The following is a 72,089-nucleotide window of genomic DNA, read 5'->3' on the forward strand; positions in this document are numbered from 1 at the left end:
TTCTGAAAAAGTATCCATTCTGCTCTTGTTTGTATGTTTACCCCCCTCCCCCAAGTCTTTTAAAAACAGATTCTCTTGGTTGCTGGGAGCACACACGGGGAAGTTGTGTGTGAGGGGGTGTGATCCAGGGGACAGGGAGGATAAGCCCCCCACTTGTAGGGTCAGGAGTGGCTCAGCTTTGTGAGCTAAGGATGGCCCGCGAGGTCCCAGAGAGAAGGGTCCCTGCTCCGTCCCTGCTCCGTGCACCCCATTCTCAGCCTGAGAAGTCCAGAGCCCCCCCCCCCCACACACACACACCAGGGAGGAGAGCCAGTCACCCTGGCTCCCAGGCTCCCGCTCCAAGGCTCCCGGCACTAGGAGCTATTTTCAGCTTTCATGCCTTAGGACACGGCCAGAGCTATTGTCTCCGGAAACTGTCTGTCTCTCGCCTGCCCCGCCATCCCTCCCTCCCTCCTCCGCCTCTTCCCCTCCCGCTCCAGCTGTCCTGCCCTCCACCCTGCATTTCTACACAGGATGGCTCACAGACAGCTGCTCTCCGTGCCCACCCGCCACCATTCGATGGATGTCAAAGCAAGCCCTGGGGACTTCCCTGGAGGTCCAGCGATTAAGACTCCAAGCTTCCACTGCAAGGGGTGCGGGTTCGATCCCTGGTCAGAGAAATAAGATCCCACATGCCGCCCAGCACGGCCAAAGAAATAAATGAATAAAAAATAAAGTTATAGTGATGAAACAGCCCTAGTGGTGCAAGGATGGGACATATGGCTCTATGGTAGAGAATAAAGGTCCAGAAACAGATAGATGAGAACTTGACATGACAGAAAGTGGGGAAATTAAGGAGTTTTCAATAAATGGCATTAGGACAATTGCATATCCATATGGGGAAAAGTAAATTAGAAAAAAAGAAAAAAAGCAAGCCCTGGTCAGGTGTGACCTTGGGCCCAGGGCCATTGGCACACGTTGTTGTGTGGGATGTTCTTCCTTAGACTCCTCCCTCCCTCCTGTGTCACTGTCACTTCCTCCAGAACCTTCCTGGACTCCCCTACACAAGCCCGGGGTGTGCCCTCACCCGCCCATCCTGGATCACCAGAATTCGAATCCCGGCCCACCCTTCCCCACCAGGTAAAGAACTGTGCCTGGTCAATAAGACCGTAGAGGTCCTTGGCCATTGCTATTGCAGTTGGAATTGTTACTGTGTTTACACAGGGTGACCAACATCCGCCCCCAGTTTGCCCAGGACCGCTCAGGTTTGAGCGCTGGAACTGTGGGGAAACCCTCATTTCCGGGGAACCCTAGAAGGCTGGTCAGCCTATTTAGGATGGATCTTTCACTTGATATCCCAACCCCCGAGAGCCAGAAAGGGAATCTCCCCTCTCCTTCCATGGTAACCTTCATTCATTCATCCACTCATCCCTTTATTCAACTCCTTTATTCAGCAAGTATTTATGAAGCATCTACTACATAGCAGACACTCTTCTAGGTGCTGGGGACAGTAAACTGAGAAGGTGTGATTTATTACATGGGGATGATGTCTCGGAGACCACTGCAGGGCAGGGGAGGTGGGAGAGGGAAGGGGCAGTTCTAAATGCAGGCTCTGACGGGATTGGGGCAGACCTTGCCCTAAGCCAGGCTGGTTGCTTCAACACAGCTGTCCTCACCCAGGGCCATCCTGTTCCCGCCTCACCCAGTTCTTCAGTGATGTCTGGGGAAAATCTGTGGTTGTCACAACTGGGGGGGAGGGGCCCCTGGAATCAAATGGGTGGGGACAGGGATGCTGCTGAACCCCACACAGTTCCCAGGAGGGGCCCCCAGCTGAGGGTGACCCGCCCCAAATAACCCCAGTGCCGTGGGGGAGACCCTGCACTAATATTATTCAGACCCACTGGTGCCCATAGATTCCTGCACAGGCAGGGACTCTAACTGGGTCACCTCTGTATCCCGAGGTGACCTAGAGTGGGGCAGCGAGGAGGGCTGAGTATCAGGGATGAAATGACAAATCTCTGTGCCCACTCTCCCTGCCGCACCCCAGGGTCGATGGCCTCTATCTCCTCCCTGTGCAGGTAGCTTTTCCCTGAGCCATTTCTTCTTGTCAAAGTCCCTGTCGAAGGTTGGGTTCCCCGAAGATGACGTTGAGAGCAAGGATTGGAGTGTAGGTGGTTGATGCACAGAACAGATACAGCTGCCATAGGGTCCCACAATTCCACTCCTGGGCATAGATCCGGAGAAAACTCTAATTCAAAAATATACATATACCCCTGGGATTTCCCTGGTGGTCTAGTGGTTAAGACTCTGTGCTTCCAGTGCAAGCAGCATGGGTTCCATCTCTGGCCAGGGAACTAAGATCCCACATGCTGTGTGACAAAAAAATAAAGAAAGAGAGAAAGAAAGAAAGAAAAAGAAAGAAAGAAAGAAAATATACATGCACCCCAATGTTCATCGCATCACTATTTATAATAGGCAAGATGTGGAAGCTACCTAAATGTCCACTGATGGATGAATGGATAAAGAAGATGTGGTATATATATACAATGGAATATATTCAGCCATAAAAAGAATGAAATAATGCTATTTGCAGCAACGTCGTGGATGGACCTAGAGATTATCATACTAAGTAAAGTAAGTCAGAAGAGAAAGACAAATATATGATCTCACTTATATGTGAAATCTAAAATACGACACAAATGAACTTGTCTACGAAACAAAAACAGACTCACAGACATAGAGAACAGACTTGTGCTTGCCAAGGGGGAGAAAGAGTGAGGGAGGGTTGGATTGGGAGTTTGGGGTTAGCAGACGCAAACTATTAAATATAGGATGGATAAACTACTAGGTCCTACTGTCTAGCACAGGGAACTATATTCAATATCCTGTGATAAGCCATAATGGAAAAGAAAAAGAGTTTTATTTATAGGTTCCATCCTTAATTGAGCTGGCCCATCCCCTCCCATGGTTCTAAGTGCAGCCCGAGGCTGCAGACTTCCCACCGTGGTCTTCAGCTCCAGAGCAAGCCACCTGCAAACCAGCCGCATCTTCCCAGGGGCTGGCAACTCTCCTTTGCTACTGATTCCAAGACACATGCAGATAGCACAAATGTGACCATGAAAACAAACACAGGCATGTTCAAGTCAGGGAAATAACATTCTTATCTCTGTTTAGTAGTTGCTTAATTTTAGAATAGCTTAAGAGTTACAAAAAAGTTGCAAAGATCTGTACAGAGTGTACAGAGTGCTGTGGACCCCCGACCCAGTACCCCTATTTCCAACACGTTAGTACGACATACTTATCCAACTAAGGAACCGAGATGGATACGTTATTATTAACTAAAGTCCACACTTTATTAGAATGTCCCTAGCTTTCCCCTAACATCCTTTTTCTGTCCCAGTCTCCTCTGGGCTGTGACATTTCTCAGACGTCCCTGGGTTTTGATACCTTGAAAGTTTTGAGGAGGACTGGTCAGGTATTTTGTCCCTCAATTTGTTTGTCTGTTGGTTTTCTGATGTTTTTCTTATGGTTGGTCTGGAGTTATGGGGTTTGGGGCGGAAGATCCAGACAGAGATAAAAATGTCATTCTCCTCAGCTCACATCATCAAGGATACACACCATCAAGGATACACACATCAAGGATACACACCATCAACGGGACTTGTGACAAACAATTTTACCCTTGATCACCTGGCCAGTAGCGTCTTTTTTTTTTTTTGCTGTGTTGGGTCTTCACTGCTGCACACGGGCTTTCTCTAGTTGCGGCGAGCAGGGGCTCCTCTTTGTTGCGGGCACGTGCTTCTCATTACAGTGGCTTCTTTTGTTTCGGAGCACGGGCTCCAGATCTGCGGGCTTCTGTAGTTGTGGCATGGGGGCTCAGTAGTTGTGGCTCTCAGGATCTAGAGCGCAGGCTCAACAGTTGTGGCCCACGGGCTTAGTTGATCTGCGGCACATGGGATCTTCCTGGACCAGGGCTCGAAACTGTGTCCCCTGCATTGGCAGGTGGATCCTTTTTTTTTTCTTTGTTCCTTTTGGAACCAAAACTTTAATCCCAAGGAGTCTCACAAAACATTACAAATGACAGCATGAAAAAAAAATTGCACAGTACCTCAAAGTTCAGCTCTACAATATACTCTTAATCTGGCAGGACATTGGTATCTTGATAATCTCAACTTCCAAAAAACATTACAAAGAGTTATGTATTCATGTACAGCAATCACAGAGGGGACTTATGACCTAACTCAAAGGTAAACTAATTTCCTTGAAACTTCTTAGATTCTAAACTCACTGGACAACCTCTTGTCCAGTGTGAAGACTAGTGGAATTCTTAAACCTCTAATCTAGGGTAAGGGTGCAGCTTTCATTTCTACCTGCTGGCTTGTGTTCACAGCACCTTTTAAAGACTGCTTGCTTAACTACAGCTGCATACCATATCCCACCTACAGAAAGTCTTTTCAATGTTTGCCAGTGTTGTTTCCATAATAATAAACATCACACTTTAGGTGGGCAGGAGTTAGAGTTTTATTATCAGTCTAGGCAAGACCAAAAATTCAAAGCAAATTCAATTTTGCTTGAGGGAACATTGTAAAGAAACAATTCTTCATATTACATGCCTCATATGACCCATTTCAAACCACAGAGAATGACACCTCTTTGTGTCACTGTCCCAAGAGACAAACAAATGTGAACAGCTAAAACATTTAAAAGTGCATCAAGCTTCGGAAGTCTCAAACAAAACTTGAATTTTCTGTACATACTCCTGTCAAATGAAGTTATTTCCTGTGCACCACTCCTCTTGCAAAGTGGTCTGCTATTTCCTTTCATTTGACCTGGATCAGCCAGGAGACCTAGAGAAAGATCGGGACGGCTTGCGATTTCTCTCCTGGGACAGTGATCTCTCTCTTCTCCTATATCTACTAAAGGGACCTGCTCCGGCTGCGGGAGAAGCTTCTCCGTCTTGGAGATCTGTGGTGAGGGGGAGGACTCCTCCTCCGATAATCATCTCGAGGGCGACGACCCCAAGAAGAAGGCGGCCACGATTTCGACTTCTCCTTTCCCCATTCGACAGGTCCACTCTTACTCGGCAGCCACAGAGTGTTCGCCCGTCTACTTCTCAGACAGCATCCGCTGCATCTCGGGGATCTTCATTTTCAACAAGAGCGAAGCCGGGAGGGTTTTTAGCAAGCCACACACTTCGGAGTGGTCCATAATATCCTAAAGCTCGTTCGAATTCAGTCTCGTTACCACTGTTTCCAAGATTCCTTACATAAACGTTACAGTCCAACGGACAGGAATCCCGATGCAAGACCCTCGTGGCTCCTGGGTTTCACAGGCCACAGGGTGATCCCGGGCCTCTAGAATCTGGCAGCTGAATCTGCTCGCACAAGCTGTCCTGTGGGGATGCTTTTCCCCCTATGTGTCCAGCCCGGGGCCCTGCTGTCTAGGTCCGACCTCCAGGGTGACAGGGTGAACCCCAGGTCCCTGGAGCAAACACTCAGAGCCCTGGTGACTGGACTCATGGGGCTGGGGCGGCAGCTGGACATGTGTGGCCACCCTGGTGGTGTTTGGCCCCATCTGCAGTTCCAGTTCCAGCTGAGAAAGAGCCTCGCTGTGTTATTTTCTCCTGGTTGTGTAAGGATCCCTGGTGTCATTTGACAGAAATGTAGATGGTGTGTTCTCTCTTTTCTCCCTGCTTCCTCTCGTCCCTCTCACCCTCCCTCTCTCCCTCTCCCTCTCTCTCTCTCCCTCTTCCCTCTGCCTCTCTCTCTTTCCCTCTCTCCCTCCTCCCTCTCCCCTCCCCCTCCCTCCTCCCTCTCCCCCGTCTCCCCCCTCCCGCCTCCCTCGTCCCTCTTCCCTCTCCCCTCTCCCTCTCTCCCTTCCTCTCTCCCTGTCCCTGTTTCCCTGTTCTGTACGCTCTCCCTCTACCTCTTTCCCTCTCCCTCCACCTCCTTCCCTCTCTGGAGAGGGAAGGAGGTGTCAGGGACAGGGAGAGAGAGCAGGAGAGGGAGGGGGGAGAGAGAGGGGGGAGAGGGAGAGAGGGATAGAGGGAGGGAGTGAAGGACGTCTCTCCCTCCCTCCCTCTATCTCTCTCTCCCTCCCTCCCTCTATCCCTCTCTCCCTCTATCCCTCTCTCCCTCCCTCCCTCTATCCCTCTCCCTCCCTCCCTCCATCCCTCTCCCTCCCTCCATCCCTCTCTCCCTCCCTCCCTCCATCCCTCTCTCCCTCCCTCCCTCCATCCCTCTCTCCCTCCCTCTCTTTCCCTCCCTCCCTCTCTTTCCCTCCCTCCCTCTACCCCTCTCTCCCTCCCTCCCTCTATCCCTCTCTCCCTCCCTCCCTCTATCCCTCCCTCCCTCTATCCCGCCCTCCCTCTATCCCTCTCTCCCTCCCTCCATCCCTCCCTCCCTCTATCCCTCTCTCCCTCCCTCCATCCCTCTCCCTCCCTCCATCCCTCTCCCTCCCTCCCTCTATCCCTCTCTCCCTCCCTCCATCCCTCTCCCTCCCTCCCTCTATCCTTCTCTCCCTCCCTCCATCCCTCTCCCTCCCTCCCTCTATCCCTCTCTCCCTCCCTCCCTCTATCCCTCCCTCCTTCATCCTCCCTCTCCCTCCGTCTCTCCATCTCCCTCACTCCCTCCCAGAGAGGGAGAGATGGAGGAAGGGAGAGGGATAGAGGGAGAGGGGGAGATGGAGGGAGAGGGAGAGGGAGGGAGAGAGGGAGAGGAAAAGAGGTCTCTTCCTCCCTCCCTCTCCCTCTGTCCTCCTTCTCTCCCTCTCCCTCCCTCTCTCCCTGTCCCTGTTTCCCTGTTCCACTCTCCCTCTCCTTCCACCTCCTTCCCTCTCTGGAGAGGGAAGGAGGTGGAAGGAGAGGGAGAGAGAGCAGGAGAGGAAGTGGGGAGAGGGAGAGAGAGGGGGGAGAGGGAGAGAGTGATAGAGGGAGGGAGCGAAAGACGTCTCTCCCTCCCTCCCTCCCTCTCCCTCTCCCACCAACTCTCCCTCTCCCTCACTCCTTCCCAGAGAGGGAGAGATGGAGGGAGAGGCAGAGATAAGGGAGAGGGAGAGATGGAGGGAGAGGGAGAGAGGAAGAGAGAGAGGGACAGAGGAAGAGAGAGAGAGGTAGAGAGGGAGAGGGAAAGTGGTCTCTTCCTCCCTCCCTCTCCCTCTCCTCCGTCTCTCCCTCTCCTTCCCTCGCCCTTTCCCTTCCTCTCTCCCTCTCCCTCCCTCTGTCACTCCCTCTCCCTCCATCCCTCCCTCGCCCTCACTCCCTCCCAGAGAGGGAGAGATGGAGGGAGAGGAAGAGACAAGGGAGAGGGAGAACGGAACAGGGAAACAGGGACAGGGAGAGAGAGAGGGAGAGGGAGAGAGGGAGAGAAGGAGAGAGGGAGAGGGAGGGAGGAAGAGACCTCTTTCCCGCTCCCTCTCTCTCTCTCTCTCCCTCTCCCTCTCCCTCCATCTCTCCCTCTCCCTCTCTCCCACTGCCTTATCTCTGCCTCTCCCTCCATCTCTCCCTCTCTGGGAGGGAGTGAGGGAGATGGAAAGACGGAGGGAGGAGAGTTGGAGCGAGAGGGAGAGGGAGGAGAAGGAGGGAGGGATAGAGGGAGGGAGGGAGAGAGGGATAGAGGGAGGGAGGGAGAGGGATATAGGGAGGGAGGGAGAGAGGGATAAAGGGAGGGAGGGAGAGGGATAGAGGGAGGGAGGGAGGGAGAGAGGGATAGAGGGAGGGAGGGAGAGAGGGAGAGAGGGAGAGGGATGGAGGGAGGGAGAGAGGGATGGAGGGAGGGAGAGAGGGAGAGAGGGAGAGAGGGATGGAGGGAGGGAGGGAGAGGGAGAGAGGGAGGGAGAGGGATAGAGGGAGGGAGGGAGAGAGGGATGGAGGGAGGGAGGGAAAGAGGGAAAGAGGGAGGGAGAGAGGGAGGGAGGGAGGGAGAGAGGGAGGGAGGGAAAGAGGGAAAGAGGGAGGGAGAGAGAGAGGGAGGGAGGGAGGGAGGGAGAGAGGGAGGGAGGGAGGGAGGGAGGGAGAGAGGGAGGGAGGGAGGGAGGGAGAGACGTCTTTCGCTCCCTCCATCATTCTCTCCCTCTGCACCCTCTCTCTCTCTCTGCCCCCTCCCTCTCCATCTCTCTCTCCCTCTCCCTCCACCTCCTTCCCTCTTCAGAGAGGGAAGGAGGTGGAGGGAGAGGGAGAGGGAAAGAGGTAGAGCCAGAGCATGTGGACAGGGAAACAGGGACAGGGAGAGAGGAAGGGAGAGAGAGAGAGGGAGAGGGAGAGAGGGAAAGGGGGAGAGGGAGAGAGGGAGAAAGGGAGAGAGGGAGAGAGAAGTGCTGAGGAGGGGGGCTCCCTCCCCCTCCCATCCTTTCCCCACTGCTTTCTCTTTTTTCTGCTTCAACAAACAGCAGGCGCCTTTTAGATCAGCCCTGAAGTCAACGTTGATGCTCGGAAGGCCTGCCCTCCCCGCTGACTTCCAGCCCAGGACCACCGCTGGGAGATGAAGTCTGCAGGGCCCTGGGCGCAGGCTGCACAGGTACCTCCTCTGATGCCCAATCTCTCCTTGTTTACGAGAAAGCAGACACTCCCCTCCCTGACTCCCCAAGATTTGGGGCCTTTTTAGTATGTGTCAATAATGCCATGAGTGACTACTTAACTCTTCCACGAGGACCCATCTCCCCAAATGCAGTGGTTTTCAGCCTTGGCTGCACTAGAGAACCCCCAGGGAAGGTAGAGAGAGGTCTCTCCCTCCTTCTCTCTCTCTCTCTCCCTCTGTACTTCTGTCTACCTCTCTCCCTCTCCCTCTCCCTCTGGGGTGATGCCCGATGAGCTCAGAATCGCAGATGGCCCCCCCATCCCCTCTCTGTGGCTTGCATGGGGGATGCACCTTCTCACTGTGGCCCGGGCATGGCCTTGACATTCAGACATCGGGTCCTGCATGGACACTTGTGTTTGTTCCATAGCGCATGGGGCTGCAGTCTGTGCTTCTGTAGATGGGGGCTGTGCGTGAGCCCTTCATCTTCCCCGCAGACACCACTGGTGCTCGCTCGGCCTCGCGGGTGATGCGGGGGGCACGGGGTACAGTCTTGTGTCCCCACCTTCTTGGGCTACAGACAGGCCACGCTGTTCCTGTGGTGACTGGGGGCTCCCAGGAGAACCCCACTGCAGACCGGAGAGGTGGCCCCCGAGAAGGTGGCGTACGCCTGGGGCCGGGCCTCATCCGTGAGCCACGGGCCACCTGCAGCAACAGGTGTCTCACCATCCAGGGGCCGGGTGTTCGAGCGCCGTGGGGTTGAGCTACTGTCTGCACGGCAGCCGTGTTTGTCTTGTTGAGCCTGGGGAGGCCCCCTGGTGGCTCCTGGAGAGCCTGGCCGCATTTCTTCCTTCCCTTGGCCTTAGAGCCCATCACGTTCATGCCGTTTCTGGTTGCAAAAGGACCTGTGTTAATAAAGACCACGTGTTAGGACAGCACAAAAGTGTCTAGAAATCTGGGCCAGGAGGAGAAGGGAGGGGGATTGGCTGCGCCCACCAGTGGCCTGGGAGCCCTGCCCACCTGCAGAGACCTGAGCCGGGGCCCGCGGGGAGGGCGTGGCCCATGGTCCCCAGCGCCTTCCGTCTCTGGGTTCCAGGAGAACTGCGTGATCCTCAGAGAGCTGGTGAGGCTGCAGGCCCTCAAGTCCCGCCTGCTAGGGTTCCGCACGCATGCCGACTCCATGCTGGAGATGAACATGGATAAGACCAGCCAGGTGGCGGCCGCTGTCCTAGGTAACACCGCCTCCTCCTGAGTCCCAGTGGGGATGGGGGTCAGGCAGACCTCGACCGGACGTGGTGCTGCCTGAGACCCCACTGTGTCAGCCCTTCGGGGTCGCCTTCCCGGACCCTTCTTTCTGCCTCGAGGGGCGTGGGGTCGGGGGTGGCTGGGGGGCTGCCCCAGGGACGTAGCCAAGCCTCTCCCCTCGCCCGCAGGTGAGCTGGCCCAGAAGCTGAAGCCCCTCGGGGGGGCAGGAGCGGCCGTGATCCTGGAGCTAAAGAAGGTCGAGTGCCAGAGGCGGGGCCTGCACTTTGACGGCCCCATCAACGCCTGGGACTTGCGCTACTACATGAACCAGGGGGAGGAGACGTGCTACCACGTGGACCAGTACCTGCTCAATGAGTCCTTCCCCATGCAGGCAGTCACACGCGGGCTGCTCGGCATCTCCCAGGAGCTGTTGGGGCTGACCTTCGACCTGGAGGAGGGCACCAACATGTGTCACGAAGATGTGAGGCTCTAAACTGTCTGGGACGTGGCCTCGGGCAAGGTCATCCATCAGCAAGTTCTACTTGACCTCTATCCTCGGTGCGTGTGTGGGGGAACCTGTCGGCCGTGGGCCGGGGCTCCTCTGTGGAAGCGGGGCCCCATCCACGTCCCTCCGCAGGGTGGGGAAGTCTGGGCACGCGGCCTGCTTCAGCCTGCAGCCGGGCTGCCTACAGCACGATGGGAGCTGCCAGATCGCCATCGCAGCCATGGTGGCCAACTTCACCAAGCCTACGCCCAACCTGCCCTCACTGCTGTGGCATGATGAGCGGGAGATCAACTTCCACGACGTCGGGCACGCGATGCACCAGCTCCGCTCCCAGGCGCAGGGCTGCAGGCAGGGGGCGGGGAGGGCCCGGGCATGCGTGGTCCTCAGGCAGGCCCTCGCCATGGGGTTCTTTCATTGACATCACCCCGCACGTGGTGACGCCCTCGGTGTCAGCTTCCATCATCAAACCCCAGGCACTGGGCGCGTCAATAATGGAAATGGATGTCCTTGAGGCTCTAGAGGCTGGAAGACCCAGATCAAGGAGTCAGGGCGGGTTCCCTGCATGTTAAATACATGTACTCAAGAGTTGCCTTTAAAAAAGACAAAAGAAAAGAAAGGAACGTTGCCTGCACGTCTGCTGACAGCCGGTGATGAGAACCAGAGGGAAGGCTCTGGGGCCGGAGGCGCAGTGCCCTGTGAGCTCGGGGGCTGCTGCCAGTCTCCGTGGAGGCTCAGCGAGTCCCAGTGACTTCCCCACGTGGGGGGCACCAGCTGAGCGTCTGGGCCCAGGACCCACTGCTTGTTCAGTCTTCCTGTGGTCAGCCCTTCATCCTGAGAGCGATACTCTCACAGGCTGCACCGGGGCATGTGGGGACAGTTTACTGAGCTGTACAGACGTCACTACTGCTTTGGACCATTTCCATCATCCCGAAAATGTCCCTCACGCCCTTAGCTATCACTCCGTCCCCTCGCCAGCCCCTGACAACCAGGAACCCACTCGCTGACTCTGTGGATCTACCTGCTCTGGACCTTTCTCCTCAGTGGGGTCACGCCCTGTGTGTCCTTCTGTGTATGACTTCTCTCGCTGAGCATCGTGTTCTCAGGGTGTATCGACGTGGCAGCGAGCGTCAGGGCTTCACCGCATTGCGTGGCTGAGGGACGTAAAGACGAGAGAAAAGAAAAGAACGTTGCATGCAAGTCTGGTGACAGCCGGTGATGAGAACCAGAGGGAAGGCTCTGGGGCCGGGGGCGCCGTGCCCTGTGAGGCCCTGGCGCTGCTGCCAGTCTTGGTGGGGCACGGGCAGCACCGTCCCTCAGGAACTGCTGGACAAGCTCATCAAGTCCCGGGAGGCCAACCCAGATGCGGCCGGACCGAGGGAAGGGCAGGGGGCTTCCGGTCTGCCCGTCTGGAAAGCGCGGCCTGGACACGGTGCCAGCCCCCCGTCTCCTTCCTCCCGCCCCCCAGGCCTCTTCAACCTGTGCCAGATCGTCCTGGCCAAGGTGGTTCAGGCCCTGCACACGCAGACGCCTGCGGACCCGGCCCAGGAGAATGCCCGCCTCTGCCAGGAGATCCTGGGGTGCCCAACCATGCCAGGTAGCCAAGCGCGCGCCGGGCCCACCTTACCGGTCGGTTGGCGGTTACTGCCCAGGTCAAGAGGATCGTCTGGTGGTGTGTGAATGGGGACCGACTGACGGGCTCCGGCCGAGGCCCACTGACCTCTGGCCTCTTCCTGCCACGGTTCCTTGGCTGGTCCCTCCAGCTGTGGCCCGCAGAGTCGGAGGGTGGGGTGGGAGGCTCTGCACGTGCTTTCTAGAGAGCCTGGAAGAGGCAGGAGAGGGCTTCATACCCCGGACAGAAGGCATCGACGAGGTCTGCCCATGCGTGTCGGTGCGGACACGCGGTTCACCCCCTCGTGAGTGCTTTAACCAGTGATCTCCCCGTGGTGGAGGGCGAGCCCTGACTCGTCTCTCGCAGCCTCGGCAGCTGACCTTGTAAAAGGCTTAGGAGTGAACCCTCGTGAGCTTCAGCAGAAAGTCGGCAAAGATTTATTTGTGTCCCTCCACTGAACTGCCAGCAAGGTCCCCGTTTTCTACAAGTGTTGGGCCAATACTCTCTAGTGGCAGAGGACTCAGACAAGGCTGCTTTGAGGCCCCCACCCCCCCTCTGGGGCAGGGGCACTGAGCGGCCAGGAGGCTGGGCAGGAGCCCCTCCACGTGTGTCCCAGTGACCCACCTGCCTGCGACCTTTGGCCGCCTGGCAGGAAGCTACGACGCCCAGTTCTATGGCTACCTGTGCAGCAAGGTGTACTCCGCGGACACGTTCCACACTCACTTCAAGCAGGAGCGCAGCCTGAGCGGCAAGGTGAGAGGCCTGCCGCGCAGACCAAGAAGGCGCTCTTTGGCCTGGGCCTAGATGTTGTGCCGCCCCCCTGGGCCTGCTGGGCTCTGAGGGCCCTGCCCTGGACCCCCTGCTCCCCTGCCCTTTGTTCAGTCACAGCAGAGGTGGCCACACCCACACCCTCAGTGAAGGCGGAGTTCCACCCTCCTCCAACCCCGCCCCCTCTCCGCAGGCTGCCATGGACTACAGAAGCTGCATCCTGAGGCCAGGGGGTTCCGAGGATGCCAAGGGCAGACATGATGGCCTTAAATGAGTCGCAGAGGCCTTAAGTGGGCTTGTGTGGTTGGGCTCACCTCTTATGTTTCAGTGAACTTTGTGAGAAGACAGGGCCTGGGAGCTGCAGCCTCACAGTTGGGCTCCACAGTAAGATGTGTGGGACACACCTCAAACTGACCCAAAACATGGAGCAATACCAGCCATCTAGAGGTCTAAAAGAGAGCCACTGCAGCTAGCCCATAGGTCCAAGAAAAATAAATTCATATTTATGTAACTGAGTTTTGGGGAGATTTGTTCCAAAACATTATCACAGCAAGAGCTGACTAATACAACATCCTCCAAATCACTGCTATGTACATGGCTGCCACCATGCCTACGTGTAAGGCAATTGTGTCCTCAAACTTTGAGAATTCTTGAATTCTTGGTGCCTCTCCAACACAATGTACATGGCTAAAGTTTCCCCAAATAACTTCACTAATGTACCACAAAGATCTCCCTAAACTTTTATTAAATGTAATGCAAAGTTCTTTCTATTCATTTTCTGTTTCTACGTAGTTAAAATGCTTTTTATCAACCTAAAAGGATGGAAAACTGGAACAAAACATCTTTGTGGATAGCTGTTTTTCACAAAGGAAAATTACTAACAAACCAGGCATTTCACTGAGTGTAGAGCACTAGTGCCCCTAGTGCCTCTAAATGCCAAGTGAACAAAGGCACTTAATAAATATTGAATCCTGCTCTCTCCACTTGAGAGGGGAGAGCAAGCTATTCTCAAGTAGTGGAGGGATTCTCTTAGCAGCTATTTGCAACATTCTGTGAACCTGGACACTGTGTAGCTACAAAGAAACATTTTGTCTAAGGAAACTAACTAGAGAAACTTGAAAGTGGAAAAAGAGAGAAGGAATGAGAGAATACCCTTCTCATGGTGACTCATTCACTTATTCGTTCATTTACCAAATATTCACTATGTGTATAGTACTGTGCTGAAAACTGCACAGAACACAGAGATGTACCCCTATTCTCAGGGAGATTAGACGCCAGAGAGGGAGATGAGACGTAGATGCCTTATGGCAGTTCCACATATGTCTTGTTAAACTGTTTACAAGTTCAGGGGAGAGAAGGGATCCAGAAATTGCTTGGATTCTCAGTGAAGTCTTCCCAGAGAAAGAGGTGTAAGATAGACTGAATAGAAAAAAAACAATTAATGTCATAGGTAGATATGAAAGGGAGCAAAGATGCAGAGATAATTAGACCCAGTTCTTTTTTAAAAAGTCTAGAAAGTGAAATTAAAGCCAAATTATGGAGGGTCTTGAATGTCAATCTTAAGAGTTTGGCTGTATTGGGTTGAAAATGGGTGCCACGGACGGATTGGAAGAGGGCAATGGCATAACCCAAGAGCCTTGGGAGGTGTAGGAGAGGTTGCAGGGAGGAAGATAGAAAGACATGCGATTCTCCGAAGCAGTCATCGTAATCCAGGTGTAAAATAATAAATGGTAGAACCGGAATAATGGCAACACAGATGGAAGGGAGGAGTATGAGAGACACTAGAAAGAAAAACTGTCAGGGCTTCACCATTGATTGGATACATTCATTTCTCCATTTAACAAAGGTTATCAGTAACTGTGCTAGTCGCTGGGAATCAAGAGTAAGCAAAACATTCATGATCTCTTCCTCATGGACCATATGGTAAACACCTATCTAAAACTGGATGTAAAATGTGATGAAGGCTATAAGCGAGAGGTACGTGGTGTTATGTGAGCTACGATAGGGGGATGTGATGAGTTGAGTAGGTAAGGGGATACTTTCTTGACAAAGTGACACATGAGAAGAGATGAGAAGGATGAGGAGGCATCAATCAGTTGCAAACTAAACAGAAGGACATTTCACGCAGAGGGGCAGCATGGGCAATGTGCCGTTGTAAGTATGCAGGCCTGAAAGGAGGCCACTGTGGGCTGGATGATTGAGAATGAAAGGAAGGAGGTGCAAGACGAGGCTGCAGAGATCATGCTCCATCCTGCCCAGGGGATGCCCTGCCCTGCAGACTAGCACACCCAGAGTGCCAGTGCACAGCCAGATGAGAAGCCTGCTCTAGCATGCAAGTCAACACTGCTTCTTTCACCAAGAAAGTCTTGCCTGTTAAACTAAACAGCATATCTAGTGGACATATGATTTACATTCTGAAGCAAGCTCCTTATCTTACAGAACGGCAACAGTTCTCCACCGGAAGCCAGCCTGTGACTCCACATTTTAGACTACGGTGAGGAGGTTTGTCTTTATCCTAAGAGCAATGGAAAGTCACAGAAGGATTTGAAGAGGAGAGGGTGGTGTCTGCATCATGGAACATTGATTGGAAGGCAGCCAGAGTCAGCAGAAAGAAGATGAGGAAGTTTGTGTCTGAAACACTTATCTTCTTGATGAAATAAGAGGTATCCTCTTCAGGTGAGAGAGCAAAGACACACAACAGAGTCTAGTGGGACATGAAAAGAGTGGAGAAAGAGTCATTGTTAAAGGCCATAAGTAAGGGAGTAGAAGAAAGAAATGGGGACCACATGTCAGTTAAAATAAGACAGCCTATGTTGTTGCCATAGCTCTGTGACTGGATCTAACAAAACACATTTCTCTGAAAGCAGGTCCAGAGAAGATGAATGTTAGAGATGATCAGAATGCATCTGCAGTGAGGTTCCATGGGAAGGTAAAATGGCTTGGCAGTCTGGGTATAATGTTGTCATGATGGACCAGCAGTCAACTACAGGGAATCAGAGGTAAAATGATAAACTGTATTCTAGTCAAACTTACACTCACCAGAGCCCGGAAGGAGGAGAGCCCGTGTCTTGTACTGCCTGGTAGTCATGTCCCTCCCAGCTCAGGTATTGGCAGGGAAGCCCAGGCATCTTGTCTTGGGCCAGGCACGCACCTGGCTTGTCAGAGGGTCCCAGAGGTGCTGTGGGGAGGCAGCTTTTGCTCACCATGTTCAGGGAAGCTAGAACACACCAGATGCTGAAAGGAGAACCAAAGCCACTATTAAGACATAATTCAACTGTCTCCCACTCCAGCAAGGGGTCCTGTTAGCACCGTATCAGTGCAACTGGCGTCACCCCAACCCAGGACCAAGCCAAACGAACACCTCTCCAGGGGCCTCGAGACCCCACAACCTGTGCCACGCACACGGGAGCATCACTGAGCTACGCAAAGGGGTGAAGCCCTGAGACTCACAACAACGTGGACGGACCCTGAGAACACGATGCTCAGTGAGAGAAGCCAGACACAGAAGGACACACACTGTGTGATTCCATTGATGGGAAACGTCCAGAACAGGCAGATCCACAGACACAGAGTGTCAGGGGCTGGGGCAGGGGACTGCCAGCCCTTTGCGCTGATGGAATGTTCTGGAATTAGAGGTGAAGGCTGCACAGCTCTGTGAATATAGTAAAAGCCATTAAATTGTACACTTCATATGGGTGAGTTCAGTGGCGTGTGAATGCTATCTCGACAAAGCTGTTATTTAAAAAGACACAAAACCCAAAACACCCAGCGCGGCTCCTCCTCCCCTTGTCCCGCCCCTTCACCTGGTGTCTGTCCCAGACCAGGTGTGGGCCCAGCGTGTCCTGCGGTCCCAGCACCTGCTCCCCGGTGAGAGCCTTGCTCAGCCTGCAGGGTGAGTACAGAGCAGACGCCAGGGAGCCACCTGCACACCAGGGGAAACTTGAGCCACCACTACCATGGGACGTGCAAATCCTTCCCTAGAGCTCCCCGCCCCGAGCCCCACGACTCCCGCCATCCCCGTGGGCACCACCCCATGGCGGTACATCCCCCCGCCACCCCGGCACACAGCCTGCAAAAACCCCTTCCCCACCCAGGAAAAGACGCCTCAGGTTTTTAAAGGACCAACGTTCTCAGAGGTAACCTCTCTCACACACCGGCCGCCCATGCACCTGGTGTGAGTCTGACGCGCTTTCCCGACATCGGCCGCGCACCCCATGACTAACTCGGGGGATTCAAACGGAAGCCCCTCAGAGATGAGGAGGCATCGTCATCCAAGGTCAATACTCAGTGAAGCACACAGCGTCCAACCTCCCAACTGTAGCTCATGGGAACCTGTGACTCGGCAGCCTTGCCAGGTGCCCTGGACAGGAAGAGGGCCTGGTCTGACACAGGGGCGCTGAGGAACAGAGCCCCAGGCTAGGCACCACGACAGCGGCTGTTGAGTGGGGAGAGTCTGGGAAGGAACAAGAAAGGCGGGCGGTGAGGGAGGCACTACAGAGCCACGCGTGAGCTGCGGAGGACCGCGGACTGGCACCCAGCACGTCCTCTGTTAACACCTTTGGGACCGCTCGACGCCACGGGCACGGCAGGAGACTGTTCCCACGGCAGGTGGGAATGGCAGGGACAGCTTGAGGGGACAGAAAAGATGCCAAAGAGGCCTCCAGGCAGCACCCTGAGTGGGAAGAAGGAAACAGGACTGTCATCCCACAGCCAGGGAGAGAAGGTGCACGCACTGGGGAAGAGTGCCAGGAACACGAGAGGAAGACACGGCAGAGAGAAAGAGGTAGGAGAGGGGTTTCCTGGGAGACGTGCGCCGGGCCCGGGACCCAGGGATGTGCAGACACAGCCAGTCGCACCCTACAGGTCCCCGAATCCAAAAGGGACACCAAACACTCTGTATCTTGACTGTATCAATGCCAATGAAATCATTACATCGGTGTGTAGCTTTGTAAGATGCCACCATCGGGAGAAACTGAGTAAAGAGAACGTGGGATGTGTCCGACCTATTTCTGACGGCTGTGCAAGAATCTACGATAATCTCAAAATAAAAAGTTTAATTTAATTAAGGAAAAAAGGATGCAGCTCCTAGAGGTAGACTGGGGGCCGGTCCCCTGCAGCTCCCAGCCGCCTCCTGCCTAGTGAATATCCAAAGGGCCGGCTGGCTGCCTCTGGCCCCTCCCACCAGGAACAGAGTATACAGGCGGCATTTGGATGTTAGGGACCAAAGTATGAAAGCTAACAGGCACGTACATATGGAATACCAGGCTTTTCCCGATGATCCCTTCCTCTTTAAAGAGGCTACTTCACCCACGGAAAGTCCTCAAAGGGTTAACCTGCCTTCCACCTGAGCTCAGACTAGGCAGGACTCACACCAGCAGAGGTCAGATCAGAAAATGTTTTCTGAGTCACGGGGAGGGATGGCTCACTCAGCCGCCCACTTCAGCTACTACCCACTGTGGAGTGAAGGGTGTGACTGCTCAGTGGGCATTCATCAGAGACTCGTGGGCTCTCAGGAGGAAGCCAGAAGCAGGCGGGGACACTCACACTGGGGCCGCTCCACACCCACAGCCTCAGTGAGTCACGGAGGGGAAGGACCACTGCACGCCCTCGCTGGCTCCTGCCCTGCCATCAGGCAGCCGAAGATACCACCTGCTTCCTCCTGAGCTGAGACCGGGTTTTCCCACCAAAAGAAGGACCATCCTGCTTTAGAAATGCCACTGTGAACTATAAGTAGATATCTGGGAACTCTCAGTCACAGAAGGAACAAAACTCGCCCTGCACCCCGCCCTCCTATTTGTCAATTGCACAAAAGCCCATCTTGGAGGCTGGACATTTCTGCGTACAGGCGGTTGTGGCTGTTTGCACTTCCTCCTGCGGGTGCCCCCACCTCAGAGAAGCCACCCACACCTCCCCCAGGGCAAATCTGGCAGCCCCACTCTCTGGGACCTCAGCTGATCCCATATACGGGGCACTACACCTCAGCTGAACTTCTGTGTTTACAGATCACCTACCGTCCTTAGTTCATAAGTTTTGAGAATAAGAATACTGTCACCCTCAGAATGGGAGAAAATATTTGCAAACAAATCAACGGACAAAGGATTAATCTTCAAAATATATAAACAGCTCATGCAGCTCAATACTAAAGAAACAACCCAATCCAAAAATGGATAGAAGACCTAAATAACCACTTCTCCAAAGAAGACATACAGATGGCCAAGAAGCAGGTGAAAAGCTGCTCAACATCACTAATTATTAGAGAAATGCAAATCAAAACTGCAATGAGGTATCACCTCACACCAGTTAGAACGGGCATCATCAGAAAATCTGCAAACAACAAATGCTGGAGAGGGTGTGGAGAAAAGGGAACCCTCTTGCACTGTTGGTGGGAATGTTAATTGATACAGCCACTATGGAGAACAGTATGGAGGGTCCTTAAAAAACTAAAAATAGAATTACCATATGATCCAGCAATCCCACTACTGGGCATATACCCAGAGAAAACCATTATTCAAAAAGACACATGCACCCCAATGTTCACTGCAGCACTATTTACAATAGCCAGGTCACGGAAGCAACCTAAATGCCCATCAACAGACGAATAGATAAAGAAGTTGTGGTACATATATACAGTGGAATATTACTCAGCCATAAAAAGGAACGAAATTGAGTCATCTGTTGAGACGTGGATGGATCTAGAGACTGTCATACAGAGTGAAGAAGTCAGAAAGAGCAAAACAAATATCGTATGTTAACGCATGTATGTGGAACTTAGAAAAATGGTACAGATGAACCAGTTTTCAGGGCAGAAGTTGAGACACAGATGTAGAGAACAAACAGATGGACACCAAGGGGGGAAAGCCACGGGGGGCGGTGGGGATGGTAGTGTGCTGAACTGGGCGAGTCGGATTGACATGTATACACTGATGTGTATAAAACTGATGACTAATAAGAACGTGCTGTATAAAAAAATAAATAAAATTCAAAAATCAAAAAAAAAAAGAATACTGTCTACTGTCCTCTGCGCCCCCTGGAACACTCACTCTAAATATCCAGGAGGTGCTTGCAGAATGAATGAATCAATGAACAAACAAGCTCACTCATTTCAAACGTGCAGTCACATGAGTAATCTGACCTTCTAAGAAGTTAAGCTTCTGGAAGGAGTCCATTTTCTTAATGTATTCAGCATCGAGTCATCACAAAATATGAACTCTTATAAACTACTGCCCCCTCACTTCCCATGAGAAAGCAAAATTCCTCAGCAGGGAAATGGGAGGGTAGCAGACATTACCCGCAAAGCTTTGAGAAGGCTGCGGCTCGCTGAGCACTTCACTAGGGCCCCTGACCGCCTGCCTGGTAGTAGGACAGACAAACCAGGAACGGCTGCTGACCGGCAGAAAGAGCGCCCGGCCAGGCAGGTAGCACACCCCACACCCTGCCAAGCGAGGTCCGGCCAGCAAGGGAAAGACGCTCTTTCCACTTCAGAACCGCCCACCACTAGAAAGCCAGGTCCTGCCAGGGCCTGGACACACGAGGCCTTCCTTACAAGGGTAACAAATCTGTGGCCTTGCTCTGCCTCGAATAAAAGACAGAGGCGGGGACAACGTGACCATCTCCAGATGAACTTTCAACTTCGTTTCAAGTGCCTGGGTGCTGGGTCACAATGCATTTCTAAACTCTTCCAATACTCAAAAATACCTATTTCTAAGATGCAGAAGGGTTGTTAAACATACACTTAGCACAGATTCCAGTCCCACTCCTATTTTCTCAAGTGAGGTAAAAACCCAAGTTCACATGGAAACCTGCCCTGGGATGTTTACAGCAGCTTTATTCCTGATCCCCTCTAAACTGGAAACATCCCACAAGTCCTGCCACCCGCAGGCAAATGGACAAACGGAACATGGAATACAACACAGCCAGAAAAAGGAATGGCTTCTCATACCCGCAACAACAGCGATGATGGACTTCCCTGGTGGTCCAGTGGCAAAGACTCTGCGCTCCCAATGCAGGGGGCCCGGGGTCCATCCCTGCTCAGGGAACTAGATCCCGCACGCTGCAACTAAAACATACTGCACGCGCCAATGAAGATCCCATGTGCCGCAACTAAGACCCAGCACAGCCAAGTAAATAACTAACTAAATCAATATTTAAAACAACAACAACAAAAAAAACAAACCCGGGATGAATCTTGCATAGGTTTCGCTGAGCCAAAGCAGCCAGAATCAAAAAGCTACATGCTGTTGTTCCGTTTATCTGGCTTTCTGGAAAAGCCAAAACCTTAGGGACAGAGAGGAGATTAGTGGCCAAGAGGCTAGAGGCGCGCTGGCACCAAATGGCAGCAAATGGGATGACAGGATTGCTCTGCCGCCTGACGGCGATCATCTGTCAAAACTCCTAAAACTGTGCACTACAAGTGAACTATGCATCATGGCTACTACGGATAAACAAATTATTACATTTTGAAAAATGCGCCGGCCAGCCAACCCGCGCATGACAAGTGCAGTAAGAGGGGCGGGGAGGCGAGGCAAGTGGATCAGCTGGAGTTCTGAAGGTTCTCCCCACTTTCAGTTTCCCTCCCCTGGGATGTCTCCCCGCCCTGCCCACTGCTCAGGCCGCCCACCCCGGCCACCCGGAGTTACCCAACCGGAAAAGCCAGAGCCCAGGCTCAGCCGCGCCTCCGGGCACAGGAAGGGCAAAAATAGAAAGCGCCAGTGCGCGGTGGCGGGCTGGAAACCCTCGGACCTCAGTAACTGCGGAGAACCGGGGCCCGGAAGTCAACATCGGCTCCCAGGCGGTCCCAGCGTCCCGACCCCGACCCCGGCCGCGACACACTTTCCACAAACTGACACACACGGAGCCCGCGCGAGGGCCGGGTCGCGCGGGCTTCCCCGCCGGGTCGCCTGGAGGCTGGTCCCCCGCAAGCCGAGCGCACGAAAGGGCGCCACAAAGGCGCCGGCCCAAGGCGCCCGCTGCGCTTTCCCTCCAGAAGGTGGGCTGCGGGGCCCAAGCGTAAACCGAGACAAGGAACACGCGCACCACGCCGCTACGGGGGACGAGAGGCCGGGCGCCCACCTAGCCGGACACCCTGCATTTCTGGAATCACCGGACGCCTGTGTAAATTTCCGTCTGGCGTGTCATTTTCCAAAGGCCACTCAAGATCAGGGGACAGAACGCCTCCTCTCCAAGTGTCCTGCCAGCCCACCCACTCAAGATCAGAGGAACAAAATGCCTAACTAAAACAAAACAAAACAGAAACACAAAAAAACTGGAGAGAGGGAGGAAAGGGTGCCCTGAAAAATAAAAAAACAAAACTAAGCACGTTGACAGCGCTAAGAATAAACTACCAGGAAAAAGAAACTCTACATGTCAGATCCTAAAGTACAGAAGGGCAAGCCCGCCGGCAGTCCAGGCCCGGGGTGACCGGGGTTCCCAGCGCTGCAGAGCCAACCGCAGGCCGGCTCGGGCGCCTCACGGAAGCGCGGGACCCCCGCGGCCGAGTCTGCGCCCCCGGCCGGCGCCGGCTCCCCTCTGCCCACCCTGCGCGCGGGGGCTGGAAACTGCCGCGGAGAATCACGGCGGGGCGGGAAGGGGGGCTCCAAACAGGGTCTGGCGACTCGAGTCGCTCCGTTTCTCGGTGAGCTCAGCGCGCGCCGTGGGGGAAGAGGGGCGGGGGTGCGGGAGGAGGGGACGGGCGGCACTTACGTAGACCGGCAGCGGCCACGGGTAGACGGCGGGCTCGGCCCCCACGAGCGACTCCAGCCTCAGCTCCAGCTTCTCCCGGATGTCTTCGCGCGCGGCCCCCACACCGTGCTAGTCTGGCGGTTGGCGGAGGGGCAAGGCGCCGCCGGCGGGGGTGGGGCAGACGGGCAGGCGGTGGGCTGAGGGGAGAGGGCCTGGCCTGGGCCACAGCTGCCGCCGCCGCGCTCCCGTCCGGCCCCAGGCTCCCTCTTTGTGGTCACAGGCCCGGGGCCTCCAGCGCTGCCGCCAACTCGGGCCGGCGTGAGGCGAGCACAACGAGCCGGGGTCCGCGCTGAAAAACTCGCGGCGCGCGCGGCCCGCCCCGTGGACTCGCACGCTCTCACGCACGCACGCACGTACGCACGTCTTCGGCTGCCCCTGGCCACCCCCACCGGCCCGAAGTGGGGACCCGGGGAGACCCCTCGGGGCCTGGGGTGGCGGGTTCAACTCCCGCCCTTGACGTACCGTGACACACGCCCCTCCCTGCCAATAATAAGAGTATAATTCCTCATTAAATATGACAACCGGAATCCCGGCTGCTGTTCACAAAAATGCCGTGTATTTAGCCTATGCTAGGCACCAGACCGCGGACGCTCAGTACTGGCAAAAAAGGAAATGCACTACTCTCATAGCACTGCCATTTAAATTGGAATAGTAGTGACAATGGTCAAGGGAGAAAATAAAGTGTCATCATCGCCACGGGGATGGTTAATCTCATGTGCGCACTGCGTGGGGCCCAGGCAACCACAAACATTATTCCAGATGTGGCCAGGAAGGTATTTTTCAGAAGAGATTAACACTGAAATTGGTCCACTTTGCGTAAAGGAGATTGTCAATGCTGTGGCAAGGGTGGACCTCGTCCATCAGTTGAAGGACTGGAGAGAAAAATGAGGTTCCCTAGAAAGAGGGAACTGTTCCTCCAATGGCCTTGGGACATCAGCTCTTCCCTGTGTCTCCTGCCCAGAGTCCTGCCCTAACCTGCCTGCCTCATGGTCATGAGTCAACTCCTTAAAACAAAACTATATATGTAAAAATATTGAATATATACAAGCCTATTAATTTGTATATGTGTGTGCGTTTGTAATATATGTGTAAGTACTATATACAGTATACACAGAAGCCTATATATTTGTGTGTACATAGTGTATACATGTATGTATGTGTATATATAGTATACATATTATAAATGTGAATATGCTGTATATATATACTGATATATGGGTGTGTATATATACAGTATATGTACACTGTATGTATGGATACAGTGTATATTTATATATATATAAAATATATATATATATTTTTAACTATGGACATCCAGTTGTTTCAGCACTATTTGATGAAAAGACTATCTTTGCTCCATTGTATTGTCTTTGTTCTTTTGCCAAAGACCAGTTGATTGTATTTATGTGGGTCAATTTTGGGGCTCTTTATTCTGTTCCACTGATCTATTTGTTGTTTCACCAATACCACCCTGTCTTGATTACTGCACCTTCATAATAAGTCTTCAAGCTGGGTAGTGTTATTCCTTCAACTGTGTCCTTCAATGAGGTGATAGCTATTCTGGATTTCTTGCCTCTTCATATGGACTTTAGAATCAGTTTGCCAATATCCATAAAATAACTTGCTGGGATTTTGATTGGGATTACACTGAATTTCTATAGATAAACTTGGAAAGAACTGACATTTTGATAACACTGAGTCTTCCTATTCATGAACATGCAATATCTCTCCATTTATTTAGTTATTCTTTGACTTCATTCATCACGGTTTTGTAGTTTTCCTCCTATAGAGGTTGTACATATTTTATTAGATTTATACAGAAGTATTACAGTTTTGGCAATGCTAATGTAAATAGTGTCGGTCTTTTTAAAAACCTATTCCACTTGTTCATTTTTGGTATATAGGAAAGCAATTGCTTTTTGTATATTAACCTTGGATCCTGCACCCTTGCTATAATCATTTATTAGTTACAGGAGTTTTGGGTCAACTCTTTAAGATTTTCTACATAGATGATCATGTCACCTGTGAACAAAGACAGGTTTATGTCTTCATTCTCAATCTGTACACCTTTTATTTCCTTTTCTTGCCTTACTGCATTAGCAAGGACTTGCAGCACAATATTGAAAAGTTATAATAAAGGAGGACATCCTTGCCTTGTGCTTAATCTTAGTGGGAAAGCATTGAGTTTCTCTCCAGTAAGTATGATGTTAGCTATTTTTTGGGTTTTTGTAGATCGTAATTGTCAACTTAAGAAAGTTCCTCTCTATTCCCAGTTTACTGAGAGTTTTCCTCCTGAGTGCACGCTGGATTTTGTCAAATGCTATTTCCGCATGTATTTATGTTTTGTTCCCCTTTGTCTTGGTTGGATTATATTAATTAATTTTCAAATGTTGAACAAGCCTTACGTACCTGACACAAATCCCGTTTGGTCATGGTATATAATTGTGTTTATACTTTTTTGGCTTCGATTCACTAACATTTTGTTGAGACTCTCTGACACAATTTTTATCACATTTCTACTATAAAAGGTTTGGGATTCTAACAAATTTAAGCTATTAATTAGTCTTATCAAATTGTGCTTTTTACTCAAAGATACACCACAGCAGAACCCTGAGGGAATGGATGGTGAATGGTAAGGCCTGAATTTACACTTCTTTTATTCTTTATACCCTGAATCCTTCTCTCAGCAAGTGTTCACGGTTGATGTTTATTGTTTTGGAAATTAGACATAGCTCACTCCATTCATTCGTTCAACAGATTCTACAGCAGAAGGGAGGCTCCTAAGGAGGTAGGGTGTATTAGTGGGGCTGCGGGTTATTACAGGGAATGCAAGCAAGGCCTCATAATGGAGACGGTGATATTTGAGAAAAGACCTAAAAAAGTAAGTGGATGAGTACTGTAGATAGTAAAGACAACAGCAATTCAGGTAAAGGGAACAGCAAGTGAAAATGTCTTCCTACTATACTTGTTGAACATCAAGGACTAAAGAGTATAAGGTGTTTGGAAAAGAGTGAGCAAGGAGTAGAGGTGGAGGAGATGAGATCAAATATATAATGTGGAGGGTAATCATGTAGCAACTTTCCAGCATTTTAAGAACTTCAGCTTCAACTATGAGGAAGGGGAAGACACTGAAGTCACATAATTCTTCTGACTTAGATTCTCAAAGGGTTCTCCGGCCACTGTGTTAAGTACACAGTTCAGAGGGATAATAATTAAGATGACAGACAACGAAATCTTAATCCTGAGTGGTAACAGTGGAAAAATCGAGAAACTGTCAAATTCTGGTTCTATCTCAAAGATAGGGCTGACACATTTTGCTTGTGTATTGGATGTGAAAGGAGAGAGAAAGAAAAACGTCAAAGATGAACCACATTTTGTAAATGAGCACCAGGAAGAATGGAGCAGCGCTTTTCTGTTTTGGAAAGTCTACAGGAAAAGCATGAGTGACTATGTGTGTATTTGATTGCAAGCTATATTAAGTTTGGGATGTCTATTAAATGACAAAACAGAGATATTCTGTTAGTAACCAGTCTTGTTAGGTGGACCCAGTCCGTAAATGACAACCATCAACCTACCTAATCTGCTCAGTTTGAAGCCCCATAAAGGATTTGGGGGCATTAGCGTGAAGAGGGCTTCCTTTTGCGTTTGTGTGTCATTTGCTTTGACACTGTGGTTAGGCTAAAGTAGCACCATTCTGGGCTTTCATCTTTGGCAACTTTTTTCTCACCAAGCTTTTTCATTGGGTTGACGCCAAATGAGTATTTGCCTGATTCTTCATGTCCTGATTCTTTAACTATTTTCCTAGTTTGGACAGCCACAAATTTGGTTAGTATTTGTTAATTTCACCCTTCAACTTGGACACACTTGAAGCGAAGTGAAGTCCCACCACACTGATGGTAGACTCCATCTGAGCATGCTCAAAAGGGCACAGAAGGTTGTCCACGGGGAGGGTACTATCAGAGGCTGATTGACAGTATCTGTGTTGTAGACCAACCAACGTAAGGGCAAACACATGCGGTTCTTACGCTTTCCTGCTCCTGATAATAGGCAATGGCAGGCTTTGGATCACAATGTTTGAACCCAGCAGGAATAGTGTTGCATTATATGTGGCATGACTATGATAAGGGGTATATATGTTATCTAGCATGTATCTTCTTTTTTATGCTACACAAATACAAGGCTGTCACTTTCTGAGACATTAAACTTTCTCTGGCTGTGACAGATTAAAAGCAGATGCCAAGTTAGAAACATTTCTGAATTAGGTGATTTGGGTTCCTTGACCAGGTTTATAAGACAAAACAACACTGATTTTCTTCTTGGTTTCACATTTAAACAATATGAGTTAGTCTAAACTATATGACCAAAAAAATCGAACTACTAAAATAACAGGCTCTTATCATTATTATTTTGATATAATAAATAATAGAAGGATATTGTTTTACTAATAATTACCAGCATTTAGTAACGACAAGCCAAACATTAAGCCTTTAGGAAATTTGTGAACTCCTTCATTTCTTACAATAACTCTGTCAGATTGGTACCAGTATTTATCCCCATTGATGAAGAAACTCAGTTTCAGAGGAAGACACTGAGGCACAGAGAGGTTAAATGTAACTTGTCTATAACTGCCCTAGCTGCTATGCTAGTCGGCTTCATCAACCACTATCACATTTCTTTAAATGGACTTCAGATTCAGATAAACAATTTTTCCTGGTTGCAAGGAAATCATTTAACAGGCCCACATTGCAATGCTTGAAATGCAAGTCTGAGCCCAAATCTGAGAACCTTAAACCATATGATCACTAAAAATACTGAGTATCAATTCTGAGGCTTATAATACGAGTTTGCATTTAAAATAACAGGCCCTATTAGGAATAAGTGTACAAATGGCATTCTAGGAGGGAATATAGCCAACAGGTGTTTTAAATTCCTTTAGTGGCAGTGAAAAAGTATGAAGGCATTTCCTGCAATACTAAATGAGCTGATTTGCTTTTGGTGGGTAAACACTGAACTTTGTTTACAAAACTTAACCTGAAAGTATTTTCTAAGTATCCTGGTATTACTGAAAGTTAGCCTTGTTATCTCCTTTAACAAACAAGAATGGTAAGATACAGTCTCAGTTAGTATAGTATGGATAAATCATTTGCAGTCTTGGGTAAACTTGTACCGTAACAAGTGTCTTCAATTTGGGGAAGACATGAATTCACAATTGCCATTCTCTATGCATATTATTGCCATATAAACTAATTCCAGCAAAAGAAAGCTATAGTTAGGTAGAACCTTTCATAAAGTGATGCAGTCACTCAGGAATACTTTATAACCTAAACCGACTGGACAGTCAGTAACCAATGAATTATCCTAATGCTGATTCATCTCAGAGGTCCTTTATTCCAATGACTTTGGCTGCTATCCCTCTCTTTTCCTTTTGGGATTAAGAACTACGCATAAAGTCTTAGTTACTCTAAGGTTCACCTTGTCATACAACTCGTCACTTTCCCCATCATCTGCCGCCAAATGCCAAAAAGAAATCTGAGTACTCTGTGGTCATGGCACAGGTATTTCTAAAGAGAGGAACACCTGTTCAAAGATCACAAATCTGAGAATAAATATATGGGGAAATGAACTGGGGACATGAGTGGAATCAACTGAAACTGTGAGAGGTCAGCAGGGCAGATACGTGGGTCTATATGTGCCTTAAAGAATAATGCTGTCTATGAGAAAATACACTTTAATGCCCCAAATTTTAATCCAATTAATATCTGGGAATATATTTCAAGACCACTTGTATATATGTGTATGTACATAAGGTTAGCATTGTATATTATTTGTGTTATGCTCTCCCTTATATTCATGGGAATATGTTGCCTTTAAACTTTCTTGTTGATTTTGTACATGGATGAAGGTTCACACAGTAAGAGAAGTTCAAGGATTTCTTTCTCCAATACCATTGATATGAATTCCTATTACTTAATTTCTTTTTGATAGATTTTCAGATGACAGTCCAAGATAGTTCTGCCAATGGAAATCACAGGACTACCAAATATGGAAAAGACTCTGGAACACTTACAGTGTGTTTTCATGGTCTGCATCAGAATTCTACAGAAGGTGTTTGGCTGAATTGGCAGTGAAATGAGAATGGAAAGTTAGTGTGTCGGTTACTTTTCAGTGTGGCATGTTTTTTCTACTATTCTACTATGTATTAGAAATTATGTAAAAATCAGGAGAAGAGAAATGGTTAAGAAAAAATATAATGTCATGTTAAAGACATTCGGCACTTACCTAGACTCACAGGTAACATGAGAGAACATGAGAGCTGGCTTGTGAGAGCTAACCTTGTTCCTTTTCCCTCAGTGTCTTCATGAAAAGCTTTGAGGCTCAAAGAAGGAAGTGACCCTGCCAGGTGCATACCATGAATCAGTGATGAAAGGGAGACTCCTTGGCTTCTGTAGAGCCATGCCTCTGTGCACACGGTATTAAAGAAGCATTAATTAAATGTCCTTTTACCTAACAACGTGGAGCTTAATCATAGGGTTTGGGCTTCTTGTCTCTTCTTTTCTTTTCCTTTCTCTTTTACATCCTTGGGGGCCTTAGTTTTTAGTTGCTCTCTTGAACTGGATTTACAAGACATTTATTTTCACTAGCCCTTATTTTTTCGGATTGTAGGCTGAATTTTTAAGAAGTTGGGGAAGGATACTGAACTGCCAAAAGTTAATAGATTATTGGCAAAGGTATAAAAACAACTAGAATGCCAATTTCCCTGTGTACTTTAGGGGTAAAAATAGTATTTGTACAGTGATTTCAAAATGTGCAAATATTACCTGTGGGATATAACCTATGGGTGAAGAGCACTAACTCTAAAATTAATTTGCCTGGATCTTTCTTCCCCAGCTCCACCACTTATTAGTGGTGGGAGTTCAGGAGTGGTACTTCTTTGTGTTTCACTTCCTCTTTGAAAATTAAGGGCTTAATAACTTCACCCATTTTACAGGGCTGTGGCGTGGAGTTAATACATGTAGAGTGGTTAGGAATCCATGCCACTCTTAAGTCTTTTAAAATCAATCTTACTATTGTTGTTACTACTATTATTAATTTGTTAGCTGTCCTTGAAAAAGTTTGCCAGCAGTACTCACTTGCTTTTCTTTTTGCTGTATATTCTCTATATCCCACTTAAGCGTTCTACCAAACCTTAAGAGGCTCTTTTCAGATATTTTACACCTCTTTACTTGTTTGTCACAGCAAAAGTAAAAGGAGTGTGGCTCCCCTTGATCAAACAAACCAGAAGTTTGGTTTTCTCCCATTCATACATATTGGTGAACAGATGTAAAAAGACGACTCCATGGGGCTTTCAGTCTGGAGCCAAACATCCAGGCTCTGTGTTACTCGACACTATTATGCACACATGTTGGCCCCTTAGGACCCAAAAGAATCTCAACTAAGCCCATCATTATTTCAGGAATATGATGAATGCTTTTTGTGAAGTAGTTGAATGTAACAGAAATACAAGAAAAGGCAGAGGTGTTTCGTATCACAACTTTTTGAGAAATGCTCAGAGCTCTAAGATGTAGCTGAGAATTCCGCCATCAGCTAATCCTTTCAAAGTGACCATAAATTTCACCATAAATACATTTTTTCAGCAATGGCAATAACGCGGTGACTATACTGGTCAATTCCTCACAGTGTCAGCATTAAATACATTAAAAGGGGAAGTTAAAATATCTGTCTGATTGCTTCTGACATAACCCCGAGATCTCTTTTATTTCTGTACTCCATCAATTATAATGTGGAACATTAAGACAAATTATTTCTAAACACTAACGAGGAATGTAGCAACAAGTGGCAGACAATCAAGGGGAATTTTTCCATAGCATGGTGCTTATTTTATTACAAGCAGGAGTGCAAACCCAAAGGATGTAATTTAGAGGAAACTCTGTCCTGTCTATTCTCTAGGAACTAGAACAAGGAGACTGAGAGAAGATGATTCTGGGTAAATCAAACCGTTTTCTCCTAATTACAGCTGACTAATAGGGAGCAAACTCCCATGGAAGGCTGTGATCTGCTTGAAGAAAGCTACGAGGTTGCCCTGGTTAGGGTCTTTCATATACAGTTATTCAAGCTCAGACTTGATCATCTGTCCGGGATGCTACAGTAGGGAGAGTTTTGCCGTAGCTCTGAGACGCAGCAAGATCACTTCCAACTCTAAAACCTACAATGTTAATTTAATCACCAACACCAGCCATCGTTAAGAGCGACCTTAAATAACTCCAAATCTGTTCATCTACTCACATATTCTTTACACAGTCAACAGACCTCGAGTGATTACTACCTGCCAGACACAGTTCTAAGACACAGAATAAGGGATAAGAAAGGTAACAACCTCTATCACTGTGGGACTTGAGTTCTTTGGGAAGAAGTTCATCTAAATACAAAGAGACACCAAAGATAATATTTTTTTATTATTATTCTGCGAAAGAAGTAAGGATATCTGATAAATTGGGACTAAGTTAGGCTGGTAGGACAATCAAGGAAAAAATATCTTTAAGAGATGAGTGCCAAAGAATAGAAAGGAATCATTTATGGACAATTTTTCTGGAAATAATATTTCCAAAACTTGGGAACAGCAAATACAAAGGCCCTGAGGCAAGATGAAGCTTAACTACAATCAAGGAAAAAGAAGAAGCTAAATGGTTAGGTCAGGAGATAACCACACAAATTTACACCAGCTGGTCCCTAACTTCAAGTCTATGTGGATATATTCTTGAGGTGAGTTAGACATATATATCATCCAAAAAACAAGAAGAAGTTGACTCCACAATTACCCCGGAAATTCTGAGACTTTTACAAAGGCACCACCATATTAAAGATCACAGACATCATTCTCCAAACTCCACTCTGGCCACCACCTGCAGGCATTTAACAGGGGTGTTTAATATCCTCTCTAAAATATTGGGCAGGAAGAACAAACATCCTAGCATGTCTGCACCGTGCACCTAGTGTCCCACAATTGAAAAGTAGCTGGAGCTCACCCTGCTGATGGCTTTGCCGGTTTTTTTTTTTAACCTTTTATTAAGAATCCCATCTCTTTTAAGAACTGGGATATATTTTTTGAGGGAAATAAACTATAGGAAAATTCAACTGACAGAGATCATACTGTACTTGACTTTTCTGTTCTTTGCTACATTTGTTTGTTGAGACAAACGTCTGTTCTTAGCCTTTTTTTAATGGCTCTGTTAAATAGAACGGACACACAGTACACTGCACATACTTAAAGAACACAATTTAAGTTCTGAAATATGCATATACCCATGGACCTGCCAACACAATCAAGAGAAGGAACATATCCATCACTTGCAAGTGTTTTTATGCCTCATTCATAAAGCCCCTTTTCCCCCTCACATTCCACCTCTCCACATCCCCAAGTGACCACTGATATGCTATCATCACTCTATCGTTAGACACATGTTTGCGATTTTCTAGAAATTTACATAAATGGATTCACACAGTGAGGACTCTTTTATCTGGCTTCTTTCACACAATGTAATGATTTTGAGAGTAATTCATATTTTTGTGGGTATCAATAGTCAATCACTTTGCTTTGCTGAGTAGTGTTTCACTGTATGAGTATACCACGGTATGTTTATTCATTCGCCTGTCGATGGGTGCTCGAGGTTGTTACAATTCTGTCTATTAAAAATAAAGATGCTGTGATGATCCATGTACAAGTCTTTGTATGAACATATGCTTTGATTTTTCTTGCATAAATATCTAGGTGCAGAAAGCCTGGATCATACCACAGGTGTATGTTCGACTTATAAGGAAACAGCCAAACTGTTGACTGAAGTGACTGTACCATTTTCCTTCCCACTAGCAGTGTAAAAGACTTGCAGTTCCTACACTGCCTCACCAATACTTGGTGTGGTTGGACTTTTCTAATTTTAGCCATTCAATACGTGTGTAGTGGTATCTCCTGGGGCTTTCATTTTCATATAGCTAATAATTGATTACACTGAGCAACTTCATGTGCTTATTTGCATCCGTACACCTCCTTGGCAGGATCTCTTTTTAAATATTTTTACCCATATTGTTAATTTAAAAATTTTTTTCTAATTACTGAGTTTTGAGAGTTCTATATGTGTTAGAGACACAAGTCTTTTCAGGTATATAATTTGTAAATATTTTCTTCCAACCTGTGGCTTTTATTAATAATGGCTTCCAAAGATGAAACCCAATTTATCACTTTTTTTCTTTTATGGATCTTGTTTTTGGTGTCATCTCTAGGAAATCTTTGCTTAACTCAAGGTCAAAAAGACTTTGTCCACGTTTTAGAGATTTATGTTTTGATCTACATTTAGTTAATTCTTCATGTGGTGTGAAGTAGGGATCAAAGGTCATACTTTTGCATACGGCTATCTATGCACAGTATCTGTGTGCTATATGCTTCTGGCACCATTGGTCAAGAAGACTATCCTTTCTCCTCGAAATTGGCTTTGCAGCTCTGTTGAATAATCAGTTGTCCTTATATGTGTGGATATGTTTCTGGGATCTACATTCTATTTGATTGACGTATTATATGTGACTCTTGGTTATAATATATTCTTTCATGGATGTCTTTCCACTTGCTCATGTAAATAGTCTCCCAGTAATATAGCCTTACCATTTTACTGGACATACCTAGGTATACCTGAGATGCATTTGATAAATCGATGGAACTTGCACTCAAACTAGGGTTACTTTCCAAAAACACTTAAAATGTTCAGGTGTAAAAACTATGTACTCTACAGCCTTCCTGCCTCAACCAAGAGTATGTTAACGCATCCTCACAAGCTATTTTGCACGTGTATAGGGCTGTAGAGTCTGGGGAGCATGAGAGTGGTATGTGCTGTCTAGCCCAAAAGATCATCATAGAACGCAAAGGAAACATTAAGGAAATAGATAGGAATCGTCAAATGCCAAATGTTAAAATATTTCTCATGCGTTTTTAATATTTACATTGAGATAAATAAGCAAATTATAAAATAAAAAATTTAGAGAATATTTCAAAATGCTCTTTTTTGCCAGATGCAACCAGATACTAGGAATAAAGAGGAATTTTCTGGAACCAGCTTGACTTTCCTTTTTTTATCACCATTGAGTGATGGGGTTGTATTTTATTCAGTCTATTGTACATGTGGGTGTGAATAAGATGGAACTTCTCTCAAAAAGAGATATGAGCAAAGAATATATGTTGTCAACTTGTCTAAAACATTTTTTCATGTTCTGACTCATTTTTCTTTGTATTGGCATTTCAAGGGATTTTGTTTTTTAATTTGACTATTAAGAAACCTTGATAACTTCAGTGATCTCCCATGAAGATAATATAAACAACTGTAATGGAAAACGAAAAGATGATAATAGCAACCAACACTGTGACATTTCTTGCCATTGTTCTTTACTATTTAGAATAGTAACAAACCCCATATTAATTTGACTTTTTGAACTTTGGCCTTTACTTTGGTGGAAGAAGTTCCTTTCACTTTGCTTATTATCTGTTTGCAATTAAAAACAATGAATGGGGGGCTTCCCTGGTGGTGCAGTGGTTGAGAGTCAGCCTGCCGATGCAGGGGACGTAGGTTTGTGCCCCGGTCCGGGAAGATCACACATGCCGCGGAGCTGCTGGGCCCGTGAGCCATGGCTGCTGAGCCTGAGCGTCCGGAGCCTGTGCTCCGCAACGGGAGAGGCCACCACAGTGAGAGGCCGGCGTACCGTAAGAACAACAAAAAAAACCCCAATTAATGACCATACTTTGATATGATCATCTTACAGTTGTATAGAGGGAGGATAGTTATACAACCATTTATATATCTGTGGATTCAAGAAAGTTTAAAGGCTTGATATTTGAATCCTGTGGAATGTAGCCTCCTTTCCCAGAGGGAAATGAACATATACATGTACTAACTGTAGTTTATAATAAAGCAACACCTGTTCGTAGAGGCACCTTCTATTCCAGGCATGTTTAGGTATAGGGAAGGGGAACAACAGCTGTAAAACGTAAGTCTTATCTATAAGGAGTTTACAGTTTAGGGGGGTTGAGGGCACTCAATGACTCAACGAGGATGAGCCCGATGCAGGTGGCTACAAGGTCGCCCTTGGATAAAGTTTGCTTTAGGAAAGACCAGCTTACTCTTACTCTGTTAAACTCTTTAATGCGGTGTCCAATAAACCTGAATATCAAGCTCAAACGCCACTTTAGGAATGTTTCCAGGGGGGTAACAGTCAAGAAGTTAACATGATTCCCACACACTTGACACAACTCACCAGAGGTCTTGAATTCGGTGAGCATATTGACCTCCTTTAAGAAAGATCACCATTTAAACTTCGAATGCTAAGTTCTAAGAGAATGAAGTAAGTAATAAGTGATATTCAGGTTCAGAGGTGGAAGAGAAAAGAGGTCTCCCCTTGAGTAGAACATTTTGTTGGATTCTCCAAAGTGGCAAACAATAAGGAGAACACTAACCAGCTAAGACTCTGAATAAGTTGAGAATTAAGATGAAAGCCTAAGATGGAGGTCAAAATGTCCCCTAGATTTAAGGATACACTTAGGCTGAAAGGGAAACTATTGAAAAAGATGTAGAAAATCCTAAATATTTCAAAAAAAAATTATTAGAATAAAACAACTTAGCAAAGTTTGTTTGCAGAAAATGAAATCAACATATACGCATCACTTGCATTTCTGCACATTAACAATGAACAATCTGAGAAAGAAATTAGGAGAACAATTCCATTTACAATAGCATCAAAAAGAATAAAATACTTAGGAATAAGCTTAACCAAAGACATGAAAGATTGTACACTGAAAACTACAGCATTATTGAAAGAAACTAAGGAAAACATAAATAAATGGGAAGACATCCCACTCTCATGAACTACTGTTAAAATGTCCATATTACACAAAGCTACCTACAGATTTAAAGCAATGCCTATCAAAATCCCCTATTTTTACAGAAGTAGAAGAAACGACTCCAAAACTGATATGTAACCACAATGGACCCTCAACAACCAAAGCAAACATGAAGACTTCACACTCTCTTTTGAAATGAAGTTTTCTTGTTATTGTGGGTTATAAATCCAAAGTCCTAAAAGTCCATAAATTATCCTCCTAAATTTACATTTTGTTTCATTTTCAGTGACAGGCCTTTCTGTGCCTGAGTGGCAGTGAGGGCTGCTTCAATATCTGTAGCTTGGACTTCTGTCACTGACATGGTGTGGGTATCCCAGAGCCTTGGCTCTTTTACTAGTCGATCAAGTCCCGCATGAACCATGCTCAGAAGGGCCCCACGCTTGCTTGGTTTCATGCTGTGCTATTGTTGTCTTGAAATTCTTAATGATTCTATCTTTGAACTTACGTTCTGTAAGTAAAATTTATAGGACAATAAAATATACGCATGAGCAGAGGAGACATGTGCAATATTTGTGTCTGCCACCGTTCCTGCTGCCTCATTCACAACTAGTTTTCACCCTGCTTATGGTGTGCTTTCCATGACACGCTTATTTGGTACCCATTTGGAGTCCTACTGAGTTCCACCAGAATTCTCCGCTACTGCTCACATCCAAGACTAAGTGAAGGTGTTAACAGCTCCGGGAGGCCATGCTTTCCACTTGAATCTGAACTTACTTCTAACACAGAAAGAAATCAGTTGTTTTCTAAAAAACAAGAATGTCCAAGGAATCTTATCATATCCTTTCTTACTCGTGTTACGTCCCAATATTAGCCAAACACTTCTGCTGAAAATGATGACATATATGAAAAAGAGAAAACAACCCATAGAACCCATTTAGGGCTCACCCTAATCTAGTATGATGTCACTCGATTCTATCTGAAAAAAGAATTTACTTGGGCACATTCACAGGTTCCAGGTGAACATGAATTTGGGGAGGACACTACGTACCCCAATGCAAATACTTTCAACAACACTTTTTCTTTGCAGTCTGAACAAGAGGCACTATATTTTCATTTTGCACTGGAGCCCACACATTATGTCACTTTTTACTTTTAGAGCCCATGTTGGAAAATGGGGTTTCATGAGACAGCCAAGTGAGTCTGTCAAGTGAATTCTAGAATTATCCAGACTTACCAACACTTCGTTGCAGCAAGTTGGTTCCAGGCAAACCCATGTGAAAGGGGCATGTCCACAATGGAGCAGAGAACTTTTGTCTCTCTATCACCAGACTCACTCCCAAGATGAAGGAAAGAAGAGCTTAGCAAAGCATGGCCAGTTATTCTTCCCAACTTTGCCAGTCAAGTAGGTCACCTCACCTAGCCAGTGTCAGTGAATATAAGAGCAGGGAGGTTAAAAGTTATACTACTCAAATTCCCTTCACATGCTGGTACCATTAGGAACGAGAAGGGAAATTGTCACTAATGCTTCCGTTTCACTAATGTTTCCCTGTTTTTTTCAATCTCTTAACACACTCAACTATGCCTTTAAGCCTGTAATTAACGGAATATGGCTCTCCCTTCAGGACAAAGAAAAGACCTTTATCAGGACAGTCCTGCTCGCACTTTTATGGGGCTACTCATTTGAGTGGCCTCTGGGAACTGCTGGTGGACAACTTAAGAGTTTCATCCCAGAAGTCTCTGATATGGGTGAGAAATTGCTTTAATTTAAATTAAATCCAGGGCTACTCATATCCAATGATCAGAAACAACTTTTTGTTCTACCAGCCATCCACAGCACAGCTAACCATAGAAAGTTGATGAGGTTAAGTGACAAACTAAGATTAAATACATAAAAGCATCCAGTAATACAATTCAGAAATCATAGAAATGTTGCAAATTTGAAAGTACACCTCTGCCAGTATCAAATTCTTCACAGAGAAATTAAAAGGGCACACATTAAACGCTCTTATGAATTAAGGTCCCAAAGTATTAAAGCCCAATTTTGAAATCAAGTTTCTTTGTTACTGTGGGTTAAAAATCCAAAGTCCTAAATGTCCATAAACCATCCTCCCAGCTGTACATTTGGTTCATTCTCAGTCACAGGGCTTTCATTTCCTGAACGGGACTGAGGGCTCCTTCAGTATCTGTAGCTTGGTCTTCTGTCACTGACACGGGTGTGGGTCTCTCAGGGCCTTGGCTGTTTTATCAGTTCATCAAGTTTCTCATGAACCGTGTTTTAAAGAGTCACTAAGATACAATTTGATTTTACAGCACTATCCCCAAAATTTAAAAACAATCTCAAAAGCAAGCCAATGCCCCACTCCTAGAAGACAGAAACTAGGCACATTTTTGTTCCCAGAATCCAGTACAGAATTTGACTGAAGAACAAAGCAGAAACTCAATGGCATTTTAGAGAAAGATAAAGTCTCTTTCATTTTAGCCTCACTAGGATGTCCATTAGTCTATGCCACTTAACTGAAATTTCTGACCTGCGAACTTCGAACCAGGAGGAATCTTTGAAGCCTGATGTTGATTTGTCACTATGAATTTGCCACGTGCAGTGCACAGCCCTGAGCATCTGTCACACGTGGACTCTTGAGTTATCCTTCCTCTTTGATGACCTTGTGGTTCACACTGCAGTACTGAACTGATTACGGGTTCTGTCAAGTGACATTACACATCCAGTTCTGATGCGTAGATTTGACAGTCCTATGCCGCCAGGGCCATTTTCACTGCCTCCTGCTATGGAACTGCATAGACCAAAGGCGGCTGCCTTTAAGAGAACATTTCTTTCTCCAGCATAATTGACAAATCCAGTGTCAGCTTGGGTCCACATGTAAAGGGAGTCACTTCAGCCTACGGTAGACCATATGTGTCAATGCTGACAAGTTCTACAAGACATGTTTTCCTTACAACTGAGTCTTTTTCTCAGTCAAGCCTGCTTGGGAAAAACTGTACCTGAAGAGTAAGGCAAGGTGGACGGCTGCCTGAGACTTTCCTGCCCTGTAAACTCCTGCACACTCTCAAGTCAAGTGCCAGGTAAAGGTCTCTGTATACTAAAGACCCTTCAGGTGCCTTATTCATTCTGCTCCAGGTATTGCTCAGTCACCTGCAACTCCCTAACGCCCCTTTTCTTTATATCAGACTTTTACTTAAGTGGCTCGAAAGAAACCGCCACTCTCCCACACCATAAGCTGCAGCCATCAGCCAAAATCAAAGTGTCTTACGGCTGGTTGGATGGTGGCCCCCAAAAGGATATATCCATGTCCTAATCCTTGACTGTTACCTCATTTGAAAAAAAAAATGTTGCAAATGTCATTAAGGATCTTGAGATGGGATTTCCATCCTATATTATCTGGATGTGTCCTAAATATAATGACAATTGTCCTTATTATACAAGAAAGGCAGAGGGACATTTGAGACAGACAAAAGAGAAGATACAGAAAGGGGGTGATGTGAAGACAGAGACAAGAACTGAGTGATGTGGCCTCAAGCCAAGGAAGATGGCAACCACCAGAAGCTGAAAGAGGCAAGGGATACAATCTCCCCTAGAGCATCTGTAGGGAGAGCAGCCTTGCTGACACCTTGATATCACACTTCTGGCCTCTACAACTGTGAGATAGTAAATTTCTCTTGTGTTAAGCCTCCAAGTTTATTAGTCTCCCAGCAAGCACGGGACACTTATACAGCATGCACTAAACCTTTTCTAGGCTTCAGCAGTTTACTGCACAAACCTAAATATTTTCAAACAGTCAAAGGTCTCAACATCCCACCATACATTAAAAACCAAGGCACTAGACTACTTCCTTGGCAGTAACAAAATATCTTCCACAAGGACAGTTTGCTCTCTAAAATGTCTGCTCCTTTCTTTTTATTTCTCAGTGTTCCCAGGTAATGCACCAAGTGTTAGGGTCTTTTAATTACCTTCCAGCAAGTACAATGCCTTAATTCTATTTGGTTTGGAATAAATTAGGAAACAAGATAAAAGCGAAAAGACGGAGGGCCAAATATTCCTGTTACTCTTGATAGCCCTGGCTTGAGAATCCAGTTTCAACGAAATGATCACATAACAGAACGCCAGAATTGGGCAGATTTACTAACTAGTAATACACAGAATGAGAGAAACAGAAGACACTCACTCACACTCTCAAGGGAGAGAACAGAATTAGTCAAGGCAAGCATGCTCACTTAATTCTTTTCAAGCTTTCTATGTAAGTCACTTGATCACCCTGGGGCAGAGTCAGTAAAGAAGCAGGGCTGAAATGACCCTAAGAGCTCTCTTGACAGGGCTGAAACATCAGCAGCAGGAAAGGAACATTCCCTCACTCCTCACCACCACCACCCCCAGGAGTAAAAAATGATCATCCACATTGACAATGTAAAAGAAATCAGAAACTATGCTAACTCTGATTCACTCTTAGTATACCAACAGCTAATCAGGAGCCTTGTGCAAAAACATCTTGATTAGTTGCTAATACAACTCTTTAGAAGCAGACCCCTCCACATACCTCAAAGGGAACGTGCAGACCTGTATGCTTCAGGATTTTCTCACGAAAACCCCACACAATTTCTTTACTATTCCAGCCACGTATGGCCTAGCCCTACCCTCATACCTGTTTTTCTTACTTTAGTAATAAAGAAACATAGATGGAAATAAAGAAGAGCTATCAGGTAGAAAGATATAAAATAGTGGGAAAAATATTATAAGTAGAGTCAAGTACCACCACCATTTACTAGAAGTGAACTGTCAGCACCAACATTAATACTTTTTCCTGTTATATCTGTAAAGTGATAATAAGTAATATGTACATAACAATTGTTTATTTATTCAAATCTCATTTTTACAACTAACTACTTCACAACAATTAACATGCTAAGGCAACATCAATAGATGAAAAAAGGTAGTCCCTGGCCCCAAGGAACGTTGCCCAGGAGAAGACAGAGATACGTAAAAAATACAATCACGATACAGTGTAGCGAGTGCAACAATCAGGCATGCAGAAGCGCAGAGGTAGCAGAAAGGAGCGTGTGATCACAACACTCAAAAGAAGACTGCACAAAAGACATAATATGTAAATTGAGTTTTGAAAAATGAAGTGGGTTTCCCAGGTGCCATAGGAAGAAAGGAATTCTTGGAGGAGGGAAAAGCATAAATGAAGACAGTGAATTGTTCATATCATCCAGAAGTGAACTAGGCAATGGCAGGAGAAATGATTGGACACAGACGTCATGAATACTCGCATGTCTGCACTTTAGCAAGTCCATTCTAAAAAAAACTTTGAGAATCAACTCGGGGCTGGGGGGCCGCGGGGGGACAGAACTAGTCATTCCTGCAAGAAACACTGGAACCAGTTTCTACCAACCCACCAAAAAAACGACTTCAAAGGCAACGTGGTGTCACAGGAAGGGCCTGTTTCTGTGTTCGTTTGTTTTTAGTTCATTAGGGCTCACTTAGAATTCTGATTCCACAATGCACTTGCTTTGGGATCTTGAACAACACTCATAACCTCTGCAAGCTTCAGTATAGTTAAGTTTATGTAATTACCTTCATCTGTAATATCCCTGTGTTGCAACCTTAATTAATTCAGATTAATTCATCTTAATCTCAAGTTCAGGTCAAAGACTAGTTCCTCTGTGACTTCCCCTCTGAACTGATTCAAAAGCCTTCTCTCCTGTCCTCATTTGGCTTCTCTTCTCTTCTGGAATCTCATAAGAACTTCTATGACCTCTTTGGGTTTTTTTTGTTGTTGTTGTCTGTTTGTTTGATTTTAATTGAAGTATAGTTGATTTACAATGTCGTGTCAGTTTCAGGTGTACAGCACAGTGGTTCCGTTTTCAGATTCTTTTCCCTTATAAGTTATTACAAAATATTGAGTATAGTTCCCTGTGCCATAGAGGAGATCCTTGTTGTATCAATTCTATGCCTTCTTTGAATGATTGTAGCACTTGTTGTCTGTATCATTTTTATGTCTGTTGTGGCTTTGTGACTGAAAATGAAAATTTTCTATTTGTTCGTGTCCTGGCCCTTCCTTAAAAATGTGTTCATTTATCTATTTCATATTTATTGACTACATCTTAGACACTGTGTTAACTGCTTGTTCTAGATGTTAGTAAAATATAGACCTTCCTGCTCAAAGGGTCACAGTATTTGTGGGAAAACAAAAAAAATGAACAACCTATGTCTTAAATAGCTTTGACCTTCCCAAAGAGCACACCTCGTAGGTACAATAAATATATGTATTATACATAAATGCATAACTAGTTAATGGCATTAAAAACTTGAGATAACTGCTTTTCTATTCTGAGGAAATGAGGATTATATTTCACCAGGAGCTCAATACCACTCTGAGAATGAGGGCTTAACCCCCGACCTGGCTCACTGCATCGCTTTCTTATATGAAAATAGACAAGTCTGTACATACTCTCTACAAAAAGGCTTATCTGGCATGAATTTCAGATAGCAAAAAGAAAAATTCAAGAGGTTCAGAGAAGCATCCAGAAGCTCAGATGATTGTCTGGCACTAATACAACTTGCTTGACAGGAAAATAGAGCTGTAAATCTTACAAAATTAGATGATCTTCTAAGAATTTCAAAACCGCCTGCTATTAATTAGAAATCCTAGAAGAACCGCTTCTTTTAAAGCATACTGATAATATGCTTTACAGCTTAATATTCAGAAGCCTATGTTTTGGCTAAGTGAGCTTCAGGAAAGAAGGAAACTTGTGGTTCAGTTCCATCTACTCTGGAACCTCTGGTCAAAACATCTACTTCTGTGCTCAGCCATCTTATCATCTGTAAAATGGAGGCAACTCTAAGAAAACACAGTTACAGAGATGTTGCACAGTTTCCTGTGTCACTGTCTTCATTTGTTTCAGAATACCAATAACATCTAAGCTACTACTGAAAGAGTGCTATATTATTTGGGGTCATCTAGTGCAGCTCTGTCAAAGTAAAGAAAAGGAAAGGGGCCTAGAATAACTATAATTTTCCCAAGAGGACACTGTTATTTTATGGTAAATCTGAGTCAAGAACCCTGATCTCTTTGATGCCATTCCATTGTTCTTTCGTTGGGTTCTCAACAACCCAGAGAAAGAAAGAGAAATAAAACTCCTATGTGCTGTGTCACTGGTACAGGACGTGGCAAGATTGGAATTGGAGAACTACATATTAACAGGTATTTGGGAAATTCTTCAAACTAATTTATATACCAGGTACATAAAAAACAGTATGTTTTCCCAAGATGATTCTGTGGAATGAACAGAACTGGTAACTGAAGGTGTCTGTGTGCTGCAGTTCCAAACAGGATGGGTGAATGCTTGTTTTCTGGCACCTTTAAGACTCCACCCCAATATACACATTAAAATAAAATTAACATTTGAACTGGGTCATATTTAATTCTGCATGCTCTTGTAAGTCAGCAAAATATTCCATATATCATTTAAGTTGTCACTCACTTTTTAACTTGACTTTCAATTTCTAAAAGTCTTTCCAAACATAAAACAGAGGTGGGAAAATGGTATATGGGAAGCTGCGGAGATGAAATAAGTTTATTTCATTAGGCATAAAGATGAATATCCAAACAACTTCTTCATGGTTGAAAGTGTCCAAATCTACTGTCTTCATTTTGTAGTCAAGGCTTCCGGAAAAATATGCTAATGGATTCCTTATTACCCAAATGCCCCATATCAGTTTCAGTAGGTATCATTATATATTATGGAAATTTTTCTCAGTGACAGAGAAAGACATCCTGGCCGAGCATCCCCCTGCCCATGACACACAGATGATGGTCTCAAGCTACCTTGAAGGCATTGGAGCCCACTTTATCCGTTACTAATATTAATGGAGGACAAAACTTCATATTCCGTTTGCTCTGTGTTTTTTAAATCACTTCTTCCCTTCATTAAAATGGATGACACATAATTGAGTCTGTAGTGTGTGTATCATTGGAAACTGAACACATTTTTGTTGGTTTTATTAACGTCATAGGTTTCTAGGGAGGGTCTACTAAGTAACTAAGTCTAGTTTCACACTTACTAATAAATTTTGATGTAATTTTGAGTAAATTAAGCTCATCATAAAGGAAGGATACTGATAGTTGCTACTACCCCATCCTTGAGGGGCTCTTGTACAGCACTAAATAAAGTAACAGAGATTTATACGCATGCATATATTTTCAATGATATTTGAACACACTTAAAAAGAACTCTACGGAATGCATTATACAACCTTGATGCTGTGTGTCCCTAGTTCCCAGCTCTCTCATTAAAACTATTTAAATGAACAAAATGTTATCTATTAGGATAGCTATCAGAGTACTCCAAATACTACTTCTTGTAGTACCCTGTCCCAACCATTTGCCTTCCTCTTTCCATTAGTCCTTAATTCAGGAACCCCAGAGATTTGTTCATTAATTTATGAACATATTTCTTCATTCAGCCAAGAAAATTGATGTATCCCTTACCAAATTTCAGGCACCCTTCTTCAGTATGTTTCATAGGCATGTTCAGGAAACACAGCAGTAATTAACACAGATGAATATAGCCTCTCTCGAGCTGAGGGGAGAGACAAAAGTAAAGAAGCAAATATAAAATCGTAAGTGTAAATACGTAAATAAAAATTGAATAAATGAATGGGTAGAATAACTAGTATATCAGGTAAGTGCTGGAGAAAAACAGCAAGAACGGAAGGGAGATGGAGATTGTTAGCTGGTAGGAGGAGGCTGCGATCTGAAACTAAGTGATCACTGAGGGCTTTCTGCAGAAGATAAAATTTAAGAGGGAACCTAAGGTTGTGAGAGGGAGCAAGGTGCATATCTGGGAAGTGAATAGTACAAGCAGAGGGAACAGTCAGATGGAAAGGCAATGAGGCAAGAGTGGGCTTGGAGTATCCAAGGAGCAGAAAGGATGTCAGTGTGTGGAAAACAGAGGGAGCAAAGTGGAGACGAAAAGGAAACAGTCAGGAAACAGAAGCCCAGATTTCTAGGGCTGTGGAGGCACTTTGAGGACTTCGCTTTTCCTGTGAAGAAGCCATTGTAGAGACTTGAGTGACATGATCTGACTTATGTTTTAACAGGATCTCTCTGGATGCCATGTTGATTAGAGACTGCAGGAGAATAAGGACAAGTCCCAGAAGACCAATAGTTGATTCAAATGTCAAGAAACATTTATGCCTTCACCCTTAAACTTCACAAATGACGCCATTTCCATTGAGCTATTGAAAAATATAATCTGGCTTTCAAAACAATAAACCAGAAGGCATTTTCTCACATAAGCAAGGTCATAAACAACTGTCAGCTAAAGTTGAAATAGCAACAAATCAAATAATAACAAAAAACATTTTTATAGATTTTTAAACCTTATAAAGCATTTTCTTGTCCATTATCTAATTTAATCCTCAAATCAACGCCAGGAGATAGTTATTATTTTCCCATTAGAAATGACCGCATATTAAATCCTTAGTGATTGCTCAAGAAAACCTGAAATCTTGAGTGTACATTAATGCCAACGCTGGGTTTTTTTTCCCATGGGAACATTGGATGCTAAAATCCACAGGGATTTTCAGCTCAAGATGTCAGACTAGGAAATATATTTACTTTCTGGTCCTCCTGAAACCATGTTTAAATAAAACTGTAGAAATACCAAAATTAATCAACCAATAAAAGCCAAGACATTGTGGAAGTCATCAACCACAGAAAGATTTCAACACATTTCGAGAAGGCAAACAATGAAATGGAGGGGCCATGAACAAAATAATGAAGAGAAGACTACCCTAAGTAGGGTCTGCACAAAGCCAGTCAGCTTTTGCTGAGCTCTGGTTATAGTAAAGGGCAGAGGAAAGAAGAGGGGCTGAAACCAAGGAGACAAAAGTCATTTTAGGAAAAAACGTTCATTTAATGAGCTCCAGGGAACACTCAGCCTGCTGCCATACGCACTCATGTATTACAGTGGATTGTTGGTAAGCAAGACAAGAAAACAGGGAACCAACAAACAAAAATCAAGACACTGTTTCTTACTGAACTCTTCTCAAATGAGATCAAGAAATTATGGTTCAATGCCATAGCTGTAAATCATTTCTGCTCCTGGAGAGGTTAGAAAGGGCTTATAATAGTTACCCTTTTTTTTTCAGACAGAATTTAGGTCTGAGCAAAAGCTTTTGTGTCCTCCAACCTCAAAGTTTACTGGGGATGAAGTCCAAATTTGCTTTGACATACGATAAAAAGAATCTCATGAGCAGAGGGTCAAACTACTTTTGGAATATATGAATTATGCCCAGTGTGATTTTAAATAAAAATATATAAATTTTTACTGATCTATATGATTCTGGGTTCTGAAACTTCTACATGTTACATGCCTGATATATAACACACAATGTCAGTCCCAGGAGAGAGAAAACACTCCAATGAAGCAAGCCAAAGAAACAAGATTCGAACAAGGTAAAGTGATGTGTAGCCCAAGACCAGGATTTTTCAATTCTTTCCTGTCATGCTGTAGCTTCCAGCTCCTGAATAACAACACGTTGCCCTTGTCCTAGACACACAAGAGTATGTCTCCTCTCTGGGGCATAAGAAGCTCTGGAGTTACATATGTGTCGTAAAGAATGGACCCAGCCGGCATACTCACAATGACCAACTAAACATCAATTAGGACTGATGGGCAATATTTCTTCTTCCAGTAACGCAACAGTTTTTAAAGACTAAGCCATTGAACGTGGAGTTACTGAACATGGGACTCAGTTCACTGGGATCCCTTCTTAGAAAAATAAAGCAAAACTTGAATTGGATTTGTGTGGCTTATTCAAGTAGTAACTAATCAGCTACACCTTGGTGAACTGAATTTGTCACAATCGTTTGGTATTTTATTAACTCTCTTCCCCTTCTTCCCCCGACTCTCACGAGAACGGATCATGAGTATCTTAAAACATACTAAGTCGTCTTCCATCCCTGTTAATCTAACTACAAAAGCACACTTTCCTTATCCAATGTAACTTACTGTCTTTTAGAGTGGCTGTGGTTTTAATTCTCTACAAAATTAAAACCAGCAAAGAGAAACATTTTCAAGGAGCCAGCACATTGTAGAGCTTTAGAAAGAAGACTTTAGAATTAAGGGCAAATATATCAATTTATAGCTAAAGCACCTGAGGCCTAAAGTAGGAAGGTAACCATCGAGGTCAGGGAAAGGGGTTGAAGATCAGGTTTCAGGCTGAGGAAGAGTCTACAGGAACTCAATCTGAGCAGGCCAAAAACTGAAAGGAGACCATGAATGTTCTGGGAAGGCTGGCATCTGGCCTCCAGTGTGGGATTCAGACGGGGAGTGGGTCCTGGGGGAACTGAGCTTCTGCAGTAGGCAGAGAAGTCCACCTCATCTCCAGAAAGTGCCACTGACATCAGGGAGTTGAGGGGAAAGATCAAAGAATTCCAGTCCACCTGAGAAAGCAGGCCAGTCTGATTAACCCTGAATTTAGGCTTATTTCAGATACTTCTTGAGAAAGAACTTGGACAAGAGCAAGTCCCACGCAGCCTCTTTTAAATCCATGCCCAGTATTTTCTGGTGGAGCTGCTTACACCCTCCAGGTGACTCCAGTATTTTAATTTCACTCTGTATTTAATTCCGACAGTTCTATGATTGATTATTTAATGGGCAAATAAGTAGGGTCACAAAAGAGTATGAATGTATTTTACAGGATGAGGATGGGCGGAGTGGAGCAGTCTGGAATGGGACACCAATGAAAAGGGATCTTGGTAAAGAAGAACGTCTATTAGAAATGGAGAAGAATTCACAAGGAAATTAGTGCCTGACACCACGCCCTTCTCTCTGCATGTTTAGAAGCTAGTTTCTAATTTTATTTTCATAGGAGATGTGCCTGTGATGAATTGTCTTTTACCTCCACACCATTTATCACATGGACATATTGTGAAGTTTGTGTGAGAGAAAGCAAGTATTAGAATTTGTCTTGCAAGGAGCTATAAACACTTCCTGGAACAATCTAGGGTAGAAGGAAAAGGAAAGGAAGGTGGAAACAAAGGAGAAAGACAGCTAATAATGCTGGAGTCTCTCGCTGGGATTTGTGGTATCTCTTTTTGAAACTAAGTACAGAAAGTCAGAACTTGACTGATTGTTTCTTGATCACGGTTTGTTTTCATTTTTGTCTTTTTCTTGCTCTCTCATCAGTTACTCCAGCCAGTGCCATGTCATTTTCAGTTTCAGTAAGCATGCCAGTTTTGTTTCCATTCGCATTATTCATGCAAACGTTGATGGAACTGATGACCCCCAGTTATCAAGGAAACATTAGATACACCAGTGTATACATTTCTTAATTTTAGAAAAAAATTACCCAGTGAAGGTTAAAATAACTCCTCTTAAATTTGTCATTTAAAAAAACCTTCTCCTAACATACATTACCTCATTGCCTAATAATGCCAGATAAATGAAGAATTCCTATGTATTCATGAATGCAGGCTAGTCTGTATATTTCTTGGCAGGTATGACCATTACTGAGGGTGATGGCCTAGTTTGCCGGCCATGTCCTGTCTCCTAGAAAGTTGTACTTTCTGTTGTCTTTCAGTTGGGCCATTGGATATCAGAGGTGAATTTATAAAACTATACTTCCCTTTACACTTACTTTTTTGTTTTGTTTTGTTTTACTTGAAGTCTAGTTGATTGACAATGTTGTCTTTCAGGTGTACAGGCAAGTGATTCAGATATATATCTTTCTTTTTCAGATCCTTTTCCATTATAGGTTATTACAAGGTATTGAATATAGTTGCCTGTGCTATACAGTAGGAAATCGTAATTTATCTACTTTATATATAGTATACACTTACTTTCTGTGATCCACGCTGGTCAGACCACATAACTATTTTCACTTCTGATATCTTTTCAGGTCCAACCTCAAATCTTTGATAAGAAGATATTTTAAAATAAGTTTAGCATGTGTGTGCTCTAAATCCAAGAGCAGTTATTAGAGATATGGTTTTGCACTAGGTATTTTTCACTTTTCTGTTCTCGGCCAACCAACTGAAAATTAGCTTTTATTTTCTGGTTGGTTTGCTAGATGTTTATGACTATAATAAAAGTCTTAAATTTTGTCTCATATCTTAAAACACAATCTGAATTAGCAATGGATATTATGCTATACATAGGGACTGTGATATAGATATTGTTTCTAACTTCAAAAACATATAACCTAGAAGGGAACACAGACACATATGCAGCAATTATGGCAACTGCATTTGTTTACTAAGTGAAATAGTACTGAGATGGATAAAGTGCTAGCAAGCCTTGAACAGCCAAATCAGCTTCAAAAACAGATGTGCAGTTCTTTAAAAATCTTTTTAACATTTTTCCAGCTACATGAAGAATATAACTTAGCATAAAAACAGTATGGGTTTTATTTTAAGTAATTTAGCATTTTGACATCCTCATAATGAAATTAAATCCAGAAGGAGGTTTCTCTCCCTGATTTCTTGAAATGGTCCTTGATCATCCACAATATTTCTCATCATCACAAAGGTGGTACCAAGGACAGGAAACTCCAACATTATTAAACTTTCATAAAGCAAAGTCAATTTTAAGAATATAATGTCCCCAAACTGACAAAGGTCTTGACAGATAATTTCAAGGGAAGCATAAATTATTTTCTGTTTCTCAGAGGGCAAAAATATTTAGGTTGAGTTAATGAATGGTAGAGTTTTTGAGTGGAGAGTGTCCTTAAAATATTATGTAGATCTGTACTGTCAACAGATGCTAGCCACATGGCATTACTTATATTTAAACAAATTTAAAAATAAGATTAAAAAATCAGTTCCTCAGTTGCATTTGCCATATTTCAAAGATGTTTATTAGCTCCATGTAGCTATTGAATACTGCAATGCATGGTACAGATATAGAATATTTTTATTATCACCAAAAATTCTATTGCGCAATACTAAAATTATACCCAGATATGCACAGAGAAGGCAACCAAGTCTCAAGGAAATAATATAACTTCCCCAAGGTCACACAGCTATGTGTTTAAAGAAAAACAAAATGACACAAAGGAAATAGTAACAGAGGCATTAAAGAAACCAAGTAAGTTTCTGGAGCAGTCAAAGTAAGGTTTGAAAGTGCATAATTGTTAGCCGGGTTGAAGCTCTTGATGACTGGTAAGATCCACCGGCCTGAATTTGGACATTAGCATTTTATGCAATGAATTAAAAGCAAAAAATCATTTCGGCGAATGGCTGCCAGCTCCATAGTTTTAGCCACTGTCGTGCTTCCAGATTATGTTTATCACTTTCATATACAGGGCACCACTGTGAAATGTGATGGTTTATCTGACCCCAGAGAAATCAAGAAATCTTGTGGGGGTTATGGCTATATTTGAAAAGGTTGATTTTTAAATGCATCATGCAGACTGGCCCTGTTTTAAAAGGGATTCCTGCCATCAAATAATCAAAATGTAAACTCTCTTCACACCTTGCAAAAGTCAAAGATAGTCTCCATATATTTATTATTTCGTTGAAATCCAAATATTATTTTTCCATTCTCTAACTTGTTTTCCTCACAGTGTGATCAACTATTGCCAAGGAAGGAAAGGTTAGATTTATCAAAGTTTGCTAAAGGCCCCCTAGGTAACTGAACCGTCAGGAGAAACAATCGTCATGTATTCTTTTTCTTTTGTTTCAGTATCTTCGTAAAGAATCATTTCAATATGTTTGGTTCTGTAGCAGAGGTTCTGTGAAGTGCTTATCTTCCTCAGAGGTGCAGAAAGCCTGTGAGTCTGTGGGTAAAGATGGGTAAGGAGAGAGAGGAAAGGAGGCTAGAGAGAGGTTCAGTGCTGAGATAAGGACAGTGTTCTAAAGCCTCCTGGGGGTGAGGCTGGGGTGCACAAACACCCACGACTAATCTAGACAGAAACTGAATAATCAAGGGGATGACCAGTGTGAAGTCATGTGGTCACCTCTCCCTCTAGAAATAAACATTGCCCTCAGTAAGTCTCCTCCTGCCCCAGAAGAGCATTAGGAAGGTCTGGAGAGGGGGATTATTGGCAGAAATGGAAAAAGCAGGTTGAAGGGATTAGCCTGGAGCAGAGAGCCCAAGAAAGCCAAGCCAGCAGATGGAAGGCAGACATTTCATGGAGGTCTCCAAGCCCATGTCAAGTTCTGGGACCACCAAGTATAAGTCAAAGAGTGGTCATTTAACCCCTTTGGGCCCCCACGGGAGTGGAGGAAGACTGGACAGAGAGGGAGAAGGGGCCATTGAAGGTACAGTGTTTACAATGGGATTTAACTCCTCAAAGGCCTCCCAGTAGCTTCAGATCTGCTCAAGAATCCATGTCCTGCTGGTTTGCAGTGAGTGGCTCACAGCTTCAAGGCCTCCTCTGCCAGATGGAGGACTATTTCAAACATCCTGCCTCTATTTTGTACTGTAGCGATGCAGATAGGAGACCTGACCCCATTTTCAGGTTCTAAAGAGAAATTCTAAGTACTTGAAAGACTGAGGCACATGGTGGCTTTTATTTAAGATGTGGAGATAGAGAGCACATACCTGGACTTGGGCCTGCAGCAGCACCAAATTGCACCAAGTGTTCCCTTTATTTTCTCTCGCATCTCTGTTTCTCCTTTTCTCTCTGCTGGATTAGCCATGGGGACTCCAAGTTCTTCACTGTGTGGTCCTGGTACCAAGATTCTCCTGGGAATTATAAAGCTATTCATCTTCTACATCAAGCACTTCTTATTTTTTCCCCAGCAACGTAAGTCATCCTTAAGAGGGGTCAGGGTGCTAGCTCTTAAATATATTTTAGTCACCCCTTTGTACATTAAATTCTCTTTCTTGGAGACTGCTCTTGACATGGTGTTCACCGTGCTCTCAGCTGGCCTCCTGAAGTTCTGCCCTGCCTTCCCCACCACGTACAGTTCAGGAGCTGCCTACCTCAGGGTGATAAGTTCTCGTCTAGTTGCTTTATTCCTTTCCCTTTTACATTTAGAGAGGATAATTTGAATACATAAACTTCTCTGTGACCACAGCTTTATTTGCAACCCACAGGTTTTGTTATGGCATATTTTCATTATCATTCAATTAATAAAATTCTAATTCCCATCGTGACTTTATCTTTGACCTACATAATGATCAGAAGTATGTTTTTAATATCCAACTATTTGGTAAAGTATTGGTTATATAGGTTTAAATTTCTTGCTTATTCGGAGTCTTGTTTTATAACCAGAATATAGTCAATTTTATAAATGTGCTGTGTGCACCTAAAAATTTCTGTGTAATATACATATATTCCATCATTGTTGGTGCAGTGTTTTATGTAAATTTAGGCCAAAGTTTTTAATGATGGTATTCAGATCTTCTATAATCTGCTGATTTATTGTTGTGGTTCTATGTTACTGATCTAGGTAATTTAGATTTTTCTATTTCTACTTAGATTTTTGGAATTTCCCTTCGTATATTGCATTGAAGTTTAGATTTATAATATATTCCTTGTAAAGTAACAGTGGGCTTTATTATCCTGCCTTATCAACAGTGATACTTTTTGCTTTCAAATCTATGTTAAGATTAAAAAATCTTCTTCAATTTTACTTATTGTTGTTATGACATAACTTTTGAATCCTTTCATTTTCAATCTGACTCTTGTCTCTTGTAGGTGGCATAGAATTAGGTTGTTTGTTTCAATAATCCTTGTTCTTTGAGTATTTACAGTTAATGTATTTTCTTATAGACCGTTTACTCCTTGTTTACTATTTGTCCCACCTTGTTATGTTCCTTTTGCTCTTCTTTCTTCCTGTGAGATTTCTTCAAATTCCATTTTCCCTTGTATTAGCTTGTTATTTTTACACAAGTAGCAGTTACACATGTACCATGACTTATTAGGTCTTTTACTGCTTCTCAAGCAATGCTGAGATCTTAAATTTCTTTTACTACTTTTTCCTCTTCCATTTGTTTTAATGCATTCTAATTTTTGATATATTTTATTATTACCCTTTTGTGTTATTAGATTTTATTTAGGTTTATCCACTTATTTATCCTTTCTGTTATACATAATTCTTTATAGTCCTTATTTTCATCTGTGATAATCTTCCTTCTGCCTGCGGGTCTCCCTTTATAATTTAATTCAGTTCTGATGAGAAAATATTTTCTAAATTTTGTTTGTCTGCAAATTTCCTTATTTCATCTTTCCTTCCAAACAACATTTTCTCTGCCTTTAGAATTCCCAATGGGCAGTTCTTTTCTTTAGCACTTAAAAATGTTATTCCATTATTTTCTAGGATCCAGTCAGTTTTGCTGAGAAGTAAACTCTAATCTTAATACTATTGTTCCTTTGAAAGTAATCTATCTCTTTTTCCTCGGGCTGCTTTTAAGATGTCATGTTTTCTTTGCTATTCATGAATTGTACTGTGGTGATCTTAGGTGTGGTTTTCTTTGTCTTTGTTGCATTTCTTTAGTGCTTATTGAATTTATGGCTCCATATATTCCTTTTAGTTTTAGAGAACTCTCAGCTGTTAATATTTCTGAAATATTGTTTTCATCCATATCTCTCTCTCCTTTTTTCTTTGGATTCCAGTTTACACATATGATAAAAATGTTTACTGTGGCCCATATGTCTCAAATGCGCTTTTGTGTACTTTTTATTCTTTTTGTTTCCCGTGCTTTAGTCTTAATATTGTTACTACTCTATCTTCCAGTCCACTTACCTCTCTTTACCTGTGTCCAATCCACTACCGGGTTTTAAATTTCATATAATTTTTAATTCTATCACTTCAACTTCAATCAGTTTATGGTTTCTACTTGTCAAGTTAAATTCTCCACCTTGTCATCTATTTTCTTAAACTTGATAATATTTACCAAAATATGTATGAACTTTAATGTTTAGGTCATCTATGATTCTGTTTCTGTTTTGTCTTTTATTCTAATTCTCCTTTTCTTGGTAGTCTTGGTGGTTCTTCAGTGAATACCAGACTTGGGATATGACAAGTTGTAGAGAATCTGAATGACATTACAGTTGTCCTTTGAACAACCTGGGTTTGAACTGCACAGATCCACTTATACATGGATTGTTTTTCAATAAGTAATACAGTACTACATGATCTGTGGTTGGTTGAATCCTCAGATTCAGAACCACAGATAAGAAGGGCCGACCATAAAGTTCTATGTGGAGTTTTGACTGCACAGGGGGTCAGCGTCTCTAACCCCTACATTGTTCCAGGGTCAACTGTATTTTCTTGAGGAGAGAATTTCCTATTCTTAGGTAGGGAGCATAGGGGAAAATCACCTCAGTCACTGGACCAACTTCATACTCATTTTCCTTCTTTATAAGGATCAATGTAGATGTTGCATCAACCTTCCTAACACACAGACACACACGCACACACACATACACACATATGTAGAGACTTCCAATGTCCTAATTCATATCATTAGTTTTCCATTGGGCCATAAATCTTTCATAGGTTCTGAACCCCAATTTTGTCTCTTCAGCATTATGAGCCAATTAAGTGTCTGCTTTGACTTCAGTTAGCTTTTGTTTGACTTCTTAGCATCTTGCCTTGTCTACCTATTATACATGGAAAATACTGCAAGGGAACACTGTTGCTGAATCCAGCTCCGTTCTCTGAATCTTTACTCTCTCTGTGATTTTGGTCCTTAAAATTCTAGCTGCCTTGTTATTTCTCAATTCCAACTCTGGTTTCCTTAGTCCTATGACATTGTCCTAAGATCTACTGGCTTTTCTACCTCTTAGGAGCCGCATTTGGTTTCTCAGACTTTTGCTCTTCATCAGTAGTTTCTAAATGACTGGGCTAGAAACACATGTGCAGAATATTGTTCTCACTTCAGTGAGTTTCTTTCTCTATTTTACTTTTCTAGGCCATGGCTACCTCAGTAGCTTTCTAACGCTCACAGTCAAATGTTACTTATGATTTATCTGGCCTTTTTAGTATGTTTTCCTAAGGTAAACTGATAGAGTTGGAAACAGAACTTCGTACTCACTATTTAAAAAATTCTGTTTTGTCTTTCTATGAATTCTCTTTTTGTCCCATCTTCTGTCACTTTTTCCTACCCAAAATTCCCATTCTCACAGATAGATTATTTTAAGATTAAAAATTATTATTAAGCTAATATGTTAATTTTGAAAGGAATTAATTTTGCTTTGAACAAGAACACAGATTGGTGAATGGAATATGGAAGATTCCTTAAGACCTTTTGCATCTCTAAGAGTAATATCCAACCATCGGTACCATCATAAGTTTGTCAACTATGGAAGAAAGCAGTCTTTATAAAATCAGCATTATTCAGTAATCTCAAAAACGTCTTCACTTTCCTGCTCATGCCACCAATTTCCAAATGTTCAGTAGGAGCAGAGAATCATGGGATGGGACATGGAGAAATGGCCTGTCGTAATAACTATAAATACTGGAAGAATGAAATTATAAATAAAGAGGGTTTTCTATGAATGTATTTGAAGTGTTTGTTCCTAAAGAACTTCTAGAAAAAGACTCAAAAGTTTAACATAGAAACAAGTATGAAACTTGTTTTGATAAGTATGAAACTCAGGAAAATTTATCTCATAATAGTTTTTTTCTTTTGTGTTATGTGATTGTCAGAGTCACACAAAACTATGTTTATCTGGACTTCACAGATCTTCTTATTTTTACTATGGGATCAGTGACCCTACATTTTTGAAACGTGGCAAAATAGTTAAAATTGGAACATTTCCCCCACATCCAGGGCATATGACCTATATTTCTGTAGAAGGCAATATTATATTTCTGTCTAGTTCTGGGGTAAACATTTTCATACCTGCCAATCCAAGTTGACTAATGTATTGTTTTTACAGTGCATTAGTGGAAATTAAATGGTAAATTCAGTCAGTCATTTCATACATCAAAAAGGAAAATCAGTCAACACAACTGTCTGACTGAAATGAAGAAAACAATTCAAGGTAAACAACTGTCCCAGTAGACTTGTATAAATACAGTAGTGCTGTCATGTGCAGAATTAATCTTTCCTCACCCTTAACTGCAGAACACTCTGCCAGCCAATTCAGTCACTCAAATGATACTGAATTATAATATTCCAGTTTTATTTGCTCTCAGTTACTGGTGACTGCCCTTCCTTCTCCTTCATCTGTCCATCAGTGGAGAATGTCAGAGCAGGAGAATAGTAATATTGGCGTATTGTAATGTACTGTCTTGAATTCTACAGCTTCAAAATTCTTAGGCTAACTCAATGATCTTAAAGAGCCTGGTGCAGAAAGGATATGTGAATTAAATCCCAGACCACTGGCTGACCCTTCCAGCACTAACATCCCTTATTCCTGGTTCTAATATATCACAGAATACTCAAGAGGAAGGTTTTGAGTGGTCAGCAGAAATATGGCTCCAAAGCAGGCACATGGAAAAGAAATGTTGTCATCTGTGATCCACTTTAAAGTTGACTTGTCTTTTACTCATAAACCAGATTCAGTGTGAATTCTATTCTGCTAAATGTTAGAGAGTCTGTTGGAGGAGTGTGGGCAATTCTTTTGAACTTTTTACTCTCTAACTTTTTGGGTTTTTTAACATCTTTATTGGAGTATAATTGCGTTACAGTGCTGTGTTAGCTTCTGCTTATAACAAAGTGAATCAGCTATACATATACATATATCCCCATATCTCTTCCCTCTTGCATCTCCCTCCCTCCCACCCTCCCTACCCCACCCCTCTAGGTGGTCACACAGCACGGAGCTGATTACCCTGTGCTATGTGGCTGCTTCCCACTAGTATCTATTTTACACTTGATAGTGTATATATGTCCAAGCCGCTCTGTCAGTTCATCCCAGCTTAACCTTCCCCCACCCTGTGTCCTCAAGTCCATCCTCTACGTCTTTATTCCTGTCCTGACCCTAGGTTCTTCAGAACAAAATTTTTTTTTTTAGATTCCATATATCTGTGTTAGCATACGGTATTTGTTTTTCTCTTTCTGACTTATTTCACTCTGTGTGATAGTCTCTAGGTCCATCTACCTCACTGCAAATAACTCAATTTCATTTCTTTTTATGGCTGAGTAATATTCCATTGTACCTATGTGCCAAATCTTCTTTATCATTCATCTGTCGATGGACACTTAGGTTGCTTCCATGTCCTGGCAATTGTAAATAGTGCTGCAATGAACATGGTGGTACATGTCTCTTTTCGAATTACGGTTTTTTTAGGGTATATGCCAGGCAGCAGGATTGCTGGCTCATACGGTAGTTCTATTTTTAGTTTTTTACTTTTGCCCATGGCAGACAGTTACTATAGGGACTGGAAACCTTAGTCCATTCTCAGTTTGAGCTCATTCAAAGCCGTTTTTCAATCTGTGTGACGGTTGGTCTATTTCTGTCTTGTCCTCCATACTGTACTCCATAGTGGCTGTATCAATGTACATTCCCACCAACAGTGCAAGAGGGTTCCCTTTTCTCCACACCCTCTCCAGCATTTATTGTTTGTAGATTTTTTATGATGGCCATTCTGACTGGTCACACAAAGAACTTTGGCATGGTGTTCATCATCTAGCTAATCCTAACATACAGACATTTATGAGAGTAAAGTCAGCTCTTTGCCAGAGTGGGTTGCGTATTTGGGCAACTGGGTTAAATCAAGAAGGGCAAATGTAGGCTGCCAGAGTAAATAAGGAGAGGAAAAACAAAAAGAACAAGACATATCATTCATCAGTGATTTTCCCCCCAATATTCTTAGCCTCCACCTATCTCCATCTTACTGGTAACACAGGAACTAGACTGAACAATCAGGTAAAAGGTCTCTACAGAAACTGAGGTAATATAGAAAATAAAATAATAAAACATAAAATTGCAAAATTTCTTTCTAGGGATAATTGAGATGATACTTCAATAATAACATAAGATCAGGTGAAGTCTAAAGAAATTTTAGAAAACCTGGATAAGGTAAGAAAACATCTCTTCACCAGCATCCATATGTTAGAGAGACACCGAGACATGTGGGCCAAGTTCTGGAGAGAAGGGAAACACAGATGCAAGCTTGACATTTGGTGCAGCCTTTCTCCTTGGGGCATTTGCTGATTCAACTCATACAGCCTAGGAGCTGAAAAGCCAAGGAGTTCAGAAGACTCTAACCACAGAAGCCAAACGGCAAGAGCTCAAGCTAAAGGCAACAACTAATGGAATGACAAGCTACATGTATCCTTAGTCTCACAGGGCTGCGGGAACCATTACATTTAAAGCCTAACAAATACAAGGGTAGTTGGGAATAGGGAGAATCCAAACGTTCACATGGTAATCCCAAAGGGCAACACCCGTAGAGGAAGGACGAGACAGAAATAGACCAACCGTCACACAGATTGAAAAACGGCTTTGAATGAGCTCAAACTGAGAATGGACTAAGGTTTCCAGTCCCTATAGTAACTGTCTGCCATGGGCAAAAGGAAATCTTTTCAAGAGAACGATAACAACATCCGGAATGTGGAGGTATTTTTATAGTTTCCTAAAATAATTTAAGCCCCATTTTAATATAAAAAATAATTGGACATACCAGGAAAAAGACTAAATGATCAAAAGCTCAAAAAAGCAAAAAAGAAAGAAAGAAGACAATATAAGTAGACACAGGAGGACAAGAGTTAGTAGGCCTTGGTTAAAAAACAAAACAACTATGATTAAACGAAGAAAATAGACACATGGCAAATAAGCGTATGAAAAGATGCTACACATTCCATGTCATCAGGGAATTTTAAATTAGAACAATAATGAGATACCACTACACACCTATTCAAATGTCTAAAATCCAAATACTGAAATACCAAAGTTGTTGACGATGCAGAACAACTGGGATTCTCATTTGTTGCTAGGAGGATACTTGGCAGTTTCTTACAAAACTAAACATACTTTTACCATACAGTGATCTAGTAATCATGCTCTTTGGTATTTACCCATAGGAACTGAAAAGTTACAGCCACACAAAAACCTGCACATGGATGTTTATAACAGCTTCTTTCATAATTGCCAAAACCTGAAATCAACCAAGATGTTTTTCAATAGGTGAATGGATAAACAAACTATGGTATATCGGTACAAAGGAATAGCATTCAGCAATAAAGAGAAAAGGCTATGAAGCCATGAAAAGACATGGAAGAAGCTTAAATGCATATTGCTAAGTGAAAAAAAGCCAATCTGCAAAGGCTACATGCATATTATATGATTGCAGGTATTTGAAATTTAGGAAGAGGCAAAAGTGTGGAGACAGTCAAAAGATCAGTGGTTGCCAGAGGTTGTGGGGAGGGAGAAAAGGATGGGTGAAGCCCGGAATTTTAAAGGCAGAGAAACTCCTGTGTATGGTTCTGTAATGGTGGATACAGGTTATTGCACATCTGTCAAAAATCATACAATGTACAAAACAAAGAGTGAAGTCTCAAGTAAACCATGGACATTAGTTAGTAATAATGTATCAATATTGGTTCATTAACTATAACAAATGTATTACGCTAATGTAAGATGTTAACAATAGGGGAAACTGGGTAGAGAGGTAAGGAGGTATGAGAATTCTGTCCTTTCTGCTTAATTTTTCTGTAAACCAGAAACTGCTCCGAAATAGTCTGTTAATTTAAAAAACAAATCTAGACCTGCATACAAAACTTGCACATAAATCTAACCACAGCAGCATTATTCATAAGAGCCCCAAAGTGGAAATACCCCAAATGGCCATTTACTGTGAATGGATAAATGAAACATAGTAATATCTACACCATGGAGTATTATTCAGCCATAAAAAGAAATCAAGTACTGATGCATGCTACAACGTGGATGAACCTTGAAAACATGCTAAGTAATTGTATGATTCCATTTGTATGCAATGTCCAGTCTAGACAAATCTGTAGAGACAAAGTATATTAGTGGCTGCCTAGGGTTTGGAGAAATGGGGGAGTGAGTGACCTATAATAGATTCTTTTTCTTTTGGGGGGTGGATGAAAGTTCTAAAATTGATTGTGGTGGTAGATGCATAACACATTAAATTGTACACTTTAAATAATATGGAAAATAAATTATATCTCAATGAAACTATTATTTAAAATTATGATTAATGTATTAAAAAAAGGACAACATGTACAATTTAAGCAAAAATTATCTGTGAAATGCAACCAAAAGAAACTTCTAGAATTAAAAATGCTGAAATTAAGCACTCAGAAGATCGGTTTAACAGTACCTTAGTCAAACAAAAGAAAGTATTACAAATGTCAATTAAAAAATAACTACACTGAAATTTGGAGGGAAAATGATGGAAAACAGAGAAATAAGTACTTAAGACATATACAGTATATATAAAACACTGTGTCTAGCCAGCCCCAAGTCACACAGCCTAGGGAGCAGACACACAGCCTACCTGAGTCACAAGGACTTCTCCAAAGGAAAAATGAGGTTCTGATGCCAGAAGTGGACGGAATGAATTGCAAAGAAAAAGAACAATGGTAAACTATAATCTAGATATACATCGGTAAATACATAGGTTCCCTGGGGTTGTGATCTGGTACAAACAATAAAAAGAAAAAAAAGATAAGACTCATAGTAGAGGTTGCTAGATTCTGCTGAGGAAAATGTACAGGGAGGGAAGAGTTGATTTATTTCATTATTTTTTTAAGAGTCCACATTATAAGTGACATCATGCACTATTTGTCTTTGTCTTATTTCAGTTAGCATAGTGTCCTCCAGTTTTATCCATGTTGACTTAAATGACAGGATTTTCTTCTTTTTTAAGGTTGAATAATATTCCATTGTGTGTATGTATATATATATATATATATATATATATATATATATATATATATAGATATATATATACCATATTTCCTTTATCCATTAATCTACTATGGACACTTAGGTTGTTTCCATACTCTGGCTCTTGTGAATAATGCTACAATGAACATGGGAGTACAGATATCTTCAAATAATGATGATGTTTCCTTTGGATATATACTCAGAAGTGGGAGTGAGGAAGAACTTATGACACAAATCGACCATGTGTAAAAGATGTAGGAATGAAAAAGTCTGAACACCTAGGAAGAGTGTGGAGTATTTGGAAAGGTCATTGTTCAAGGTCATACATAGTTTAAGATTATGACATTTCAGTGAGCCTGTGTGCATGAAGGCTTGCTTATATTTTGGGATTTGAATATAGTGCAAAGAAGTGTTGCTAAATTTTCGATCAACATCAAAAAAAGGGTGGAAATGTTTTTTTCTTTTATTATGAAACTGCAGGAAAGGCAAGCCTAGAATTCTAGGCCCACTAGAATTTTCCATGATGATAGTGCTAATTTTAGGAGAAGAAGAAGGACCCAAGGCCATAGAACAATTTTGAAAGCAAAATAAGACTGCTCAGTCTTCACCCAGTGTATGAGATGAAGTTTTAATGGCATATGATGAAGTGGCCATGACACAGCCAGCAGAGCTCGCTGAGTTGTTGAAAATGGCTCTTGAAGCTACAGGAAATGGACAGTAGACATAGAAAAAGAACAAGGTAAATCCCAAAGAGTGGAAGGACAAAATTAATCAAGAGAAAAGTCAAAAATCGAGAAGAAAAGCAGTACACTTGACAAATAAAACCAAAAGCTTGTTCTTTAGAAAGACCAATAAAATAAGCAATATTTGGCAAATATGATAGTGATGGGACTAGCTATAAAACAGAGAGAATTTTTTTTTTAATTACAAAAGAATACCATGGTAGCTTTATACCAACACATTTGAAAATCTGGACAAAATGGCTGATTATTGATTAGTTATGTGCAGCCATTATTTACTTCACAGATGGTGGTACAATTTACTGAACAAAGGAATACTGACAAAGGACCACATTTGAAAAAGGTCAAGAATTGAGACTCAAAACTTGGCAAATTTAAGGTACCTTTGAACTATATACTTATCCCCTGGGAAGGGACCAAAAGGTGCCCCAACTCTCCTCCTTCAAAGATTCATTACTGTGTGTATTCCAACCTCTTATGCTGTTCCATCAGTCAAAAGTCCTGATAGTATGTCCCAGCAAGGCCACTTCTAAATTTTTACCAAGAGGAAATGAAAGTATATCATCCACACAAAGACTTGTAGATAAATATTCCTAACAAATTTAGTTATAAAAGACAAGACGGGAAACAACCCAAATGCCCATCAGGAAGTGCAAAGTTAAATTGTGGTATATTCTTGTAGTGGAATACTATTCAGCCATAAATAAGTAAATGAATAAATGGAGTAAGCTATTGATATGTTCAATGACATGAATGAATCTCAAAATTATTATGCTGAGTAAAATAACTCAGACCAAGAAAAAAAAGCATAATGCCATTTTTATAAAATTCTAGAAAATGTAAACTAATATATAGTGAGTAAAGCATAGAGAGAAGAAAGCATTGCAAAGCTGCACAAGAAAACACTGGGAATTATAATATATTTGGTACTTTGATTGGGATGCTGGGTTTGTGGGTCTACGCATATATTAAAACTCACAGTATTTAGTATACTTTAAATATGAACAATGTATTGTGTGTAAATTGTACCTCAATAAAGTTATTAAAAAGTCAAACCCCTGATCACCTGCTTCCAACCAGGTGAGCTCTCATTCCCTGTTCTGTGTCCCATCATAACAACCTGTTTGATAATTAGCAGCATACCTGTTTGCTCCTTCTCTCCCTATGGATTTCCAGCTGGGCACCAAAAGAGATTAAGTGTCTCTTACAAACCTAACACAGTGAATGAAAGGATGAAGCATTGGTAGTCTCACTCATGCTGGTAAATATCTGAGAATGAACATCTTTTCCTGTCAAATCAGGTCCTATGAGGACAGGGCAATAGGGGATGGATCAATGGTGGCTACTAGGAAAAATGTCTGCTTACTGTGCTCTGGTATGCAAGTGAGGGACAGGAAGGTAAACAGGAGAGGGAGTGAGATAGTTAGGAAACAGTGCTTTAACTTGAGACACATGTAGAAACCAGTAAAGAAAAATCTACATGGAGGTGGAACACAATATAAAAACTATCCCATTTAATTTATGCTACCTGTGAGACACCAAAGAACAATGCTTACATTTTAGGAATGGTGTTGGAAGTGCAAATTGAGAGGGAGATTTTGTGCATATGTTAGATGCAGCCGTCAGGGAACACCCATTCTGGAATGAAGCGATGTCACGTCACTTTGGGGTTTCACTGTCATTCAGCTTCACTCTGAGCTCACTGCCCTCAGGAAGCTAGCAGGTTAGACGCTTTAATTGAGAAGGGAAAGCTTTGAGTCCTGGGAGATATTCCTGTAGCTGAGAGTTTAATTTTAACTAAATGGAAATGGCTCATTAAATAAAAGCAAGATTGAGCCTTTATGGAACATTTTAGGATTGTACATGGCGGCAGTCCCAAGATGAAAAACCAGGGTCCAAAGGTAATCTTAAAAAGATGCCTGTAGGGTCACTTAAAGCATCTGAAATGACCTACCATGGAAAATAAAATCGTAATGGGCAAATCCTTGTGCTTTATCTATACATACAATTGGAAAGTTAAATAGTTATCTAGCTGTTTTTAGATATTCAGTTTTATGCAAACGATGTTATTCTTAACGGCATTTTTGTAAGGCCCTCATTGCATACCATTTTAATTAAATTTTTATTTATTTAGCCACTGTGTTCACTGCCACGGAGCTGTAAATTATAATTTAAGATATAATTATTTCCTGATTTCAAGGATTAGCCTCTCCCTGCGCTACTTAAATAATATGATAGAAATTCTGTGATTCAACACTCAACTGAAAGATAAGAACAGGGTTTCAAGGGGGTTGGAAGAAGAGAGATCTATGTAAGCAATATGGAACAAGTAACTTTGCAAAGAAGAGATGGGCTTTGAGGCTACTCTTGAAGGATTCTTGAACTGGGGAAGTGATATAAGATAGAGAAGGGCATCCACATAGGAGAACAGGAGGAGTACAAGAGAGATACCACAGAAAGCTCTCAGGTTTCCCTCCTTGTTAAAAAAAAAACAATCTTATGGTGTCTTGAGTTTGTTCAAAGTCTAAGAAAAATATTAGCATAGGGAGGGCTTCTCTATAATGGTGTAATGATGGAACCTGAAATAGAAACCACCTCAGGACAGAGGGAGGGTAAAAAGGCATCAATTTCTCATTGTCTCCCATCAACACCCACTGTAGACATAGTTCATAGATTAAAATCCTTTTTGACTGTGGACCTCAGATTGGACTGGCTGGGAATATGGTGTCCCACAGCACAGGCTAGTTTTATCTGTTTCTGGATTTATTTTTATGCTTATTTTAAACTTCTGTAGTGAGAGATACTCTAGCAGGGTACTAAATATCAAAATGGAATTCGTCTTTACTAATGGCTTTAAAGTTAATCTGGGTTAGGGATTATAAAATTATAGATATTAGTATTTCCCTACTGTGTGATGAAAGCAACCCATGCATTTAAGAAATGTCACCACGCAAATCCCAAGATGGTCTTCCTCCATAATTCCAATGGCCAAATCCTTCAGGAACAGAATGCCATCCTCTTCTTAAATAATAATGTTAGATATAGTACTATTTTTAGAGTTGCTTGAGGGTTTGTTTTCTTGGTTTTTTTTTTTTTTTTTTGCGGTACGTGGGCATCTCACTGTCGTGGCCTCTCCCATTGCGGAGCACAGGCTCCGGACGCGCAGGCTCAGCGGCCTGGCTGGCTCACGGGCCCAGCCGCTCCACGGCATGTGGGATCTTCCTGGACCGGGGCACGAACCCATGTCCCCTGCATCGGCAGGCGGACTCTCAACCACTGCACTGCCAGGGAAGCCCTGTTTTGTTTTGTTTTGTTTTTTATGTTAACTATAACAGGCCAAGTAGGAGGCATAACCAATACGAGAGGAAGATCAACTTGCCTAGGGCCACAGATACCGCAAATAAAAGAAAATAATTTTAACACGTATTTAATATTTTACAGGTTCTAGGCAAGATTCTATGAACTTTCACATGCATTAAAATCACCATAACAACTGTGTGAAGAGAATATTATTAGCCCCATTTTATGGATGAGGAGACCGAGGCTCAGTAAGATTAAAAGCAACAGAACACAGATATAAACTCAGGTCATCTGACCCCAATCCCAATATTCTGTGTAATCATCATGATTAAAGTAACATGTATTAGATACTTGCTCTATGCCATCTTCTCTGCTAAGTGTTTTATATAAATCATCTCATTCCCAGCATAATGTCCCTAGAAAGGAAGATCACTGGCTAACATTCACAGATTCAGAAACAGGTTGATCAAGGTCACACAGCTGATAAGTAACCCAGCTAGAACTTGAAATCTGAGTTTAGAACTAACACTCTTTATTAATATATTTTGCTGCCTCTTAAAGGATAGTGCAATCCTAAAAGTGAATTCAGTTACAGGTATTTGGACCTTATTCAGGCAATATCTATGTGATAAGGTGAGGGAAAAAATCCATTCTCTTGGGGAATCAGACAGCAAGCACACATTGAAATCTCATTAGAAATTAGTTACAGGAAATAATACGTTTAAATGTTTCAGTATATCATCCTCCTACACAAAAAGGACACTTCCATTTTCGCTTAATATCCTATCCTTAATTAGCAATGACAAGAGCCTCAATTATGGATTGCTTTCTATATGTGCCTAAAGCCATGCTTAGCACTTTATATAAAATATCTCATTTAATCCTCACAACCAGACTATTAAGTCTATGATTTCTTCCTGTGAATCAAGGGAACAGTATACAAAGCTCAAAGAACTCGAACAGGTACTCTTAACAGGTTAGTACCTGTTAAGGTACCTAGTTAAGGGAAGCAGAGCAATTCTGGCCCACAAACACCTTGGAAGCTAATCATCTCTGCCTTTCACATGGAAGCCACAGTTGTGAGATTATTCAGCAGTCACCTGGTGAGATGTAATGCATTTTATCTGATACGACTGTGGGAAATATGCTATAAAAATAAAGCCAGTGTGCCTTGCTTGTTGTGCCGAAGAAACCTCCCTGGACAGTGTGAGTGGATAAAATATTGAAGAAATATTGCTGCCCATGATTAGAGTTAGAGGGATGGAAAAAAATGAAGCATACATTTGAGAAGGGGATAAACAGCCACAGACTTCCTTACTTTTGTCCAGAGAATGTGAGCAATTCAGCAAAGAGCTCCTAGCCTTCCTCTGTGTAAAACTATTGCTAGATGTTAACTTGCCAGGGCTGCAGGACCCAGCACCTCCTGCATGTATACCCTGTCAATGGAATGTGAGCAAAGGTAATGAATGTCACTTCTGGGATGGAGTGATTAAGAGCAGAGCCTCTACACCCTTTTCTCCTCTGTCTTCCAACTACATTCCAAAGGCTTTGAGGCCCTAGGAAATAGAGTCAGGACACAGAAGAAGCCTGGGCTCCTAATTCACTTCATGGAGAAAAGATCTCAGCAAATAAAAAATATCATGTTGGATTATGTCCTTAAAAGCACAAACTCTATTAGATACATTTCCAACTTGGGCAGGTGAATACTCAGATACATAATAAGACTAAATAAAATATTTTTCTCCTGATATTCTGTTCATAAGACTATAATGATACTTGTCCAACTGTACAATAATTATGTGTTAACCTCTATGACTCCCCTCAAGACTGGGAGACCCTCCAAGGTAATGATAATGACTTTTTCACCTTTCCAGCTCAGCACCTCGATCAATACCAGGTATAGTAGCCACAGTAACAAATATTTTGTGAATATATGAATGATGTGTAAATAGATGAATACAAGTATGAATAAATGAGTGGAGAGACTGGAGTATACAGAGAATAAAACAATTATTTTCATAACAAGACCACACAAATTACTTTCCATTTGACTTTAGAATGCATTTTTGAACTTATATTTAAATGTGGGTGTGTCCAAATCAATTCAAAATCATTCAAATAATAGAATTAAGTCAAACCATCAGAGGTTAAAAAAAAGAAAAGAAAAAAGCTTGTCTCTTTTGTTCTTCATCCTCAGTTTCTCTCCCTAAACCTTTCTGGCTTAGGCAAAGCACCAACCTAACTTGAATTGTCCTTTTTCATTCAAAGTGTGTTACCTTCCTGCTGAGTGTCTTAAGTAAAAGATAAAGAATAAATATGTTCTCAGCTCCTGTGAGGCTGCAGGTTTAGTCTAGGTAAAGAAAGGGTAAAATAGAGAAGTTTGCCATTTTTTATATTACTTTCAAAGTTCTTCAAGGCTGTTTTAAGTCACATACCTGAATCAGAGGGTACCAAGCAGTCTGCTTAGGTATACAGTTCTGAATCTAATGTTTGTAAGTGGGACATGAGATAATGATCCCCTCAACCCTTGGGGCTGCCTGGTACAGCCTGGGTTACCCAGAACCCTGGAACTATTCACATTCAGCCACAAATAGCCTCTCTAGGGTCTCCCAGGAAGGTTACCCAAGAGAGAGAGAGTCAGACAAAAGGTCAAAAGTGGTCTCGGATGGCAGACACAGTGAGAAACGCCACACCCATGGGTCCATCAAAGTTCTCTCGCCATTCAACCAGCGGGCATCAACTTGTGCAACAGCCAGCGGCGAGTATGCCAATGCTCATGGTGAACAAGAGACTGCTAAGATTGCTACAAGAACTAATGATCCAGAGCAAAGATACAGCAGGCCGGGGCGGGAATCCCAGGAGACCTTGTCAGCGTGGGTTTAAGTGGTTACCCGCCCATCTCTGTCTTCATGTAAAGATGATATGACCGCCTAGTGGATGTGAAGGCTCTACCACAGTCTGTGCCTTCTACCATCATTATTGGGACATACCTTATAAAAGCAACCACCAACTTGGAACGAAATCAGTCTCATACACATCATCAGATGATACTGCAATGAGTTTTTGTGTGCCAAAGAAAGAAGAAACAAGATTCTTTTAAAAACACTGGCTTGAAAATTTTTGAATGATCGTAAAAATGATTAAAATTTTCTTGTCTAATGTGACGATCAAAAATAGAGAGATGTTATTAAAACACTGATTAGAATTACAGTCACAACTTCAAGAGTAAGACCTGGTAAACAAAACAGAACGAAAAAACCAAAAAACACTTATGTTTGTGGAAGCAACTACAAGTTTCTCAGTAAAAATCCTGAAAAGCATTACTTGAAAATTATGTAAATTAAGTATTTGATATCTTTCCCAATACTTTATACTGTATTATGGCTTGCTATTTTAAATTTTTATTTATATTAGTTGTTTTACTTTATCATTGTTTAATATAAAGGCTATACAATTTTTTCCAAGCTCCATTTAGATCCCCTCTAGTTTATTCTAGTATAGCATACAAGTATCATTTAATAAGTGTGCCATGAAGTGAAAACAGTAAGCCGTAGTACCTAACTATATAAGCAGCATATTAATATTCACAACTAGACAATGTGTTCTAGAGTCGAAGGGGGCAGAACCCAGAAGATACCCTTAGCCTACTGATTAGGTAAATATTCAATTTAAGATGATATATTCCCTAGACCACACAAAAAATAGATACCAGTGTAATAATAAGATTTGAGGTCTGTAATTTTATCTAGCAATGTAGCCCTTAAGGCAGCAATCGCTGGTGTTTCATGAATTAATTGCCTACCATGGAGCTTTTCAACATAGAATACAAATTAATCCCACACACCTTACTATTATAAAATTTACTTACATTTTTCATGACACATGCAGAATCTAAAGATTTATAAATATGGAGTAGATAATGCTTTCCATTTAAATTTGGCATCAAGCTATCACTCTGAGCCCAAAATAACAATGCAGACAACGCTGGTTTAAAAAAAATCCCAGATTTACTTAATTTTGGCTGTTTGTTCCTTTGCCTAAGTGTTTGGTTTTTTCTTTTAATCTTACTCTATAAAGCCAAGCCCAAGTTCTTTATTCGAAGAATCAGATTTTTTGACTGATGGTGAAGCAGATGGATCACAAAATTAGGAGGTAGGACAACTGGATATTTCTGATTACAACTCTTTTACAGATTTGTTTGCTTGAGTATGGATTTTTGCTTCTTATTTGAGCTAGAGTTTCCTCATCACTAGAATGAAGGTTTTCATTAAATATTTCTGAGTGTTCTTTTGAGCATCATGTGAATTTGTGATCCTGTTTAACTTGTTGCAGAAAAAATTTAAATGTATATAATCTTAGAAGTATTTATACTAGTTATAAATTCAAACAAAGTAGGGATTTTACACGCTGAATTATCCTGATTTTATGCCATGCTGCCACTAATAAACAAACAGCAAGTTCCCTGATAGTGATTCTCTATTACGGGATATTGATATATTTTGGGATTTGGAGGTTGGATTGACCTCCCCCTGTTTACAAGACACAACTTTCTGATTTGCCACCTGTTATGTCTCCTATTCATCTTTTTGTAAGACGTTTTAAACATTACGCAAAACCCTCATGGTACAGAATTTCCCACAAGTGGCCCACATTTGAACAGTAGAATTCAACTGAGACTTGAAGATGGGCCACACGCAGCACACCCTGCTGACATGTTCCTCTACCCACGTCCCTCCTTTTCTCACTGCCTGGTAATTGAAGTGTATATTTGTCAGTGGTGTCAAAGCCTGTCTCCCAGGCTGTCTTATTATTTTTAAATCCCCGACAAGTCCACCACAGTGATCCAGCTCCTTGCACTTTATAGGTGCTCAAGATCTATTGGCCAAGCCAACACGTCTCTCTCAGTTTCTCTAGACTTGCAGGTCCTTAACTGCAGACCCTAGGGTGACTGGGAGACACAGCAGCTGTGCATAAACCACAGATTTTTACTTATGCAGCTTTGTGCATTAATTCTGGATAAGCACATGATAGAATGTCATATGTGTGAATTTTATTTTTCACGTGTAGTGATGGTGGGAAAGAGGCTGGTAATAGCTATTGTAGACCACACTGCATTACAAAAAATCTGATAAATCCAAGCAATTCAGTTCAAAATGGTCAATTAAGGGGAAAAATGCAGTCATTTAACTTGATAATTCTACATGATACATTAAGTCTCTCACAGACTCCACCACAATGAAAGCGAAAAGAGTTGAACGAAGGTAGAGGAAGATTTTCTTTAAGGTCCACTACTTGATTTCTTTTAGCTCCTAAATATGTGGGAAGCAGTAAAGCATGGTGCTCAGGCCATTGTACTCACCTGATCTTGGAGTTGGGCAGTGTAATTTGTGCACTGGCTGAACAGATGGATAACTGATCATAGGCAAATTCTTAACTTTTCTCTTCCTCAGTGTCTTCATCTGTAAAATGGGGATATTATTGGTACTTGCTCTTAAGAGCTTTGTGAGGATAACTACACTAATCCATGGACAAGAGACATGTTGTCTACATAACAGGTGCCCGATAAGTTACAGTGATTGTGTTGTGTTGTTGATAATGCCCATGACGGCATGTGTCTATTTTTATCATTATAGTGTGATTACATGTCATATATGTTGTATCTCCTTGTTCTGAGATTAACATAGCCTCTTTTAGAAACCACCAAAAGGCTCAACAGTATTGGTGAGAAACATCTGTGAGCAACAAACATTCAGACACAAACATTCAATTAAGGCAACCGCTTCCAGAAGCAGTCTCTGAAGCATGTCTGATCTAGAAGGGATGCCCCCATGCACTTCCTGCTGGGAGAGAATCTTCTATTGTTGCCAGTCAGGATCATTCCCTGTTGGTTTAAATTAACCTGAAAGATCCTCAGCAGTTTAGGTATGTTTAGCTCAACATCGCAGATTGTTTATACCTGTGATGCAGGCACGTCAAAAAAACAACCACTGAGCCACTGGCTTAGGGTTCCCAGCTGAAGCTACAGCGGTTCTTTTCTGTAAGCACAGGAAATCAGCCAAGCTCAGTTTGCTTAAGACATTCAGGTAAACCGTTTGCTTTGTCAGAGCACTCTCTCCCAGGAACGACCAAGATATTCTGAATCATTTACTTCTTTCCCATTTGCCATTCTTTTCATGAGGTGGGTTCCCCAATTGTAAACACAAAGAAAGTGTTTAATCAGAAGCAGCCAGAAGTGATTGGTGATAACTGGGATTTAATGGCTCAATCTCAAATCTAGTTTCAGTTGTGTTTCACCAGAGATTTTTCAGATTCTTGCTATGAGAGTTTGGCAGAAGACAATAAAAATCATGATTTCCTCACTTTTTTCTGATGTTTTGCTATGGCACTAAATAATATGTTCAGTATTCCCCTGGAAATATATAAAGCACTTTACGTGGTGTGTTCATCATTTGCCTCTGACTAAAATGTCCAAATGACTGAGAACTAATGAAAATCATTATGGATAGGAGCAAAGGATGTGTATCAAGATGTCCACTAAAGCGTTGTCTACAATTGTGAAAATGAAAACATATATTATAAACTGTATAACAATAGGCATGAAGTATTTACTACTACATGGACTACTATGAAACCATTAAAATAATGATGTAGAAACAAAAAAATGTGAAAAATGGGTTTTAAAATAAAACAATAACACACTAATATTAGATTATTTAGTTATTATTCTGGGTCCAACCAGAAGAAAAACAAACAGTAATTTGAGCATGGAAAATGTAATGAAAAAACTATTAATTATGAAAGAGGATTAGAGTAAGGAAGGAATGGCCAGCGACAAGTAAAGAGAACGCCAAAACACAGAGCAGAAATAAGGAGAGCCGCTAACCCTCCAGTTGAAAAGAAGACCTCCTCCCTGCCCACAGGACTGAGGTCCAGACCCGGTTGAAAAGAGCATGACTGTGGCTCACTGGATGGTAAAGAAGCTGCTGTGGTGTCTCATGGTGGAACTTTCTAGAAATATGCCCTCTGTAAGTTGCTGGAAATCCACATTCTAGGGTTCCAGTAAAACTATGCACGGGGAGATTTCTCACCTGAGGCGCTACTCCAGAACTGCTTGATAGAAGATGCTGACGGAAGCTGTCGTCCATTGCTCTCTCTGCGCACTGCTGAAGCCGACTACCGGAGAAGTTGTCAGCCCCAGGAGCAGGGCTGAGGACACCCTCGGAGCTGCAGGAGTGAGTGGGTGCTGAAGACGCCACCAAGAGCCTTCCCAGCAAGCACCGGGGCATCACGAAGCAACACCTTCCTCAGGTGCCATCAATTAGGAAAGCCTAACATCACACAAGCTGGCCAAGGAAAAACTATTTAAAGGACCCATAGCACTTTTCACAGAGCAAGTAACAAAAGAGTGAATTTCGAGCTGAGAGGCGGTAACCAATGTTACCTCAAAAAAAATTAAATTAAAACGGAGTTGTTGTTGTTGTTGTTGTTTTCTTTTTGTGGTACATGGGTCTCTCACTGTTGTGGCCTCTCCCGTTGCGGAGCACAGGCTCCGGACGCGCAGGCTCAGGGGCCATGGCTCACGGGCCCAGCCGCTCCGCGGCATGTGGGATCTTCCCGGACCGGGGCACGAATCCACGTCCCCTGCATCGGCAGGCAGACTCTCAACCACTGCGCCACCACGGAAGCCCTAAAAAGGAGTTTTTATCACATAATCAGTGAAATGCAAATTCAAGCAATAAGATGCCATTTTTGACTAAAAAACAAACTTGACACAAAGAGTATATATTAAAACGTTAACAATGGCTCTCTTTGGGTGGGAAATTACCAGTGAATTTCTCATTTTTCTTGGAGCATTGCCATATTCCTACAATATAAATGTACATAGATTTCCAATGCACAAAAATAAAATACAATTATCAACTCAGCTACCCAATAAACTTAATATTCACTCAATAACTTTTACTCTGTATTTAATTACAGCATAAAATGTAAGAACAAATGCAATACGGATGCTGCATATTAAAGGGACTCGATCAGTCT

The 72,089-nt window shown here is 43.1% G+C and overlaps 2 protein-coding genes and 1 pseudogene across 2 annotated transcripts; 2 read left to right on the plus strand and 1 right to left on the minus strand.

Annotated features, from left to right (window-relative positions):
* Positions 1–3,917: 3,917 nt before the first annotated feature.
* Positions 3,918–5,302, minus strand: LOC116740971 (annotated as a pseudogene).
* A 4,067-nt stretch (positions 5,303–9,369) lies between these two features.
* LOC116741040 (thimet oligopeptidase-like) lies at positions 9,370–10,822 on the plus strand. Its single transcript, XM_032607242.1, is given in 3 exon segments — positions 9,370–9,381; positions 9,586–9,721; positions 9,797–10,822. Coding segments are annotated over 3 exon segments (867 nt in total). The 3' UTR covers positions 10,516–10,822.
* A 599-nt stretch (positions 10,823–11,421) lies between these two features.
* Positions 11,422–16,059, plus strand: LOC116741171. Its single transcript, XM_032607320.1, has 3 exons — positions 11,422–11,908; positions 12,501–12,601; positions 15,907–16,059. The coding sequence occupies exons 1-3, from the start codon at positions 11,455–11,457 to the stop codon at positions 16,057–16,059; spliced, it is 708 nt and encodes a 235-aa protein (XP_032463211.1). The 5' UTR covers positions 11,422–11,454.
* Positions 16,060–72,089: the final 56,030 nt, after the last annotated feature.

Source organism: Phocoena sinus, chromosome 1 (assembly GCF_008692025.1).
Source record: "Phocoena sinus isolate mPhoSin1 chromosome 1, mPhoSin1.pri, whole genome shotgun sequence".
NCBI classification, from domain to species: Eukaryota; Metazoa; Chordata; class Mammalia; order Artiodactyla; family Phocoenidae; genus Phocoena; species Phocoena sinus.

What these genes read in the sequence shown, in the direction of transcription:
- LOC116741171 (XM_032607320.1), top strand. Translation starts at nt 11,455, where the DNA reads ATGAGAACCAGAGGGAAGGCTCTGGGGCCGGGGGCGCCGTGCCCTGTG. An exon ending in GTCAAGAGGATCGTCTGGTG is followed by an intron (nt 11,909 to 12,500) that starts GTGTGTGAATGG and finishes GCCGCCTGGCAG; the next exon opens with GAAGCTACGACGCCCAGTTC. An exon ending in AGCGCAGCCTGAGCGGCAAG is followed by an intron (nt 12,602 to 15,906) that starts GTGAGAGGCCTG and finishes CTCCCACTCCAG; the next exon opens with CAAGGGGTCCTGTTAGCACC.